General features: G+C 38.4%; 3 protein-coding genes across 9 annotated transcripts; all 3 read left to right on the forward strand.

Annotated features, from left to right (window-relative positions):
• The first annotated feature begins 3955 nt into the window (after positions 1–3955).
• On the forward strand, positions 3956–16759 carry NFATC2IP (nuclear factor of activated T cells 2 interacting protein). 4 transcript variants are annotated; one of them, XM_026712101.2, is made up of 7 exons: positions 3956–4322; positions 4431–4541; positions 12452–12600; positions 14732–14903; positions 15616–15760; positions 16133–16239; positions 16322–16759. In XM_026712101.2, the coding sequence occupies exons 1-7, from the start codon at positions 4311–4313 to the stop codon at positions 16478–16480; spliced, it is 855 nt and encodes a 284-aa protein (XP_026567886.1). In that variant the 5' UTR covers positions 3956–4310; the 3' UTR covers positions 16481–16759. The 4 variants fall into 4 exon arrangements, with proteins under 4 accessions (XP_026567886.1, XP_087773785.1, XP_026567883.1 ...); XM_087917659.1 differs by having other exon boundaries at positions 14735–14903; XM_026712098.2 differs by lacking the exon at positions 3956–4322 and having other exon boundaries at positions 4331–4541.
• Positions 16760–19324: 2565 nt separating this feature from the next.
• On the forward strand, positions 19325–31164 carry SPNS1 (SPNS lysolipid transporter 1, lysophospholipid). Its single transcript, XM_026712094.2, has 13 exons — positions 19325–19484; positions 20740–20978; positions 21177–21242; positions 21355–21491; positions 21953–22104; positions 22312–22378; positions 22552–22694; positions 24270–24428; positions 24638–24827; positions 24961–25026; positions 25552–25650; positions 26990–27161; positions 28299–31164. The coding sequence occupies exons 2-13, from the start codon at positions 20762–20764 to the stop codon at positions 28391–28393; spliced, it is 1563 nt and encodes a 520-aa protein (XP_026567879.1). The 5' UTR covers positions 19325–19484; positions 20740–20761; the 3' UTR covers positions 28394–31164.
• Positions 31165–32110: 946 nt separating this feature from the next.
• Positions 32111–51513, forward strand: LAT (linker for activation of T cells). 4 transcript variants are annotated; one of them, XM_026712102.2, is made up of 13 exons: positions 32111–32195; positions 40322–40530; positions 40675–40702; positions 42901–42953; positions 44304–44346; positions 45628–45686; positions 45954–45980; positions 46232–46280; positions 47919–47977; positions 48649–48702; positions 50085–50138; positions 50744–50815; positions 51250–51513. In XM_026712102.2, exons 2-12 carry the CDS (start codon positions 40422–40424, stop codon positions 50812–50814), a joined length of 606 nt encoding a protein of 201 aa, XP_026567887.1. In that variant the 5' UTR covers positions 32111–32195; positions 40322–40421; the 3' UTR covers position 50815; positions 51250–51513. The 4 variants fall into 4 exon arrangements, with proteins under 4 accessions (XP_026567887.1, XP_087773483.1, XP_026567888.1 ...); XM_087917357.1 differs by having other exon boundaries at positions 40410–40530; XM_026712103.2 differs by having other exon boundaries at positions 50747–50815; positions 51250–51386.
• The last annotated feature ends 5888 nt before the right edge of the window (positions 51514–57401 follow it).

Raw genomic sequence — 57401 nt, forward strand, 5'->3', positions numbered from 1 at the left:
GGCTTGTGTAGGTTGGTTACGGGTCGGTGCTGTCTCTGGTTGGCTGTGAAGTTGATTTGGATTCTGAAGGGTTCATAGGCTGGTTGTACATCCATGTGTCTGTTGATAGAATTGCTTGTGGAGTGCCCGGCTTTGGTGAACACACAAGTGGGGTGGCTAGCATGGTTAGATAAATGAAAGCCTACAATATAGTGGGAAGGAGGTTTTTGTAAGTTACGCATATTGATTGGCCCTAAGCCACATCCATGCACGCAGAATACAGAGGCAGTAACAGCTGTGACAGATTCCAAGAATCCACCCTACTTGGATGTTTACAAAGATCTAGAAGATGTTTTTAGTGAAAAAGAGTGCGAGTCTTTACCACCTCATAGACCAACAGATTGCGCAATTGACTTGATCCCTGGGGCAAAATTCTCAAAACCGTGCATGTATGCGATGACCCCGAAGATGGACAAAATGTGACAATATATAGAAAAAAAATCTGTATCATCCGGGGAAGCTGATCGCGCTATTCCAGGGATCACGCTGTTCCGGAGTGCACCGTCAACGCTGGAAACGCTGGATGATGATGATTTTTGTGTTGCTCTACCTACCATCCAAGCAAAATTCTGGACATGCTATGTCGATGACACCTTCATCATCATCAAACACTCCCAAATTGAAGAAACATATCACATGCTCAATAACATGAATATGGGATCAAATTCACAACGTGAAGAGGAAACAGGCAACAGAGTCCCATTCCTCAACATTGTCATAGGGAGATTAGACAATGGAGAACTGGAAACCCACATTTACCACAAACCCATGCACACAAACCAGATCCTCAGCTTCGCAAGCAAGCACTCCACTGCACACAAAAGCAGCTGTATCCAAACCACAGGACAGGACACACTGCAGCACCACAATACTAAGAAAAAGCTAAAGAGAAACAGGTGCTTGACGTCTTTCTCCATAATGGCTATCCAAAAATCTTCATACCCCAACCCCACCCAAACCACAACACATCACACAGCCAATGACCACGCAAAAACTAACCCTACCGTATACAAAAGGGGTGTCAGAAATGACAGCCAGAATTCTTCAACCGCTAGGCACAGCAATAGCCCACAAACCCACAGCCACATTCCGCCAGGAATTATCCAGAACCAAAAAGATGAAAGAAACAATGTAATCTACAAAATCAACTTTAAGCAATCAATTCTATGTGGGAAAAACACTTGTCAATTAAAAAACAGGATCAACTAAGACCAGCTAGCAATTAAACACTAAGATCCCAAATCTCTTAATTTCTACTCATACTGACACCAAACAGAACCATTTGGAGCAACACAAAAATCATTGGGCACACTACCACCCACCATGCTGAGTTCATCCAAGCCTGGCACTCCACAAGCAATTCCATCAACAGACACTTTGACCTACAACCAGCCTACGAATCCCTCAGAATCCAAATCAACCACATAACCAACCAGAGACAGCACCGACCCTCAACCAACCAACCTAACCTCCCCCCCAACAGTTTACTTTCCAATGACTTGGCCTGATGTAACCTCCCCATTCCCTTAACAACTGTGGTAAGAGAGGTCATAAATGGGTACTCACTGTAAAAATCTCACATAACAGAAATTTTGGGCTCACTTATGGTCATAAGTCAAGGACTGCCTGCATTCTGACTGGCAGGCTCCAGGCAGAGCACCTTCTTTGCCTCTGTTCCCACTCTGTGTAACCTTCTCCCACTGGAGGTGAGTCAGGCCTTCATCCTCCTGGCTTTCCGAAAAGCTGGCTCTGCAGCTTTGCATGGGGAGCCCAGATGAGGTCGTAGCCATTAGACTGGTTGTTGCCTTGAGAACCCGTCCTTCACCCTTCAATTAATTTCTAACAGCATTTATCCTTGGCCTTTAAAAAAAATTCTTTTACTTTTTGTGTATTATTTTAATATTTTAATGCATTGCCCAGACTCCCTCTGTGAAGGAGATGGGTGGTTTAAATATGAGATAGTTATATTGAAAGAATATAAGTAGTCCTCAACTTACAATAGTTCCTTTAGTGACCATTCAAAGTTAGAATGGCTCTGAAAAAAAGTGACTTACGACCATTTTTCACGCTTGCAGCCATTGCAGCATCCCCCTGGACTTGTGATCAAAATCCAGAAGCTTGGCACATGTATGGTGTTTGCGCTGTCCCAGGGTCACATGATCACCTTTTGTGACCTTCTGATAAGCAAAGTCAATGGGGAAGCCAGATTCCCTTAACGAGGTTACCAATTTAACAACTGCACTTAGCAACCATAGCCTAAAGTTATAAAGTGGGACAAAATTCACTTAACAACTGTCTTGCTCAGCAATAGATATTTTGGACTGAATTGTTGTCATAAGATGAGGGCTACCTGAAGTTTCCAAAGGCAGAGTGAAGCAAGAACAAATAAAAGAAAATGAAATTCAGACAGTATGAAAAAGATTTTATCTCAATAACAAAAAGGGTAGGTTGCAGAGAAAAAAGGGGTGCAAAGAATTGGTTTTATAGAATAACAGAATTAGAAGGGTTCTTGAAGGTCTTCAAATCCAACCCCCTGGTAAGGCAGGAAACCCTAATATATTTCAGACAAACTCTTCTTTAAAACTTCCAGTGTTGGAGTCTCCACAACTTTTGGAGTCAAGTCATTCCACTGAATAATTGTTAGGAAATTTCTCCTTAGTTCTAGGTTGCTTCTGTCCTTGATTAGTTTCCATCCATTGCTTTTTGTCCAGCCTTTAGGTGCTTTGGAGAATAGCTTGAGTCCTTCTTTGTGGTAGCCCCTGAGATATTGGCACACTGCTATCATGTCACTCCAGTCCTTCTTTTCATTAAACTAGACATACCCAATTAATATTTCATGTGATCCAGATTCTATCCCTCTGTTAATGCTGCCTAGAATGGTATTGGCTTTTTGGTAGCTGCAGCACACTGTTGGCTCATATTTAAATGAAAAATAATAAAACTCTTCTTTCAACGTAAAACACAATAGAAAAGTCAAGGAAATGATTGATCTATTAACGGGAGAAAGTGGCAAGAAGATGTCAAGCAACAAAGAGAAAGCAGAGCTACTTATCTCATTTTTGCATCCATCTTTACACAAAGGGGGGGAGAATCCAACCTATCAAAAACAGTACTGTAAAAATAGATTAGTTAAATAGGCATAAACCAGTAAAAGAGCACCTGCCCACCCTAAACAAATTCAAATCACCAGGACCAGGTGGATTACAAACAAGGTTCTGAATTATTTAATAATGGAGATCAGACACATTCTTCCACACCCTTAGTGTGAATTCAGGGGTGTGATTTGTATACATGTGAGTTTAATAACTCCATCATATGCTGTTTGGGATGCTCCTGCCTTGATCCTGAAGTTTATGAAATCTGGAAAGAAAGCTTGCCCTCAGATAAGTAGCCCTCTTCCTCCTCATGGCTCCGAGCTTGGCAATTTGCTTGCAAATGTTTCATCCCCATTCGAGGAGACATCTTAAAAAAGATGCGCTTTAAAAAAGCGAGTTGTTTTTTTTAAGGCCAGTGCTTGCCCCAGACAAGCACAATCTAAAGCGTCAGATAAAAACCACTGTATTTTGCTGTGAGTTGGACTCTGGCTAGGCAGACTCGTTAGATGGAGACGCGTCTGAGCCTTGTTATGTGGGAATTGAGCTGGTCACTCTTGGGGAAGAGGAGATTAGATTAGTTGTGTGAATTCAGCCACTTGTGTTCTGGATCCATGGTTAAGGCCTCCCGGGAGGTGGCATGTGGCTAAGTCCAACTAATAATTAATACCTCCAAAATGGACGATTCGCTGCAAGAGTTAAGATAGTGCAAAATACGCATTTGCCTCTATTCTGTCTAGAGGTTTATTACGTCGAAACAAGAGGCGTCCCTCAAGACCACGGGCAATCCTCTTGACCCGCCCCGGAAAGCGAATGATTGGAGCCGCCTCGCCTTAAAAAAGTAAAACAAACCCGCTGCCGCCCTCAGACTGCTTCTCGCTTCGGAGGAGAAGACTTGTAGGGCGAACGGTAGCTCGCTCGAACTTTTCTCGGAAGTGCCAAACTTTTCTCGGACGAGCTTTTTCAAGAAGCTTCTTCAGCTTCTCTGGGTGAGGAGCGAAAGAAAAGAACAACCACGAAACACCTTTGGGACCAACCATAACCTGGACGACGGAGAACATCCATAGTTAATTTCTTGGCGGAGTGAAGAAACAAAGAGCTTCGGGTGGAGCCCAATCGGAGCTTAGGAGGCAGAACGACGCGAATCGCGAAACCAATAGGAAAGTGTCTTGTGCTGCGATGGCGGAGACGGTAAACAGGAGGCGGGCGGGAAGGGATTTGACGGAATTGAGGGAAACGGGGATGAAATCTTGGCCTCGGGGTGATGGCCCTTCGGTGTTTCTCGCCCCTCCCCAACAGGTGACTACTGTAAGCAGCGACTCGGAGCCAGAAGGGGCCCCCAAGAAGCCTTTACCCAAGCGACGCCGCTATCTCACCAGCAGCGTCTCCGTCCCGGTCTATTCGACCAAGGTAAGCACTGGCGGGGTGACTTTTAAGGGGTGCACAACATCATTTTTTCCCCTTCCCCCCCTCCCAAGTTCGCGCTCTCCGTTAGTTTCTTCTGCCACGATATCAACAAATTCCTGACTTTTAACTACAAAAGTACTGGGCTCAGTTGTAGAAGATTACCACCTTCTCAAATCCAGTTTCTCAGGGAGATAAAATTGTCAGGTTAAGTTTTTTAATTGGAAAATAGGTGATTAGGAACAGCTGGGTCTGCAGGGAGGCTTGCAGGCAGATAATGAAGGTATCAATTCTTACTCAGACTGCATAACTTAGGAATCTGTTGTTTTTGTTATGCCAACCTCGGTCCTTCAATGTCTTTATCGCAGTACATTTCCAGTTAATTTTTTTTACACTTTATTATATGTATTCTAATTAATGTAAATCTGTATAATGAGGCTGAGAGCCAGTTTGGTGCAGTGGTTTAAAGGCATTGGAATAGAAATCAGACTGTCTGGTTTAGGCATGAAATCAGGTCTCTGCCCTAGGAAAAAAGTAATGACAGGCCACTATTGAAAAGCTTTCCAAAAATGTGTTTTGGGATATGTATGAACATATCAGATCATCACAGATGATCAGCACTAACTCAAAAACATGTATATATCTAAAAATGAGATTGTTAGCCTCTGCTGCTGCTTCTGTATGGAAAAAAATGTGTCTGATCTCATTAAATAATTCAATGAAAAGGTTTCTTTAGCTTGCAAACATATTGGTGTTGCTTGCAGGGACAAGTGGGAACTTAATTTAATGACTATTCATTGCATAGCCCCCAGTATTGGGTGTTTGCCAGTTTTCCTCTATTTTTATGTTGTCCCTTATATCAGGGGTCTCCAGCATTGGCAACTGTTAGGTATAACATTGGTCACCTAACTAGTTTGGGTAAGATAATATATATATAAGCTATGATTCTTAGTTTAAAGTGTGTGTTACTTTAAATGCAAAGCATGTATTTTTGGGTGTGGTGTGAAAACACCATAAGAGGGAGCAAGAGATGCTGATGAGACGCTGACGATTCCCTGACGCTTTGCTGGCAATTACTGGAGTTGCAAACGGAAGAGAGGAGTTTTCTGAGTTTGTTGCATATCTCTCTCTACTGCGAGGAGATAAATTACCGGACTGTTATTTTGTAAGTGTACCGACCTCTCTTTTTCATCACTGGAATTTGCAAATGAATACTCCCTGGACGGACTGAACTAAGTGTATGATATATGGACTGTTTTGACTATGCTTAAACTCTTGCTGGAATAAAACTACTTTAATTGGCACTGTGTATGGTTTACTGAGTGTAAGCTACACAACACTTATCTCACATATTTTGCCTGCCTGCCTGACTGCCCTGCAGATCTTGCTAGGGGTATATCCCTAACAGCAACTTTACGACTTGTGGACTTCAACTCCCAGAATTCTTCAACCAGCTTTGCTGGGAGTTGAAGTCCACAAGTTGTAAAGTTGCCAAGATTGGAGACCCTTGCCTTATACTACTGGGAAAAATAGTGTCCTTTCCCATATTTTTGTTTACTCTTTGCAAAACTGACAGAAGAATCCATCTCACGTGTAACTTGCAACATGTGAAACCAACCTTCTACCTTATGGTCATCCCTGTACTGCTCTTGGCAACAGTATATATATTATTTGCCACTGCTATCTTTTGAAGGTTTTTCTCTTTCCACTGTCTACTCTAGAGCCATGAGATTTCCTAGTGATCTCCCTTTCAGATACTAACCAAGTCTGGCCATGCTTAGCCTTTTAAGCTTCGTCTTCTGCTTTCCAGCTTTGCTTTAACTACTGGTACTACTCCAAACTGGCTCTTTTTTTTAAACAATTTTTATTAATTTTTAAAGACATGCAAAACATAAAACATAAGAACATAAAACCTCTTTTCTGAAAATTATTAGTAAATTTTAACAAAACAAATAAAACATTTTATACACCATTGACACATCTCCTTATAAACACATACATATCCTGACTTCCGGTTGCCAGCTTTGGTGACAGCAGGGATTTGCGTTTCTTCACAACCCCCGCTGTGCTCACCGCCTTGGTGCCTCCGATCCAGATGGATTTGGAGGATAAGGCTGCCTTGTAGAGGCAGCCGAAGATAGGGAGGATCTGGGGAGGGGTTTGGGGTGTCGCAGACCCGCCCCAGTTTAAACCTCCTTCTCTCAAGACGATGCAGCGACGGTCTTATGGCCGCCATGAAGAGGCTGGCATCCGGGAAAAGATTGCGCAGGAGGGGTGCTGAAGGAAGAAAAAAAACAGAGAAAGCTTTTGGCTGAACCGGGACAACAATTAACATCTGAATACCCTGGAACTTTGGCTTTTCAAGTGATATATTGTTTTCCAAAGGATCGTTAAGCTGCGGTGGAAGAGTAAAGGGAAAACTTTTTTTTTCTCCTCACTTTCCTTCCCACGGAGGCAGCAGATGGAAATCCGAAACACCCGTATTGGCAATAGAAGGTATTAACTTTCAAAATTGAAGCCAAGGGGAAATTATATTTTCAAATATTGATACTTTAAAACTCAAATCTTTTTGCTTTAAGGGGGAAGGAAGAGAGATAAATGATTTATACTAACGTTTGTTGAAGGAGACTGCTTGGAGTTTTATAAGATTAGAGATTAAACTGTAATAAAACTTCCGAAAAATGTCTTGGAATTATGTAATTGAATTCTCCCCCAGGAAGAGCAAATGACTTTGGGACTTTAACTATCTTTTGAAAGACTAAGAAAACATTTGGACTGCTTAAAAAAATAAATAAATCCTTTTCTGTTCACAATGGTGTCTTTTGAAGAATTGAAAATGCAGTTTGAAAAACTAAGACAAGAGGAAGATGGCTCTTTTGGATCTATCTTTGGCTTTTTAGAAATGGCGATTTTGCTTACCAGGAAATGCAACAAGAAAGAGGCTGGGACGATGAAGAAGAAGCCATCTTTAATGGACATATGATTTCAAAAACGGGTAAAAAGGAGAAGAAAATCAAGAACTTAAGCTCTAAAAAAACAAGAAAGGGAAAAGAAAGGTGAAAAATCGATATAATGATAGAAAGCAATGGAAAGAGGAATGCAACAGAGAGGGGAGATTAAAAGTGGGAGATTGAGGGGGTAAAAGGCTAGATTTGACAAGGAAGGAAGAGAAAGCGAAGGGAAGTTATAAGGACTTTAAACAAGATGTTGTTTGTTTTGTTTATAAGCGACTTTTTTTCAGAGACAAAGGGTAAAATAAAATCTTAATAGAGATTCTGCAAAGGTACACAAGACTGCATTTTATATTTGTATTTGAAATATGTGTCAATAAAATATTGTAGGGATTGTGTAATTGATGTGTATTTAACTAATTTGTTAGGGAATACTATTTTTAATATCTATAAGAATATTATGTTTGTTTTTATTCTAAAATGTTATTTAGAATGTACTAAGCAGAATCAGAATAGAAATAATGATTAATTTTAAGCGTTGAATTTGGGGGGAAAATAGAAAGGTGTCATACTTCAACCAGTTATTACAGGGACAAGATTGTGTTTAAGAGAAAGATAAATGGATGATTGAAAAAGAACGGACAAAAAATACAAGTGAAATGATTTAAATTGAGTTTAAATAAATAAAGTAGAATTAAGAGAGTGAAAAGAGGGGAGAAGATATCTGTAAAATGTAGAATCTTTAACAGGATATGAAATAGTATATAAGCTGAGCATGAATTTAATTTAAGTCTGTACCAAAAGTTATAACCCGGGGTTAAGCCGCTTTCTAAAAAGAAGCTTTATATTTTTTATGTTATGTGTTTGTCAGTCTATATTTGCTTATTGAGGAGTAATATTGGATAAGAACATATGAAATAGTAACAATATGAAATATAGTAAGATGAAATATATGAATGAATAAAACTGAATAGAAATAAAGGAAGAAACAGTAAGAAGGTGGGAAACAGTAATAAGATATGAAGTTGAATATATAAGATGCTTATTAAGTTATGTGAGGAAATGTGATAATTTAGAATTATATTGTACTTAAATGAGATGTCTTATTTGTTTTGTTAATTAGTTGTTGGAAAAGATGTCTTATGTTCTTGTGTCTTGTTTTGTTTGTGTACTGTTTTTTTTTTGAAAATTAATAAAATTTTACTTAAAAAAAATAAAAAAAATAAACACATACATATCCTTTCAAGTTGCTCATTATTTCTCCCTTTACTTTTATTCAGTTATATTTCTTTTCTATATTTATCTATTTTATATGTTTTTTATTCACTATACTTATTTCTTCTAACTTGCTTTATTCTCTTCTATCTTTTATTCTCAATTGTCCTCTTCTAACATTCCTCCAAGGTTTTATTAATTCAATCAAACATAAACACACAAAAACACAAAACATAGAAACATAAAAAACATCTTTTCTGAAAGTTGCTTAGTCCCGGGTTACAACTCTTCGTACAGACACAAATTCCAATTCATATTCAATTTGTATACCATTCCATATCTTATTACCATTTTCAATTTTCTATATAGCTTCTCATCTCTTTTAAATTTTCTTAGTTTTATTTTATTTATCTCATCTCAATTCAAATCATAATATTTATTATTCTTTGTCTGTTCTGTTTCCAGCTATCCATTTATCTTTCTTCTTTAAACAAAACTTCTCCTGTACACTAATTGGAGTATGATGCCTTTATCTCTTTCCCCTACATTTATAATACTTAATATAAAATATACAGCTTACATTGGGATTCTGTTTGGTACATTCTAAAATTATACAATATTATCAATGCCAATACAAATCTATTCATTAATATTAATATTCATTTATATCTTAAACACTTAACACATTACTTTTCAATTAAATATCATACTTTTATGGGAACACCTATTTTCCATGATTGTTTCCCCCATATCACATATTTTAAGTCATTATTTCATTAAAATGTTCCCCCTTCTCCTATTTCAAATCTCTCATTTATTTCATTGCCTTCTTTTTCTGGGAACACTTATGCTTTCCATAATTATGCCCCTCCCCACATCACATGCTTTAAATCATTGTTTCTTTAAAATGTTCCCCCTTCTCCTACTCCAATTCTCCCGTTTATTTCATTGCTTTTTCTTGACAAAAATTTCACTAGGTTACACTAAATATTTTATCACATTTTAAATTACATATTATTTCCAACTTTCTAAAATTATTTCTAAATACAAATATAAAAATGCAATCTTATGTACCTTTCCAGAATCCGTTTTTCAATAAAATTTACCCATTGTCTCTAAAAGACTTTTGTTTCTTTGCATCTTGCTCCCCACCATTGAGGCTTCTCATCCCTTCCTTTCTCCCTTGCTTATTCTTCTCCTTGCCCTCTTTACCCCCTTGTCTTTCCACCTCCCTTTTATTCTTCTGCTTTCCTCCTTTCTGTTGTTTTCTAACAATATCCACCTTTCACCTTATTCTTCTCTTTTTTGATTGTTTTTCCAAGTCTTAAAATCCCCTTTTCCTTTTCTTCTTTCTCCTTTCCTTCCCCAAGTAAAGTCACTTGTTCATCAAAGATGGCTTCTTCTTTGTCCCAGTCATCCTGTTGCGCAGTCAGTTTTTCATAAGTACAAACCGCCATTTCTAAAAATTGAAAAAGAGTGCCAAGAGAATCCTTCCCTTCTTGTTCTTCCTTTTTATATTTTTGGTATTCAAGTTTCAATCCATCCACAAATGATGCCATTATAGAGCGAAAAGGTTTTCCAAACAACCACCTAAGTGCTTTTAATCAAAGATAGTTCTCAGAAGTTCCAAAATCACCAAGCAGTCCAAATAAGCTGTTTCTTTTTAGTACTTTCTCCTTCTTCACTTTCTCTTTCTGGGGTTAGTATTTAGTCACAAAGTTCCATTTAAAATATATCTTTTAGAAGTCTTGTTAATGTTTAATAATTCTTTAAAATTCTAGGCAATCTTCTCCTTATTTTCAAATACTGCTCCAATTTTTTTTCCTCTCCCTTCCCACTCACAGTAAAAAAGATTTTTTTTCTTTTTTAAATGTTCAGAAATCCTTATCCCTTCAGCATTTAATTACCTCCAATGCAGGTTTTCTGATTTCTCTTCTCTTATAGTTCCATCCACTGTCACATTAGGAAGGAGAGTGAAAAGTAGAAAAAAAAAACTTTCCCTTTTGGAATTCCATTCGCCGCTTGTAACTCTCTCTGGAAACAATTTATCTTTGGCAATTTTCAAATTCCGGGGTACTTTCTCTTGCTTTATCCCGGTCAAAAACCACTTTCACGACTCTTTCAACTTTCTTCCTCCTGCACAATCTTATCCAGCTGCAGGGTTCTTTGTGGTGGCCATTACTGATCGCCGCTCCTCCACCTTGGGAAAAGGGGGTTTTGCTGGCTGGGGAGGGGGTCTGCGACACCCCCAAGCCCCTATCCGGACCCCCCTGTCTTCAGCTGCCTCTACGGGGCAGCTATATCCCCCAAATCCAAATGGATCGGGGGCACCTTGGCAGCGAGCGCAGCAGGGATCGCATGGTATCGCGAATCCCTGCCGCTGCCTAAACCTAGCAAACCGGAAGTCCAAACTGGCTCTTGACTTCTCAAGATAAGCCAAATATTTCTAGCTGCTGCTGCCTTATTAGAGAATTTGTCAGAAGCACAACATATGCAGATTAAGAAAGCTGATGAAATTTGACTTACAACCACAGTTGGGACTACAGTCTTGGTCATTGAGCAAAGCAGTTGTTAACTGAGGTGCCTACGTGGATTGTTAAGCAGATAGAGTAAGAGAGCTGCCTGCAAAGGAAACTGATGGGGTGCAGGAAGGGTTCAGTTCTTAGTGATCTGAGCTTCTTTTCTGTAACCTAATGAAAATTTTCCCTTCACCTCCATGCACAGAAAGGAACTTACGCAGCAGACTTCAGAAAGGAAGTTCAGATCTTTGGAATTTAAGCTTTATTGCCACAGCTGGTTGGAAGAGTTCCTCTACCCCTCAGCAGGCAGGACTTTCACCTCAAAGAGAATGCCTTTTGGGAGTGGCGGGGAATCTCAGGTCCATACGGAGGTGGGATTCCCTCCTGGCTGAGATTCCCTCTTGGCAGATAGTCCTGTCACTTGAAGGAATTGCCAACCTAGAGAGAATTTCAGCTCAGTGGCAGCAGCTTCTAAACTTCCTTACCATCTTCTCCATTGACTTTCTGGGGAAGCCAGCAGAAATTATTTCAAATGGCAATCACATTTTGTGGGGAGCTTGGCAACCAATTGTAACTGTAAATAGGTTGCCAAGCACCCAGATCATGATTATGTGATTGTGGGGTTTGCATGTGTGTAACATTTTACAACAGCCAGAAGTGCTTTAGAGAAGCATTCTTTTCAAGCCATTCTAGCTTTGAGTTGTTTGATCATGTCAAGAATTATCTAGACCTAATTTAATCTGCATATATGCTGTATGTAAAAAGGATGTTAGTGAATCATGAGCTGGATATGAGCCAGCAGAGAGACAATGTAACTACAGTCAGGTTCTATTATTAAAAGCATGATGTCCAGATAACAGAAAACGTGATTTAGCGCTCAGGATGCATTCTTTTTTCTTTTAAAAGAGCTGCTGATTATCTGAACTGTTTTTAAAAACCTCTGGATGTTTTGTAAAGAGAAGGGCATTGTAATTCTTTACAGTATACTCTTAATGTTGGCCTCAAACTTACCTTTGTTATCTTCCATTATTGTCAGGTTTGCTCCTTATCATTAGTACCCTTCGTTGAAGAGATGCAAAGAACCATAGCATCCCATTTTTACTGTGATGGATCCTTCATCTAGATATACTAGTATCACTGACTTCTACACATCTAGTGACTAATTCTTGTTTCTGTCTAGTAACGTGATATATTCTCCCCCTCCCCCAATCCTTTTGTTTTTTATCTGCAGGTTCAGAACAGCCTAAAATTGTTAAAAAATTCCCTGAAGCTTCCTGATGAAATCAAAAAACGCTGTAGTAACAACCTGCCCTATAGCTCAGAAGACGAAGAGGAAGAGGAAAAGCCAATTCCTTTAAAGCAATTGAAGAATAAACCAAGGTTTCAGTTCTCTTCTGCTTGACTTTTCAGAAAAGCTGCATTTAAACCATTACTTTGTCTGTTCTCCTTTTGACAGATATCTTTCATGATCCCCTTCACCTCCTCCACAGCAAAAGAAGGGTCATGTCAAAACCCAATAAGAAATTGGTATTTCTGGAAATGAGGTGAAAGTGTACTGGATTGATAAGAGGAGGAACAAAAACTTTAGGAAGGATTGTGATTTCTGGGAATAATTGATTTAAATTGGTGGTTTCTTTCCCTACCTTGCTCCAGCTAGCAGAAGCCATCACATCAGTTTGAACTAACATGGTGTGTTAGCTTAAGGTGCTTCAGATAGCTCAGCAATTATTTAATGTGCATAGGAAGAGAGTTGGCAGGTGGTAGTAAGCAGCACATTTTGACTAAGTTTGTTATCTGAATGGAGCAAATCAAGTCCAGTAAAGATTTTGCTGATCTACATCTGTTGATATCATAATCTCCTTTGATACCAATTAAAAATCAGCATGAACACAGCAATATTGTGCTGAAAGTAATAATCATACAGGGTTGGAGAGATGGTTATATCCTATATTTATAATACAGCGACATACAGGATTTCAGTGAATTGGCTGATGTAGCTGATAAGGCTGGACCATGGCAAGCTATTCTTTGTGTATTTAGCTTGCTAAATTGCCAATTTGGTTAATACTTTGAGCTCTTAAATTCTTAAGAACTGGGGAGGAGGACTGGTTTCTTGGTGAGCTTAGGTTAGGAGTTGCAGAATAATACAAATAGTTCTAGACTCAACCATTCGATTAGTGACTATTTGAAGTTACATCAGCACTGGAAAAAACTGACTTTAACAATCTTTGCCCACACAACATCCCCACAATCATGTAATCAAAATTTGAGTGCTTGGCAACCAGGATGTATTTATGATAGTTGTGAGGTCCCAGGATGAAGTGATTGCTGTTAGCAATTTTTGCAGTTGGCTTCCAACAAACAAAATCAGGGAAGCTGGATTTACTTAATGCCCACCTAAGTGCAGTGATTTGATTAATTGGATGTGACTCATTTAACAGTTACCTTGCTTAATGGAAATTGTGGTTGTAAGTTAAGGACTCCTTATATACCATTTCGTCTTTACCTTCAGACAGTATTTTTAGAGCAGCCTTATAAAAAGGCTAAACTGGTTCATGTTTTAACAAAAAAAGGTATGAAGGAAGCAAATTAATTCATGAAGGGTTCCAAGTCAAATATGTGAAATGGGTCTGTCTGTACTAACCTTCCCATTTCCAATTCTTCTGTATATGTCGGACTTGGGGGACGATGGCAGGTGTGGGAATTATGTTCCAAAAGTTTAGAGAAATATTAAATTGGGAGAGACTGTTGTGGCTCACTGTCTCTTGGAACAAACACCTTGTCTTTTCCATGCCAGAAATTTTATGAAAGTCTGCTTTTTGGAGGCTTACATAATATCTGTACAAATAATTCTTAATTTCAGGATGCCTTATGTAGGTGATAACATCCCCCTAATACCTTACAAAGGATAAAAAAGTGAGATGACTGTTTTTCAGTTACAACTTTTGCAGCATCCGCATGGTCACATGATCAAAATTCAGATGCTTGGCAATTGACTCATATTTATGACTGTTGTAGTGTCCTATGATCATGTGGTCTCCTTTTGCGACCTTTTGATAAACAAACTCAATGGGGAAGCCAGATTCACTTATGTTATTAACAACTGCAGTGATTCACTTAACTGTTGCAAGAAAGGTTGTAAAATGGAGTAAAATTTACTTAACAAATGTTTCACTTAGCAACAAATGTTGGGCTCAATTATAGTTATAAGTCAAGGGCTACTTGTATGCATTGGAATCAGTAATTTTCAGTGCTGTTATAACTTTGGTCACTAAATGAGCTGTTGTAAGTTGAGGATCACCTGTATTTTCTTGAATGTTATGTTTATGTCAACATAAACTTACTGCTTCTTTAAAGTACTGTCAGTTACAAAAGGTTTCCATAACAGATCCCAAGTATCTTTGCCTGCTTCAAACTAAATACAACATACTTCTAAATAATGGCATAATGGCATCTTAAGGCAAAACCCAGCATATGGATTTCTCACTTAAGTTTTTCCTTGCTTTCTCAGCAGAATGTTTGATCAGAGTTTCAAAAATTTGAGCATGTCCCTCTCAGCTGCTAAGAAGAGCTTGCAGGGATTTGATGAGGATGATGTAGCTCTGGTTGATGCATTTGAACCCCAGGAGCTGATGCTGAAAGTCCGATGCCGAGCTGATATCTACAAAATCTGTATTCTAATGGTGTGAGGCTTTGGTATTTGATATCTTATCTCTATTCACTTCCCTTTGCTATCATAATGTGGGCTTTTTTTCTTTTTCCCGTGCTTGTCTAAGAATCAATCCTAACATCTGCAAGAGAGACTGGTTTTTTTATTAGCTTTAACACAAGAGACAGCCATCTTGGGTTTTGGAATCTTATTTTTCACTGTTGGATATTCCCCAACTAATAGATGGACCTTTGTATACAATCCTGCCTAAATCCATCCATTCTGTAACAATGAAACAAAATGATGGGCAACAATTTTTGAATTGGGAAGTAATGTCACTGAGGAGGATCTAACATCTTTCTCAGAATCCTATTCTATTCTATTCTCTTAATCTTACTCTCTTAAAACTATTATTTATTACTGTTTTTAAAATAACAGAAAAAAGACAAAAGGAACAAAACAAAGATAATGGTGATAGAAATACATTATCAAATTAAAAAGTGCATAAGTGCTTTAGAAAACAACTAAAAAGGAAATAAAGTATAACATTACAATAGTAAACAGTTTCAATTCTGTGCATTTATCTAATGCAAATATGCAAGTATGTTCATATTATCTTTGATCCACTGGGTTCCTGGTGACATGTATTTATTGTCCCAATGCTGCAGTATCGGTCTTGTAGCTGTGGTTAAGGGTAGAGAGAATCCTTGTGCTCTAACACAGCTACTTAACTTCATCTTTTGTAGACAGAGCCTCTTCAGCGAGTGGTTGACCGCATGTCACAAATACTGAAGGTTCATCCAAGTAGAATCCTGCTCCTGCATTATGATAGTGAACTTTCAGTTGATGCTACTCCTGCTAAGTTGGACCTTGGCGTTGCTGACATCATCGGTAAATAGTTTAGGAACTTTTTTTTTTTACTTCAGATCATCATTACTTCCAATCTCATTGTTTTAAATTCCTCAAACCTTTTGCCTCCCAAATGAACTAAACTTCTGTACTGTCCAATATTTTACAGCTATTTTCTTGTGTTCTCCCTACTATATTATCTAAACCAGTTTTTTTTTTCAAAATTAGAACTACTGCAAGGTTTGGGAGATACTAAATTCTAATCTCCCTTCAGCTACATACTCTTATTGTTGTGGCCCAGCTCTACCTTTATGGGGCAACTGATGAGGATAATATTGGGGTAAATCATTATTTTGCTGTTTTGAACTCCATGGAGAAAAAATAAGATAAATGTTCTCTGTTGGCGACTTCCAGATTGTATAGTGGAGACCAGTAAACAACAGGCTGATGATCCTGGAACCCTGTTGCTTCGGGTACAAGGAAAAGACAGAAGTTCTGTGATGGAGATTACAATCCAGAAGGTAAAGGAACTAAGATCTGGATTGTAGGATTTCTTTTGTGAAGAAGCATTACAATATTGTAATTATGTTTCCCTTTTTGTAGGGGGAGCCCTTAGAAACCCTTATGAATCAATACAAAGAAGCTCAAGGTCTTGGCAGATCAAAAGTTGTCTTCTATTTTGATGGGCAGCGTTTGACAGAAACTCTGACCCCTGAACAATTGGGGATGGAATCTGGTGATGTTATTGAAATGTGGAACTAGCATCCTTGCATTTGCAAAGAATCTATGTTTAGAATTGATTATTTTTTTTATATTTGCCCACTCTTGAGTGACTCACCTGTATTCAGTGTGATATTTGGTATTTATCCATAGTATTTGATATTAGTGACTCGCTACTTTCCTTGATTTAATTTTCACTGAATCTGATATCTAAGTGAGAAATGGCAGTTTAATTTTTTGAGAAAATAAACACATGACGCTTTTCACTTTATTATCTCCTATACTCAAAATTTTGAATAATATTTAATTTTGTTAACTGGTTCTGTTACTTGTAGACAAACTTTGTAGAGGAATAAAGATGGATATTAAGAGAATACTATGTTCTTAATAATTCTTCAATAAATATTAATAACACTATAACAAAAATTATTTGCCTATCCCAGGTTCTTGGGAAGGATTTGATAGGTGGATAAAGATGCCAAACGCAATCTAAATAACTAGCTGACTTCAACCAACCGTAATAATACAAAGACTGCACAACAGAAGAGAAAGAACACGAGCGTATCCAAAATATAAAGTCCTGTAAGGATAAATAAAACAATAAAAGTAAGCAAAGATATGACTAATAGTAATAGCAATAAGACTTATATATCGCTTCACAATGCTTTACAGTCCTCTCTAAGCAGTTTAGAGTCAGCATATTGCCATCAACAATTTTTGTCCTCATTTTGCCAACATCAGAAGGATGGAAGGCTGAGACAACCTTGTGCTGGTCAGGATTGAACTGCCGGACTGCTGGCAGCAGGGAGTCAGCAGAAGTAGCCTGCACTACTGTATTCTAGCCACTGCACCACCACTGCTCATAATAGATACCTTGATTGCAATTCCAAAACCAGGAACATCACTTGAATACTACTGGCATTAACAAAATCACCAGTCAATTGGAAAAAGCATCTTGGAATAGCTTACATCCTTGGAATAGCTTACATCCTGTGACAATATTTTAATATTACACAACATCTGTCTATTCTTGGGAAGGACTGTAAGTGGAGAAAAATGCCAAATCCAGTCTAAACAGCTGGCTGTTTAACCAATCATAATATGAAAAACAAAGCAGTACAATCCCAATATTACATTTTCTTAACTTTCCATGCTATTAATAACCAGTATAATCACATCAATTAGAAAATTTTGGACTATGTTTCCCAAATTGCTCAATAGATCTAATTCTCCTGTCTTGGATAAACGTGTTTCCATTTAGGTGCTTTCTTTTACTTATTTCTCATAATCCCCAAGCATGGTGATTTGGAGTTCAACACAACTGAAAAAATATCTCATTGTGTAGAGCTGAAATCCTAGTAATTCCACAGGGATACATTTGTTTTTCTTGACAACGCTATCGAAATGTTACCGTTATGTTGACTTTTTTCTAGTTTAGTCACTGAATCCCGATATTTTCTAGTAGATTCCCACAGAAGTGCTAATCAGTTGACCATCCTTAGCTTGTCAACAGCGCTGATCAGGTGCTGGCCTCCAATAAGGCATGGGGAGAATACCAACTTGGAAGAAAATCTGCTTATGCTCAAAATTTATCTACGTAGTGATTGGTACTGTGCTCTTGAATAAAACAGCTGATATTTTTAAAGAAAGGTAAATCATTGCATGTAGAAAATGTTTTAATTTATGGACAGCTAATAACTGATGTTGAAAAATAACATTCCAAACTTGTATGTAATCTAAGACAAAAAGCCTTTCCTACCTTTTTTCCCTCTTGTGGGATATTCATACAGACAATGGGTTTTCTTTTGTATACTTAGCCATTTTTTTATTTTTTAATCATAATTTGCAGAACTTCTGTAAACTACAGTGAATATACCAAAAACCCAAACACTTGAGGAGTTCTATAGGAATCTCTTTTTGCCTTTATCTGTCTTGAATTCCTTTCTCTTGGGCAATTTTTAAATTATACAATATCCTGAAAGAAATAATTCAGGAACAGCATAGGTGCTGGAGATGTATTTTGCCTGCCTTCAAGCAAATTCTAGTTAGATACAAAGTTCTCCATATACAGATTCAAAGCTGCAAATATGAAAAAGAAAAACTTGGTTTTGAAGGGGAATATTCACAAAAATGATGAAAACTCTTATTCATAATTACCTATGAAAACAAGCTTAATTCTTTGCTCATACCTTGAATATATCATACTTACACAACATAAACTTCTATGAAGATATTTTTATATGAATTAAAGTTACTGGTACCACAATTGTTTAATTTTATGTAACCAACAGCTGGAAATGGTTAACCAGCAGTTTTGGGACAACACATAGAGGGCATGTTTCTATTGCCAAATTAACTAAAATTAATGCTAAGTCTGTATCTTTATTAGTCCAACAGGTTTACAATAATTGTAAATTGTAAGCCTCCAGCTACACTAAACAATTTGTGTTCTCGCTCCCACCCGCCCCATCATCAACATTCTCCCTTTTTAAAAAATTGTGACTTGCCAAACCATGCCATTTAAAATGATTGAGATGGCTTTGTAACTTGAGGGAGATGCGATAACGGAGAAAGCCAGGACAAAACTGGTAGTAATAAAATTAAATGTGATATTTTGTAAATTAGGGCACACTGAATGTCATAGAGACAGTGCGACGGAAGGAAATAGAGCTGGGCAGAAAGTAATGCTGCGTAACCATAACAACCAACCAAGACAGGCTACCCGTTGCTCGAGGAGAGAAGTAGGAGGAGCAGCCAGGGCTGCTGAGGAACGTAACAGAAACTGCTTCCTCTAATGAAAGGTCCCATTCTATTGGCTGTCGTCGAGGCAACTCGCCCCCCCTCCCTCAGCCGCTGAGGGTGAGGCTCCGCCTCTCAATCCGAGTCGCAGAGCGTGAGGCGGAAAAGGCGGGGGGAAAAGTCATGTGATAAGGAAGGTTGTCCTTTTTTCTTTTTTAAAGGAGCTCCTTTTTTTTAAACAACAACAACAACAAAAAAACCTCACGTGATCTGATCCGACTGTTCAAACTGAGGGGAGAAAGGCCGGGTAAGTTTGTAAAGGGGAATATTACATTGAATTTGGAAATGGAAGGAAACTTGGCACGCGCTCGATAAAGACATCCACCCCTAGTTCATTTTAATGGGTCATTCTAAGCGGGGGTTGACTGATCCTGGGGGTCCACTGACAGAATTACCAGCATTACCAGAAACCAGCATTTAGGGTTTAGTCGGAGGCAGTTAAACCTCCCATAGTCATGATTGGATATAGTTCGTATTTTGAAAAAATCAGCCTGCCCTCCTCTGTCTCTTACCAGCCGTATTTGCCTCCGTTCTTTTGCAAGAGGCCCGAGAGAGTTTTTTTTAAAGGGGGGGGGTGTTAAATATAGTTTAGTGGGTCATTTCTAACAATAACCCTGTGGAGCAGGCCGTCCGGTTAAGAATTTTTCTCCCCCGCTTTCTTGGAAGCAGGCGTGGGTAGACAGTAGATCTGCTGGGAGATATCAGGGATTTGTGGTAGAGATTCCTGAGGTTCGGTTGCGAAATGAAGACATCCACCAAAGGAATTTGCAGCTTTTCTCACTGTTTGAATAGAATTCTTAATTGGCCAAGTGTGATTGGACACAACAAGTAATTTTCCTCTGGTGCATAAGCTCTCAGTGTACATACAAACAAGAATTCATAATCATAAAATACAAATCATCATAAATCATAGGTACAACACACTGATAGTCATAGGGTACTAAAGCAATTAGGGTACTAAATAGGGTACTAAAGCAAACAAATCATAATAGGATACTAAATGAAGGATGTTTGGGATAATTGTGAGTTAAAAGTACTTCATCTGGGTTCTAAATTGATCAGTGCCTTTAACAGCATTTGTTTTTCTACCATTCTTTAATTGGTTGATTGATTAATTGATAAAAAATTGTAGATACAATCCTCACAATTCATAAATATAACATAGTGCTGGTCATAGGATACTAAGCAATCAATATAAATCATAATAGATTGGGTTTGAATAGAAACCTTATCTGGGTTCTAAATTGATCAGTGACTTTAATAATAGCATTTGTTTTTCTACCGTGCTTCAGTTGATTGATTGATGAAAATTTGTAGGGCTCTCCCACTTACACTGAGTAACTCTGAGTGGCTTACAAACATTGATAGGCCTTGTGGTTTTTTTTTCTTTAATAGATCCTGTTCTCCTGTAGTTGTATAGGTTTGGTATACCCTCTTTTTAAAAGTAGGTTCTGCAAATCTAAAGTCAGTATCCCCTGTAATTATACATTTTTTCCTTACAGTGGATCTTCCTTATTCCCAGCCATGGGATCCCAGCAGCAATCTTATGCTGATACAGCTCCAATTTTAACCCAGGCAGATGATACTGAAGGTGAAGGAAAAGACGATCCTCAGCCAGGGCACATAGGGAAAGAAGAAGTACAGGCCCTGACAGGGATATCCTCTCAACATGCAGGCCTTATTGTGGGGGTACTCTTTTTTATTAATCTACTGAACTACATGGATCGCTTCACTGTGGCTGGTAAGCATAATGGAATGGTAGCTGAAATTCTTCCAGTTTCTTATTTGAACTGATGAAACGGGCATGTAACTTTTAAAGCAAAGATAAATAGATTCTCCCCATTCCTGGCTTTGATTAGATCATTATGGATGAAGTTGATGAAAAGTACTATCTTTGTATCCTCATTCGAAATTCTGAATTTCTTTTCCCTTGTTTCAGGTGTTCTTCCTGACATTGAGAAATTTTTTAATATAGATGATAGCAAATCAGGACTGCTACAGACAGGTGAGGACTGGTGGAATTGGCCTTGGTTGTCTTTTCTCTCCCTTTTGTAACCATTTATACAATTGATATGGAACAGAGATGGAACATAAAACTCTTTTTCATTTCCTAACAGTTTTTATTAGCAGCTACATGGTACTGGCACCTATTTTTGGTTACTTGGGTGATCGTTACAATCGTAAATATCTGATGTGTATAGGAATCTTCTTCTGGTCTATTGTGACTCTAGGGAGCAGCTTCATCCCCAAGCAGGTATTTATCGGGTGTGGAAGAGGGGACTTCTGGTAAATTTCCAGAAATTATTCTTGAAATTCTATATTTCAAGCTATAAAACTTTTCTAATAGGCTTAGTGATGAGGAATTCCATACATTCAAATGCATGAAGTTTCATAGCAGGCAACGAGAAGAGGAATTAACCCTCTGGTTGTTGCTGCTTTCAAATAGTTGCATTTCTGGCTCTCTTTTAATCGAACCTCAAATAAATTCTCTAAAATTAGAAAGAAATCTTTCTAAGGTTTCCTGTTTTATTGCTGAAGGCACTTTTGTTTTAAGTAAGCAATAAACAAATAACTAAATAAAGTCTAAACAAAGTTAAAATGTTTAATTCATAGCTCACAACCAAAAGTTTCAAGGTTCCTATTGAGTGTATTCTACATTTAAAGCTTATATCTGCTTCCCTATTGTTCATACACTGTTTTTTATCTCCTCTTCAGTTCTTCTGGATGTTGCTACTTACACGAGGCCTAGTGGGTGTGGGAGAGGCTAGCTATTCAACTATTGCCCCCACCATTATTGCTGACCTGTACTTGGGTGACCGGAGATCCCGCATGCTTAGCATTTTCTACTTTGCTATACCTGTAGGCAGGTGGGAACAGCCTGTGCTCTATATTTGGAGGGAGGGTGAAAAGATGGGTTTTTATCTTTGTTGAAAATAAAAAAACTAACATTACTTTATATAGCTTGCATATCCATATCCTAAAAGAGTTAAGCTGATAGTGTTAACTAGCTTTGGTGGATGTTGGAAAACCTGCCAGTGTATAGATTTGAATGCTCTCCTGATTTTTTTCTACAGTGGACTGGGTTACATTGTGGGATCAAAGGTGAAAGATGTGGCTGATGACTGGCATTGGGCCTTGCGGGCAAGTAGAATTTATAGCTACTTTAGTCAATGTTTGTTGTTACAATAAATGGAGTTATTCTGAAACTTCTTTTTACCCACACTTAGACTGCAGCTTTTTCTCCAGTCATTCACATATATTTTCTCTTTTCAGAATTTTTCACATTGGTTTTTTTTTTATTATGCCTTTCACAGGTGACTCCAGGTTTGGGAGCCTTAGCTTTGATATTATTGATAACTGTAGTGCGTGAACCACCCCGAGGAGCTGTAGAGACACTCACTGATGCTCCTCTTCATTACACTTCATGGACAGCTGATTTGAGAGCCCTGAGCCACAAGTGAGTCATGTGACAGGGATCTTGCTTTTCTATTTTTTTTCCTGAATTATCTTCTAACCATGAAAACCTCATTTTAATGGATCCAGATCAGTGCAAATACTCATAAATTAGAGTTAAAAACAAGCTCTTTTTTTCATAACTTGCAGGATAGCTAGAAGTGACATGAAATTTTGTCCCTCCAAGTGAAAGGGCCAGTGGATAGGGCTGGATCACTGACATTTCTCTGGGAAACCACTTGGCTTGTATTCGTTTGAAGAATAGGAACTCACTACTCAGTATGAAATTCACAGGCTGACAAAGAACAACAGAGTGCTGTGCTCTACTGGTAGCATTGGTAGGAGATTTCTACAAAATGTCTGGCCAAAGAACTAGGCATTCGTGTATAGATTGTAGAGTATCAGACTTTTTATAATTACCAGGGAAGTGCTGACTACTTTAGTATAGTGATTAAGGTACTGGATACAATTAATTTAAGGCCACCCTTATTCATGAAAGCCTGCCAGATGAATTCGGCTCAGTCACTCGGATCAGCTCATCTCACAGGGTTGTTTTGGAGTAAATAGGCAGGAGTAAAAGATATGTTCACCATTTTGAGTTATACATAAAAAATATGTATATAAGATAGAATAATAGCAGGGAAGTGCTAGTGAGGCTAGTGTGTGGATACTTTTGGAGAGTAGCATTTTTGATGTTTTTTCAGCATGAAAGTAAAGAGTTTTTTAGCATATTTGTCATTTTGTTCAAGCCAATGCTTGATAGTGCTTCTCAGCCTTGTGCTACTCACGTAGCAAGTTGATTACTCATGGCCGAAGATAGTACTTCCCAAACCTTACCCAAAATTGGGTAAAAGCTATTTTTATTTAGATAAGGACAAATGAACCAAATACCCATCACATCAGGGACAATTAAATTCACTTAAAATTGATTTTTTTATTAAAATATATTTGAAAATATCCAAAAGTATTGAGATGAAAATTGATTAAATTACCAATGATATTTTGTTGAAATGACATAAAGATTATTCAGTGATATTGTTTGTCTGGAGTACTGATGATGTTACCTAATTGGATAATGAAATGTCTGCAAGCAAACAACTAAGCTCAGAGAACACCAATCACTCCACAATCTAACCCTGAGCTGCATAAACTGTTTTCTTCTATTGATATTGGTTTTACAATGCAGATAGTCCTCAACTATTCATTCAGCAAACATTTTGAAATCACAGTGGTGCTGAAGGGACTTAAAACTGGTCCTTGAAGTTCAATAAGAGTTTCTAAGTGGTATTGGGTAATGAAGGAAAAAGTTTGGGAAACACTGGCCTAAGACTAATACCATCAGAAAAGTGCTGTAGATGACTTCTAACATGTATACAAGTTGTGTCATCTATGGTCATTTTTGGACAATTTGTGACTCAGTTGTAAATCTTTACTTATGAACACATAGACATATTCTGTTGAGATGACAGATCTCTGACAGCTCAGGTCTGTTACCATTTGGTTCTCTCTGATTTGGTTCTGGGAATTCAGTACATGCTGACATTACTTCTTTGTTTCTTTCTGTCCCCTGATTGGCCAGCCGTAGCTTCGTGTTGTCATCACTAGGATTCACTGCCGTGGCATTTGTAACAGGCTCCCTAGCATTGTGGGCACCTGCATTCCTGTACCGCTCACGGTTGGCCATGGGAAATCTCCCACCTTGCCCTAGTGGTAAGGTATGTCATGCAGACACTGATAGGTGAGTTAACGATGGGAACTGTCTTGTGTCTTGTTTTCTAGTTTAGTTTATGTTTTTGGTCTCTTTTGAAGAACATCATGACAAGTTATTTCTGAGTTCTTCTAAATATTTTGTATGGCTTTTGAAAAGATTCCAGCAATGCTGATTATTTAACCATTTTGAACCATTTCTGATGAGCCTCACCAGGCCATATATAATTATCATCGCAGCCTTATCTTTGGTATTATCACTTGTGTGACCGGCGTCCTGGGCGTTACTGCTGGAGTGGAGATTTCAAGACGCTGGCATCGCATCAATCCCCGTGCTGATCCCCTAGTGTGTGCCATTGGTCTGCTTGGTTCTGCCCCCTTCCTGTTCCTGGCTGTCATCTTTGCTCAGCAGAGCATTGTTGCCACTTATGTAAGTTTCTCCTTGATTTTAATGTAATTGTTGGGGGCACAGGAAAGGGAAATTTCTATGCATGGCATTTCATGGAAAATAATATATCCTTTTAAGATATAATGAAATGATTCTTCTCCATTCTTCCTTGTAGGTATTTATTTTTATTGGTGAAATACTCCTTTCCCTCAACTGGGCCATAGTGGCAGACATTCTTCTGGTGAGATAATGGGGAAGGGAAAACACGTACATTTGCTCAACAAACAGGGTCTGAGGCTTGGAAATTAATAGCACAAATGCATGCCTTTTAAGTAGAAATAGAGAAACAATCAGCAGTAGAGTTATATCACTAGTAACTGTTCTACACTTCACGACCTCTGATAGTTCATGTGATCAATCTCTGATATATTGTTGCAGATAGGTTCATCACTATCTGTGTTTGTTTAATTGCTCATACATTACTGGCAGAAGCACAATCCTACCTATCCACTTTACTTGGTTTTTTCCCCCTTCTGACAAATAGAAGGGCTAGTGGCTCCAAGCCTGTAGAATCGAAATCCCTGACCCTCCTTTGTTTGTTTGTTTATTAAATTTATTTGCTACCTATCTCACCATGGGGCTACTTTGGCTAGCTTACTACAATAAAATGGGGAAACAGATATAAACAATTACAGCTTTATCCTACAGTCATTGATATTTCTTGACAAAGTGTCTCAAATGAAATATCCCCTTTTTCTCTTTGCAGTATGTTGTCATCCCAACTCGCCGTTCCACAGCTGAAGCTTTTCAGATTCTGTTGTCCCATCTTCTGGGTGATGCAGGGAGCCCTTATCTTATTGGTTTGGTAAGCATTTGGATATGAGGCTTAGGCTGAAGTTGTAGAACTGATATTCCTGTCATCTGTTCCACCTCCTAAGCCGCTTCTCTCCCCCCCCTCCCCCCAGTTCTTTCTCCCAATTAAAACAGTTCTTAGCAGATCAAAGCAGTTCACAAAACCTCTTGGAGCTACTGTGTTTCTCCAACAATACGGCCTCCACCAATAGAAAGGTCCAGCATGATTTCTAGGCATGAGGTGAAATTAAGCCCCACCCCCAAAATTTAGGCCTATTTAATTCCCCGCCATTTCTCACATCGTTCGTTAGAACTACATGAGGTGAAGAGAAATGGGGGGAAGGGCAGGGAGGGAGAAAACTTGCCTTTAGGAGCGCCCTGCAGGTCGCCTAGGCTAGAATACCCCGATCTACCAATAGAACATAAGCCAATAGAAGCTCCCTGAGGGCAGAGTCCCCAGCCGCTTCGGGGCGAAGCATGGCTGCCCGTGTCCACTCGCCATTAGGCAGTGTCTTTCGGGCGATGGAAGCTCCCCAAGGGCAGTCACCACCCACTTTGATCGGCCAGTAGAAGAAGCCTCGGGGCGAGTGCACACACACACTCCCCTCACCGCGAGGCTGCTTTTATTGGCCGATAGAAAACGGCCCCGTGGCGAGGTACGTGCGTATGGGCCGCTCCAGGTGGGGGAGGGAATTAAGTCACCCACGAAAAGACAGCCTAGCCATTTTTTCGGGGCTCAAAAAAAATAAGGCCCAGCCTTATTTTGTGAGAAACACAGTACCTGGATTCCAGGCTCTCCTTGTAGTTTCTTTTCAAACTAAAAGTAAACATTCCAACACAGCTTTGTGCACTGTAACCTCCATAGCACTGCAAGGTCACTGTAGATACTGGGCTTTGGGATTGGAATTAATAGATACGATTAAAGCAGGGCATTTTCACATGTCACTGCAAAACTATGCTTTTGTTCTTGAGACAGTGTAGATTCTATACCTATTTTTGTTTAAAGGTATCTAGCAATGTTTCTTTTCCTCAAAATATGAGAGTAATTGAAAATTTGAACTGCTGTTCCAAAATTATGTTTATTTCTTTTATGTTCTGCATGCAGTGGGCTGCTATTGTTCAGATTTCAGATATGGAGTAGCTGAATTTCATAAAACGAAATTCTTATTTTCATATTTTCCATTACAAAGGAAAAATAAACCATGATGTGTGCCTTTTTTGCTATTTATTTCAAGTGGGATGAAATAGCAAGAGAAGCAATAAATAATATTCATCTTCAGTTCTGAAGGCTTTCCATAGGGAAGTTACCTAATAGATTGCATGATTATTGTTTCCCCCCCTCCCCCCCATAGATTAGTGACCAAATCCAGAGCGATCGCCCCGTTTCATTGCTGTCACAGTTCCGAAGCCTGGAATATGCACTTATGGTCTGCAGCTTTGTGGGTGTTATTGGTGGTGGTTTCTTCCTCGCTACGGCTTGTTTCATTCAGGCAGATCGTAAACGGACAGAGCTATATGCACAAGGTAAAACTTTTTTCCTTTGCCTTTCCACAGTTAGAATTAATGCCTCAAGTATTCAGGCTGTTTCTGAATTCAGTGCTATGTCACAAATAAAAAAGTGTACATCCTTTGGTTTTATTGTATACTACACATAAAGGAAGAAGTGCTAGAAGTGCAAAAATGCATCAGCTATCCTGAAATGTTGAGTGTTTGAGAACATTTTCAATGTGGGTTCCTCAGGAGATAATCACTGGTATTGAATAGAATGACCTGGAAGCATTCTTAACCTCGGATGTTTCATCGATGCTCCTGACCAAGTTTTCCTCAAAATCTATAAAGCATTGCATCACATGAATTTCTTTCTTTTTTCCAGCACTGTCTTGACGCTTAGTTCCCTATTTTATCTACTTTATCCTTCTCTTTTTTGTGTGTTTCCTTTCTCTCTCTCTCCCCCCCACCCCACCTTTCTTTTCTTAAAAATTCTGAAAGAAAGAAGAAAATAACTCACCTCAAATGCTTCTACTTGTAACCATTGAAGCAGTAGCCCCAGAACAAAAGTAATGCCAGGGACTCAGAATTGTTGTACAATTGTTTTTGACATGATCAGAACTAGAACTAGAATTTTCTTTGCTAAGCAAGGTGATTAAGTACATCATCGCCAATTTTACCACCTTTTTTGTAATGATTAATTGTTGCAGTTGTTATTTGAATCATAGCGTCATTAAGCAAATCTGGCTCTCCACCTGCCTCTTTTATCTTACCTTTTTCTTTTTATCAGAAGCTGGGTGGGAAGGTCACAAATAGTGATCACCTGATCCTGGGGTCATTTTATTTAGTATATAGCACCCCTGGAACTCTACAACTTTTGTAAATGCCAAGTGCCCAGATTTTGATCGTGTGACAAGAGATGCTGAGAAGATTGTGGGTTTGAGCATCAGTCATAAGTCGTTTTTTTCAATGCCTTTATAAGGCTTGATTGAATGGTTGTAAATGGAGGATTACCAGTATATGGCAATATGTAGCTGTGAAAGAAATAAGGAAAGACAATAGCACTGAAAAAAATAGGAAGGAGAGCTCAGGCATTCTCCTTTCAGAATCTTGTTCTCTTTGGATAAGACCCCTGTGAAGGCAGACCTTAACATGTTCCTTTCCTCACTCCAGGTCAGCTGCACGAGTCTTTGGAAGGGGAGGATCGCATTGTTGTTCCTCAGCGTGGGCGATCAACAAAAGTTCCTGTCTCCAGTGTCCTTATCTGAAGTTTCACCGCAATTCTGCTTCAGTTTTGGAAACTTCAACAGATTTGTATTTAGCAGTTGAGGAAACAGAGAGATAAGAGAGAAACTCTCTTAAAGGCACCAAGGCAGGATTATGGACAACAGGACATGAAATCACAATTTTTTGCTATGTATATAGGACTTTTTTATAAATCACAAACACTATTCAGAGTTGTGTGGTGTTTCTCAGATGAATGAGGGTGAAATAGCAAAAAAACCATCTACTTAATTTCCAACTTTTATTTGGATGATTTTATTTTTATTTCATTTTTTTCCCCTGCATTGTGAAATTCAAAGCAACTTGCAAAAGGTTTACAAAATAACTGAAAAAATCAGTCTTCAATAGCCTTGGGTTTAAGAAAAATGAAATCTTCCAGATCACATCTATGTTTTCATACGAAAGGCTTTTATTTACAGTCTCCCTTCATATATTTTTACAGAATTTTTGGATCTCCATTTTTACAAACCTATGAAATATTCTGATAGAAGCTGACCATCTAGATGCCCCTTGCTTCCCCCACCCCAGGAGAAAACCAGTATTCATGACAAAGTCTGTGTTAGGAGGTGCTCTTAAAAGATCACACTGTAACGTATCAGTTATATTTTACTTGAGAAACTAAAAAGGTTTGCATCTCTATTAAGATGTCATTGTCTACTTCTGAAGTATGAAAACTTGCATGAAAAACATTGCATAAATGGTTGTAGCCTCAGACTCCTATTTAATATTTTTGTTCCTAACTTATCGTTGCTTTTGAACATTGGAATGAATGAAGATGGACAAGGTTTGGATGATTGATATCTTGTTTTGCACAACCAAGTCTTTTTTTGGGGGGGGGTGGGGTATCATCCAAAACCTGATTAGTTTCAGCTCCCTCTCTTACTTTTCAATGCTTACTGTTATATATTACTTGCAGTTCTCCTGGCAATCTGGCTTCTGCTCCTGGCGTTAAGTGCAGGAGTTTGTTTCATTTGTCACTTTGAAGTGTAATGTAGTTGCTAGCTGCATTTTGTCTTTACTTTGAGGAGAAGAAGCTTAAATAAAAAGGCTTCCTGCAAAGACATCAGTGAAAGACAGTGGTTGCACTTTAACTATAGGTGAGTTTTTTAATAATTTGTAATGTAAATGGATTAGAACCATTACAGTCAATTATGGATTAATTTCAGTATGCTTCAATGTAAAATCAAATGTAGAAAAATGAGTTGTAATTGAAATTAATTTCTCCTGGCCTGATATCTTATAAATATTTTGAATTAAATTCAATCCTCAGCCATACTGACCGATCATTATGATACAGCGATAACATTAAGACCACTAGTGTGCTTAAGTCTCCCTTAAGCTGATGGGGAAATGTTACAGTCTGCAGCTTGTGTATTTTCACCTAAAAATTTCATTCCTTTTTTTTCTGTTGTCTGTGTTAAATGCAAACTATTTCTTCATTCATCTGAAAAATGTGGGTTTGGCTTGCACCACAATAAATTAATTCATTTTTAAAAATTTTTGGAGCAACTGTTATTAATTTACATTAGTGGTTTCTTCTCAGATATTAGAGGTGGGAATAATTTGTTATCAGATTAGATAAGGTAACTCTTTTTTAACAGAATTTCCAAATTCTCCAAGGCAAAACCATATGAAATTTCATCTGATAGCAAATGTAAAACTTATATGATTATGTGCTTTAACTGGTTTTGTTTATAAACAGATCTTTGGAGTAGTAAAAGCGTGATTGCGATATAGAACTTAAGACTTACGTACCGCTTCATAGTGCTTTACAGCCCTCTCTGAGAGGTTTATAGAATCAGCATATTGCCCCCAATTATCTGGATCCTCATTTTACCAACCTCTGAAGGATAGAAGGCTGAGTCAACCTTGAGCCGGTCAGGTTTGAACTGCAATTCTAACCACTATGCTACCAGGCCTCAGGTCCAAAATCATATTTTCCTTAATGCAGATTTTAGTATATTGTTTGACTTGTTAATCATTTATCACTTTTAAACTTCTTTTCAGTTTGAATGCTGTCTTGACCTTCCTTTGATATCTTGAACTTGAATGTCAATGTTAGTTTTACAGGTGCCTGGTGAACCTTTTACGTGAACCATGATCATTGTGGCTTGCTGTTTTGAATTCCAGGTGGGGTGGGAGAGAAGGGAAAAAGCACAGAATAATGTGTAGATTGCTACAATAAAATTGGTGCAGAAATAGGAGGATATGATTAGTAAGAATGTTTCTGGATTTGCAGTTTGGTGTTGTTTGGTGTAAGTAAGAAACAGCATAGTGTTTCAATTCTGGTAAGTACAACTTTTTACCAAGCTCACTGATACATAAAGTCTTATGAAACAGACTGCAGTTTGCAGACTTTTTATATACAGTAATCTGAAATGCTTAACACTTTTCCTGGACTGAACCATTTTTGGATATTTGAGGGGAGGTGCATGCTAAAAAGTCATTATGCATGTAGCATAATACCAAAATTAAAGGAAGACAAAGTCAGCCCTTCTAAGAATTTAAAAAGATGCAATAGACAACTCTTGTGTCTATCTCATCTTCATAAGTGAATGACACTCTTTTTTTAAAAAAAATTGGATAGTGAGGAGAAAGCCTTTTATATTTCAAAAATAAGCAATGATAAGAGGTATGATTTTCTTTCTCTGCTTTGGGGTTATTTTATGCAAAGAATAGACTTACTATGAACCACTTTGTATACATAAGTAGGATATATGTATTAATAAAACATGAAGCTGCTTTATCATGTTTACTTCGACTGGTGTCTTGTCTTGATTTTACTGTGTATCAGAAGACTTTTTTCTGGAATCTGTAATAGTTTCTCCTCTTCCATTGCCCAAATATACAGTCCAGAAAATCTATTTAGGATTTAATGCTGATAATCATATAAACTTAGCCTTTGTTCTTACAACCATACCTTAATAAAATGGTTCTTGTATTCATATATAATCTGTCTCTTAAATATTTTGCCTCAGAATTCCTATCTGAATATTTCTCTAATAACTTTGTGTCCACTACTGCTTTTATCATTGCTGTCCTACACAAGGAGGCCCAGAACCTTGTTTGAACATTTTATTTTGTTCATCCAATATAAAATCTGATTGAAGCAGGAAGAAAATGCATTTTAGGTTTTTGTTGAAAATCTTCCCTTATTTTCACCATTTTTTGAAGATTAAATGGTTTATTATTTCTTGATGTTTTAAGCCCTCAAAATTTTCTAATTCACAAAAAGAGAATATTTTTACTTTAATACTTTAAATATTTTCTTTAAATTGACTTTTGCCTTTTAATATTTTTTTTATTGGGCAGGGTAGAGATTTACTTTTACAAAAGTATCTCTGTACCCTAATATACTTATCTGCTGGGGGAAAAAATCTGAAAAAAGTAGGAGGGTGCATTTCAAATTTATCACATATAAATTGTTATCTAAGCTTACAAGTGAGAGTTTTTGGAAAGTACAGTAACACTTCCCCACCCCTGATAAGTATCAGCAATCTGAATTATGATGAGGTAAGCGATTTAGGACTTCTTAGGAAATTGGTGACTGGGATGAAATAAGTCTTGAAATCACCCCCTTGTGCTGTGTATATTCCTGAAACTTCTGAATATGGTATTTGTGATTCCTCTTGCTCCCCCCACCCCATGTCATGGTTTAGTGCATCTGCCCTTTGACTTCCTGCTAGTGACGGTAGTACTTCCTTCCTGCCGGAACGATCAAACAGTGCATCATCTCTGCTTCAGCAGACAAGCCTTCATCCAGATGTGGAAATAGAGACCCTAGATGTGAGTTTATTACACAAGAGGGAATTAAGAAAGGGTTGGAGGGAGGTGGAACCGCTGCTGTCACCATTGTGTCGATTACATTTTCTATGATACCAAGCTGTAATTTCTTGGGTTCTTGAGAAAGCAGTGGAATTTCACAAATTGAAGCTTACGAAGTGAACTAGAGCTGGGAGGTAAGAAAGTGGAAACAACATAGGAAATTCTAAAGCAATAGACCATAAAGCAGAATGAAGGGAAAGGAAAGTATGTCTTTTCCCTGTGTGTTTCCTTACTTTCTCTCTTGATACTATTTTTTTCCTACCTTGATCTGCTTCCTTCCTATGCTTCCTTAATTCTCTTAATCTGGTCAAAGTTTGAAAGTTGGTATGTGACAGGCTGTGTTAGTTAAAGGAGTTGTTAAAATGAATGATCCCCTTCAAATTTTAGCCTAGGGCTGGGTGTTCCATGCTATCCTTCCTATATTATGCTTCTTCCCAGTTCCCACTAACAAGCTCTCTTTGCAATGATGGTGATGGACCCCTAAGATTATAGCTCTCTTTACCTGATGCCAGAGCTCCAGTCAAGTGCGTTAAAGCCTGAGGGCTGAACAGGTGTTTTAAAGTACGGCATTGTATAGTAGAGTAACGGTGCTTTCCACTTCAGAGGTCTTCTGTCCCCCCTCCCCCTCCCTTTTCTCCATTCCAAATACTGAGCTCTCCTTTTTGAATAGATTGCCTCTGCTGCTTTTAAATTTTTTTCTCCCAAGTAAGGCTATCTGATCTTGCAGTTGCAAGGCTGTAACTGCGATCTCTCCCACAACACCACAGAACTCTGCAAGACTGATTTTGCAGGCACCCAAATCCGGTGTTGGTTCACTGTTACTGATGTGACTCATCTCTGGGTCCTCTGCTGTTCCCATACTTTTTTAAAGTTGAAACGAATAGAGAGGATTGAGGTCCTTTCTAAACAAATAAAAAACTTTGGCTTTTCCCCATTTTTTTAAAAAAAATCTCTATGTGGAATAGGCTTAGAATATCTGCAAGATGCAGTTATTATAGCATAATTCAATAATAAGTTCTAGTCTATATCTGGAGGCTGTTTCTTAATCTGGTTCGCCTGTATCTGGGTGACATGCATCTTGCAAACCTCAAGGTCCTTCACCTCCCTTCCCTCTGTTCTTGCTCTTGTCTGCTTCCCACAAGCTCATATCCCAGATTTTCTACATCTTCTGCGTCCTGTTGCCTTCCAATTGTATTGACATGTAACTGCATGTGTAGTCCTCGACTTACAACCACAATTTAGCCCAACATTTCTGTTGCTACGTGAGACGTTTGTTTAGTGAGTTTTGCCCCATTTTACGACTTTTCTTGCCATCATTGTTAGGTGAATTACTGCAGCTGTTAAGTTAGTAACCTGGTTGTTAAGTGAGCCTGGCTTCCACATTGACTTTGCTTCTCAGAAGGTCGCAAAAGGGATCCCATGACCCCCTGTTGATACTGCAACTGTCATAAATATGAATCTGTTGCCAAGTGCCTGAATTTTGAAATGCTGCAGTGGTCATGTAAGAAACGGTCGTCACTTTTTTCATTGCAGTTGTAACTTTGATCAGTCACTAAACAAGAACTAAGTTCTAAGTCAAGAACTATCTGGATTTCTGTTCCCACCAGCCCTGGGTTAATTTAAAGCAGGGATCCCCAATCCCTGGGCTGCTGCCGACTACTGGGCAATGACCCATTCGAAATCAAGCCGCACTAGCAAAGGGTGAGTTTTTTATTTTGACTCCAAATATTGCACCGTTTCGTTGCTACAGGGAATACTAATTCAATAGGAGAGTATGTAGTTTGCACGCAGAAGATTTTAGATTCCATCCTTAGTTCCTCCAGTAGAAAATATTTGACACTTGATGATGCCAAAAATTCTACAGAATGAGAGCAGCCAGATGGATGAACTAAGTGTTTAGGAGCTTGTTTCTCAGTACTGGTGTAGGCCTTAGCAAATACAGCTAGCCCTCCATTTACAACAGTTCATATAGTGACTTCAAACTTACAACAACACTGAAAAAAGTGACTTATAACCAATTTTTACAGATACAGCCTTTGCAGCATCTCCATGAGCATGTGATCAAAATTCAGATGCTTGGCAATTGATTCATATTTATGACGGTTGCAGTGTCCCGGGGTCATGTGATCACTTTTTGTGACCTTCTGAGAAGCAAAGTCAATGAGGAGGCCAGATTCACTTAACATCCAGGTTACTAACTTATCAACTGCAGTGACTCACTTAACAATGTAGCAAGAAAGGTTGTAAAATGGGGCAAAACTCACTAAACAAATATCTCACTTAGCAACAGAAATGTTGGGCTCAGTTGTGGTCTTGAGTCTAGGACTACCTGGATAGACAATTTTGACCAACCTTATCCGCATCTGACTTTTAGCATGAATTCAAAGAATGTAAGTTAAAGACCTTGGAATTGCCTTTTCTCAGCATAGTAAAAGCGTGATTAAACGGGTGTTTTATGGTTTAGTAAGTTGTGCAAAGTCAGCTTGGAATGGCCATCCTACATATTGTGTGCTTGTCTCATCATAATGCTGTAGCCGCCACTAGATCAGCTCTCCTATCATCATCAGCAGCAGCATGTGTTGTATTGGGGATCCAATTCCCAGAACTTTGAGCCAGCCTAACCTGGATATTCAATGGAGTTCGTGGTTAAGGAACTGTTTTTCAACCTCGGCAAGTTTAAGATATCTGGACTTTAATTCCCAGAATTCCCCAGCCAGCCACATTGTGCTAAGGTATTAAATATGAACCTCTCTCCTAATTCAAGTTGCTTTTCACCTTGAAAACTCCATGGGCCAGTTGTAGAATGTAATGGAAGGGAATACCATAGACATCATCTAATTAAGGGGTTTTAGATTTTTTAAGCTATAACAGCTGTTAAAAAACCATTTGTAACTATTTTGATTTTTAGCCCCTTCCCCAAAAATATCTTGATTTCTTTACATTTTTTCTTGGTCTCTTCTCACAAAATTCTTCGAGGTTTTAACAAACCTTTTTTGTAAATCCAGTGTAGGGAAATTATCCAGGCAACTCTCTTGGTTTCTTATTTGTATATTTTAATTATTAAGGTATCAGCCAATTTCTTTTGTACATCCAGTGTAATATCTTTTTCCATGCCATTCTTGTAACCTGTCATTTTTAAATTCATGATCAAATCATTTTAAGTCATGTCAGGTAAAACTTTTGCTTTTCTATAAGATCTTTTAAACACAGTCCATCTATAGAGACAGAGATTCTTAAATTAACTTCTGGATCCATTCTTCAAAAATATGTCCAGTGTTAAAATATTTTGTTTCATTCCATGTTTGTAAGTCAAGCTTCCCTTGTGGTGTTCTTTAATAATATTCTTTAGATCCTTCTAGTTTCCTCTAATGTCCAATTTTAAGTCTTGCCTTTTTAAAATAATTTAAAACAAAAAAAGCATTTTTTCACTGGAATTATTCTTTATAATTAAATCCAAAATCTTATTTCAAATTTAACCAAATCCTTATTTGTAACTTTCTAAAATCAAAGTTTTAATCGTTGTTTTATTTCAGCGCTTGTGATTAAAGTTTTGATTCATATACAGTATTATCTTGGTAGTCAACTGTTTTGAAACTCATCAAATTTGGTACTCAATGCATTTTGATGCAAAAAAATTTGTCCCGATACTCATTGTTTGCCTTAGTACTCAATGCATAAACTAGAACTTGTCGCTGTCAGCTGCCTTGTGACTAGCTACGTTATTCCTTGTGGTGTTTTCTGTCATTGGGATATATTTGCCAAGCAATTTCCAAAAAAGAATTAGCAGAGGAAACATCCAAACCCAGTATCCTTTCAAAGGTGCTGACTACAGGCTGAGCAAGATGGCGATTCCCTTGTCTTCTGGAGCTGAAACTCGTTGCTTTATGGTGTTTGTATAATGATTGCTAATCCTCTCCTCCTTTGGAGTGGTTTCAAAGGGTATACTTTTCATTCCACTGCAGTTGTTGGCCCAGTTTTTCATGGAGCCATCATCTCCAGAAGTCCTTTCTTTCCTACGCAGTTGTAAAACTTTATATCTGCCTTGAAATTCATCATCTCGTTGTTTGGCTATCCCTGCTCTCTTTGTGACATTTGCAATTTCATACTATCTAGGTATAAATAACATTGAAAAGCAGAGCCCAACTGTAAGCCACTGAACGCTTCTCTTTGGTTTCATACAGAGTTATTTATATATTGTTATTTGGCGCATTTGTCCATCCACCTCTCTGTCCATTTAGCATTAGCATAATGCAATCACATTTTGTCATTTTCTCTGTTAGAAGCCCATCGAAGTTTGTTCTCAAATAATTTGCCAAAGCGAAGATTTCTATGTTCACTACATTCTTGTGTTCAATTATACTGATCATTCCATCAAAAAAGAGAGAACAGACTGGTTTAATTTATCAATAAACGCTTGTTTCCTGCCAAACGATGCACTCTTTTCCAAATTTTTGAAACTGTTTAATAATAAAATAACAGTCACTATTTTTTTCAAGGAAGTGCTATTGGGAGATGGTTACAAAAGAAAATAGAGGGGAGGATGCACACATACACACACACACTCTCTTTTTCAACTCCTGGGTAAATGGTGGAATTGAAGTATAATTGTAAAGTTGTGGAGGAAGAATGAAGAAAAATTCTTTTCTGGCAAACAACTCCATGAAAACCCCTAGTCCTTGACATAGTTGTAGTAGCCCATCTACAAAGTCATATTTTGAAGATATTTTCTTTTTTAGTGATTATTGTATGCTTCCTTCCATGAAATGTCAGTGGAATACATGAGGTTATTTAGGTAGCTTCCCACCTTGGTGTATTGAAGACGAGAGCTACTTCGCTACACACCAAAATGACTATATCTAATGAGCTAGACTGTATAACTGGATCTGCCTATATGTGTATCTGGGATTGAAAATAATTATTTCTCAGAAAATTACCCTGGAGGAGAATTCCTCAGTGTGGCAATACTTCATACTGGTAATTGTGATTATTAGCTAAAGTGCAAATCTGAATACCGATCATTTCAAATTGAAAACCACATTCAACATTTGTTTTTGCAATCACTCCATCGTGGGGCTCTCCTCCATTTTAAATATACTCTACTTTCAAAATAGCATCTCCTCATCTTTGCCAACTATTCCTTTAAAGATACATTCTGTTGCAGAAAAATAACTTTTTACAGTATTGTGTGGTTGGCTATGTTTCAGTTGGAAAACCACTGCCTCACTCACCCTCCCCTTTAGTTGCACCTGGTTATGTGGTCTCCCTATCTGCTGTAGATGTTGTGGGAAGCTCTGTGATCTTTCAGTGATGGTGAAGTATTACCTTTTAAAGGCAGCCACTCCCACTCCTTCCCAATGTTGACTTCCTCCTGCCAAGATTAATTGCTGCAGAGTAACGTCGCATGTGCTCAAAGACCCATTTGCACTTTGCGTGATGGTGAGTCCTATTACAGATTGGTGCAGCCTGACACTTCACAACTTCACACAGCCTTCAGCATCTTTGGGATGCAGCCCCCAGTCCCTCTCCAAATTTTGCCTGTCAGAACTAGAACTTGACTTATGACCTTAATTGAGCCTGACAATTTGTGATGGTTGTAAAGCTGATTACATGACTGGATTCATTTTTACTACATTTCTTGTGGCAATCATAAAGCATATGCCGTGGTTGTTAAGTAAACTCGTTGTTCGATGAGCCAGAAACCAGAAGTAAGTAGCCAGTAGTCATGTGTCTACAGGACACTGCAAACAGTCATAAATATGGGCTGGTTGCTGAGCACACATACACACAAAAATGCAGTAATGCGACCATGTGGAGACTGATGTCAGAACTTTTAAATCAGGTTATAAGTCCATTTTAGGGGACGGAGTCTGTCATAACTTTTAAAGGATGCTAAATGACTAGTCGAAAGTGAAGGACTACCTGTACTAAATATATAGGAATGAATCATACTCACTGCTTTTAATTTCATTTAATTATAGTCATATTAAAACGTTGCTTCAATTGATTATTATAAAGTGCATTTCTCCTAGCATGCCCCTCAGAAGTCATGGTCGGCCCAAACACTGCATGGTTTTAGATGTCAGTGCTGCTCTGAAGAAAATCATGTGCTTAGAAATACTTCCCTAAAACCTGGCCCTTTGAAGGAAATTAAGGAAGTATCTATTCTGCACCATTTGCCTAAGAAACATGGCAAAATAATAATTTATTCCAGCACTTTGAAAATTATTCCTTTCACCCCACAATTGATGCTTCTACTGGCATTTGCTTATATAATAGGGTTATGAAGTGCTTCAGATTCAAAAGCAAAAAAAAAAAAAGCTTTGAAACACATAGGTTACTCATGTAGCACTAAATCTCAAATCGGCTGCATTTTCTGAGATTGTGTGATTTTCTACCGTAACTGCAACTCAGCCTTAGGAAAAGGTTCATTTGGTTTAAGAAGTGGCAGACAGATGTTATGTGGCTGCTGGATGGTCTCTGAAGCCTCTTTTTGTCTTTGAATCCAGAACACCACCCAGCTTGCTTGCATCTTACTCATCTGCAACTCAGTGCCTTAATTATTATAGAACAATTATGGGATTTTAATTATTAAACTGTGAAAAAGAAACTTGATTTATTCAAATTATCATTTATGTAAAAATTCCAGTTTACCTTTTGCTTGAAAATTGGCCAGAGTTTTCCACATTTTGAGAGAAGTGTGAAAATAACAGAATAAGTCCTAAAGTTCTTAACATAATCTTTAAAAAAAAAGAATTCCTCAAAGAAGCATTGTCCTTTTTCCTTCTCTTCCCTTTCTCTTCATACTGTCCCATTAATTTTGCATCAGTATCTCATCTACTGAAGCCTGTATCTTCCCAAACATGTTAATAACATATTTTGGACATTTTAAAAAACCCATCTTGCAATTAATTTGCACTGGACTTAATGAATTAACAATTTCTGCATTACAACAATACATCGAATCATAAATTAACAAAACAAGCTAACGAATGAAGGCAAATATACATGTCCCAGGATAATGATGCAAACTCGAATTTTAGTCAGTCACCTAGACCAGAGGTTTTGTCTTCTGAGCTTTTGGACTCAATACTAGAGCCATTCTTCAGATAATTTCTCTCTGGAATATATGCTTTGGAATATGACTCCCAGAACAGCTCAAAGCATGTATTCCAATAGAGAGACATTCCCTGAAGATGAGCTCCAGCATAAATCAAAGCTCAGAATAGTAAATCTCTGGTCCTGGTGACCAACCCAAATTCGATCTCAAAACAAGCCAAGTTTATCCCATGTGCTAAGCTCATCTCCCCAATTAAAACTAAACAAAATGCTGTGTTGTACAAATGCCATTACTAGGGATTTTCCAATCTGGTTACATCATGTGAATTCAGTCCATGTCATTCAACTACCATCTTCCTTTTTTTATTACTCTGACAATCATAAAGCAAGAACATGAAAGGTATGTCACCCTTTGAAGCATATTTCCTCTCCTCCACTCTTACTGCCTGCTTGTGGACTTTCTACTTGTGAATTTGGCTTCTGGTTTTTCTAACAAATGTCCATCATTCACCTGACCAAGCCAGTTTGATCTAGTTGTTAAGGCACCCAGTTAGAAACTAGACCGTGAGTTCCAGTTTTGACTTGGGCATGAAAGTTGACTGGGTGATTTGGGGGTAATCCCTCTCTTTCAACGCAACTACCTCACACGGTTGTTGTTGGGGAAAATAGAAGAAGTAGTATTCTGTGTGTTTGCCACCTTGAGTTATTAAAATAATAAAGGTGAGGTAGGTAGGTAGGTAAATAAGGAAGGAAGGAAGGAAGGAAGGAGGGAGGGAGGGAGGGAGGGAAGGAAGGAAGGAAGGAAGGACTACCAGTTTCCTTCAGAAAGCTTATGCTGTATCTTCTATCCTTAAGGACTCTTCCTTTTTTACTCCTTTGTTTTGTGTTTCTACTTAGTATTAAAAACTCCAAAATGCTCTCCAAACTAAAATTCAGAATAAGGAATATTAAGCAGACTGAATGCCAAAGAAGGATATAAAATGCTTATATTTGCTTTATTATCTTACCCATAATTTGGTCATTTTTCACAGGGCTGTTGATACGTTCCACTAGTCTGCTCAATGCTATATTTCACTCTGGATTCTGCTGCCATCCCAAGTCTACAATCTCTACTGTCAGTTTGCAGGTGGCATGGATATCTTCCACACGGGTGATTTCTTCTGGATGTTGGCCCTTGCAATCCCAATTCTGGTGGTTCTGTTGGTACTGTGTACTGATTGCCGTGACTCTGATTTAGACAGTTAAGTCTTGCCCTTCCTGTTCCTAAAAATTATTTGGGGAAATAGCCTCCGGTTCTTAAATCCTCTGTAACACCTTTCATCTCAAGATAAATTATACGGGATTTCCTAATTTCATTGATGTATCTGTTTCTTTTTCTGAACAGCACCTGCTATTGATGACTACCAATACAAGTGAGTCCATGATTATCTTATATTGGGGCAAAATAAAGAATGGAAAATCAGAGTTCAGGTCAATTTAGAAAGAAAGCAGGGTGGGATTCAATTTTTTAACAACCGGTTCTGTGGGCGTGGCTTAGTTGGTGGGCATGTCTTGGGGGTCATGTGACTGGCTGGGCGTAGCCAACTCAACATCACTCACATCGAGGCACGCATCTCCTCACCTCACTGCCCATGACTGTGGGGATGCTGCAATAGTCGTAAGTGTGAAAAATGGTCATAAGTCACTTTCTTCAGTGCCGCTGTAACTTTGAATGGTCACTCCACACAAGCAAAGTACCAGCAAAGGAGGAAAAAAACTCCAGAGAAGTTCCAGAGACAGGAAGTCTAGTCCTGCCAAGAATGTAATAAGGGTTAACGGAGAGGCAGTTTCTGTAAGCAACACCAGAATGTTTCCTTCCTGCCTTCCTTACAGAATTAGGCCAGTAATTTCTTCTAATAACCAGTTCTCCGAACTGCTTAGAATGTTAACAACTGGTTCTAGCGAATAAGTCCGAACCTGTAGAATCCCAACCCTGATGCAAAGCCAAACTGTGGTTTGTTTAATTTCACTTAGCATCTTGTGTGGACTTGTCATTGTAATTGTGACCCATGGTTTATTGTTTAGGGTGTTATGCAAACCCACTATTTATATATTTATTCAGGAATTCATATTAAGCAAGTATGGCTTAATTGTGAGTGACCCCTGTCATAATTTGATACATTCATATAACAGTACTGTAGATGAGACTACAAAATGTTTGAGCTGTATCATTTGGTAGCATCTCTATGGAGATGGATGAGTAAATGTCTTATTAAATATATTTATTATACAGAAATACTTCAGTAGGGGAGAATTGTATTTGTCTCTCTGTCCATTGTTCTTGCTTTTTATTTTTATTTTTTTAAAAAGATATTAGCAGCATTCTATAATATGATTTTGGTGTACCTTAAAGTGATACAGCAGTCTGGTATAGAATTTGGATGAATTGCTGCTGTGAATGTATAGATTGACTCATTTAAGTGTATCACAGTTATCAATTCATTTGCTCCGTGAGTTGGTTTTCTCTCATTGCATAGTACTTGGAATGAATGCATAATCATGTGAAATACCTTAAGGCTATATTTTGGCTTACAATGGGTTTCCTGTAATTCTTATCACAGGCAGCTGCAAAATATGGCTCTAATTTCTATTTCAATATTCCTTTCAGCAGCAATGTTTTGTTCAAGGATTGATTTGAGTTGCTTTGCCCTGATAAAAAAAGAACAAGGCAGTTATAATTTAACATTCTTTCAAGGACATTCAATGCAGATTTTCTATTGTACTTTCTTTTTTTAAAGTACTCAGAATTTGCAAGTTCTCAAAGCACAAGCTTAAATGGAGAAGAAATTTTTGATAGTCATAGAAGAAAATTGACAGCAGTGTTAAATAGGAAGAATAAAATATAAATTTAAGCAATTTACATTTCCAACTTGCTTATTTTAGCAGCATAAGACTACCTGTGTAAATATTTATCTGGCTTAGGCAAATAGAGCCTAGATTCACATATCAAACTGAAGCATGGCATGACTGCATCTCACATGGGTTGTGGCTGGGTTCACGCAACATCCAGCTATTAATCAAGGTTTATAAATTGAAGTGGTTGGATTCACAAAATGTAGGATGATTGGGAATTGGGTATCTGTTTTTTTTTTATTTTTGTGGATTATTTTTATGTTAAGTGCTCAGTTATTTTAGGAAACAGCAACCATACAAATTGATAACTGGATAAACCAAAAAGAAAGGAAAACCACACCAATTTGGCTTAGCATGATATATAGATTAAGAGTGGCACTGAATGAGAAGAGCTATGAAATATTGTGGGTGCTCTGCATGTAGAAGAAGCCAGGTTTATTCTTTGGCTTCTCTGGATATTCGTGGGAAACATTTCTATTTTAAAGCTTTCACAAGCAGCAGCAGCAGTGCCAACTCAACCAAAGGAGTCAGGTTTGCAAAGGCTTGCATAGATGTCATGGAGTGATGAGCAAATTATACAACACAGTCTAGAACAGCTGGAAAAAGATTCGCATGATGACTGCTGAGTAAGATAGTTGACAAAAGATAAATGCGTCTTTCAGACTTGTGTTCTCTACCCTCCAGAAAATAGACTCTGATTAGTTTATTATTCTCACAGGCCTTCCACTAATATTCATTCCCAGACTTTCAGAGTGTTGAGGCGTCCTCCCTGTAAGTAGACCTCAGTTTTACTATATTTCAAAACTGACCCGTTTAACAGGGTTTCAACATTATCTCTTCATTGCCTTTATTTTTTTTAAACTTATGGTTTAAAATTTGGGGAAGTGGATCCTCCATCTCAGGATTCAGTAGCCTTGCTACTAAACTCTCATTCTTTTAAGAGTTTGAACTCTCAACTTTACCATTCTAAGCCATGCTGTCTTCCATTAATAGTTTTCAATGTATGATGTAACGAAAGTGGCAGCTGATGCTGAAGACTATAAACTTACTAACATAGAGTAGTGTTTGAAAGTATTGAACCTGGTTTTAATTTGGACAATCTGTTCCTCAGAGGTTCAAGCCAACATTTAATATTACATTGTGTGGTTCATCTGTTCATGTATTTCCTTTCAGCACATGGGTTATATATATTTATACACACTCCTGTTTGTGCTTATCACAGAAAATGTTTTTTTCTTTAAAAAATACTGGCTTAGATCCAAGATGAACTAAGATTTGTAATATCAGTGAACAATATTTGGTGGGTCCCAGATGTAGCTTTAAGTTTGGATCTTGAGGCCAGCCCTACCATTGGCTGAATTGTGTCATACAGAATGAAATGGGGCCATTTTCAGCTTTAAGAGAAGGTAGCAAATGATTTAATGTGTTAGTTTGCCATTAGTGCTCTAGTTCATTGGGGGATGTCCTGAAATATCTCCTTGCCCTAAACCAGTGGTAGTCAACCTGGTCCCTACCGCCCACTAGCGGGTGTTCTAGCTTTCATGGTGGGCAGTAGGGGTTTTGTCCCCTTCTTTATAAATCATTATTACTGTGGAACCGGTGGGTGGTTAGAAAATTTTACTACTAATAGAGATACAAAAGTGGGCGGTAGGTATAAAAAGGTTGACTACCCCTGCCCTAAACCAAGAATGGTCGGAGAAAAATATTTCTATTGCTCTCTATTGGTTATGCAGTTAAATATTGTTTTTTCTCTCTTAGAAAAATATCTATTAAGGACGGAAAGATGAAAGAAATAGTGTGAATTGATAATGTTAAAGAAAAAATATGTTCTTAGTTACATTTTGTAAATAAGCATATTCTTAAAATTTGAAAGTGCCCTTGTGTTTCAGTTTAACTCCTACTTTTCCTCAGAAGAAAATAATTGGGCAGCTGCAGCAAATTTGAATGAATGTATGGTTTCTCCTTTACACGTGTAGCTTTTAAAAATATGGTTTAAACTTGGCTAGCCAACCATTCCTTCATGCTGGTTGTTGCTCTGAATCACAGAAAGTAAAGAGGAACCTGGGTTCTGCTCAATCTTATCTGAGTTTGTTTTCCGCCCCCTCCTGTCTCCGTTTGCAGCGCCACCTTGGTCTGCCATCCAATCCCAGCCAGATTTGCAGAGGTGAGCACCCACTGTTCTCTCTTGTGTTATGAGTGTTCTAAAACATCTGCTTAAGATGAAGGATGCTGACTGGCGGCAGCAGCAAAACACTAAATGGTACAGCTTTGTATCTTTAGTCTCTTGCCTCATGCCTTCCTAAACTACTTAGCTTGAATTGGCTGCATTGTAGAAAACTGTCCTGCTTCTGAGTTGAAATTCAATTCAGTTGTTAATGGTGTATTTTTATTTAATGCAAGGAGACTGTCCATCTGATTTGCTTTAGATAGTAAATGTATTGTCACTTTGTCTCCTATTTCTTATTCCTCTAAGTCTCTCCCCAGCTGCTTTTCCATGAGGAAATAGTAATATAGGCTTAAGGCTTCCTGTGGGCAGAATGGGCCAATTCATCACCGCCATCTTGCCGTGGCCAACTCACCACAGCTATCTTTTTGCGGCCAACTTTCCATAGGACAACTTGCTGCAGCCAATTCACCGCAGGACAACTCGCTGTGGGACGATTTCACGTGGGATAACAACACGGTAAATGTTATCCACCCTTGTTTCTTTGGCATTATTTACATTGCCAAAAATGGAAATAATGTAGAAGAAATAGTGACGGATAACATTGTGTTGAGTTATCCTACATGGACTGCCCCATGATGAGTTGTCCTGCAAGACGGCCATGGCAAGATAGCCATGCTGGGTTGGCTGCAACGATGGCCATGGCAAGTTGGCCATGGTGAGTTGGCTGTGTGAGTTGTCCTAGACCCTACTGTGGGCTACATCTGCTACCTTGCCAGAATAATGAGGGATTGTCCTATTAGGAAATGTTGACAGCTTCCTTGCATCATTAAGTATACTGGTGTGAGGGTTTGTAGATGGGAATCGTTGGGGAAGTGGATGGGAAATTCATATAAGCTTTTTGTTAAAACTGACTGAGACTAGATAAGGAATGGGAAACTAGGATGAACATGTCCCAATACCTTTTCTTGTCATCAAAGATTCTGCTTTGCATTTGAGTAGCAAACTCCTGCATTATGGAAGTATGAAGAGTTTTCTTCTTTAAAAAGCAGAAGTACAATAGTCTTAAGCATAACTTTCTTCACAGTTAATAGCAAAAAAAGTGCCACATTTTCTTTTTACCTCCCACTACCTCCCAGCATCTTTCTCTTATTTACTAAGATATTTTTGGCAGATGAAAGAAATGGCTAAAGAAAACAAAGGGCACTCCATTCTGTGGTAGATCAGTTCTTCAGGTATTTTCACATGTATTAATCACTTTCTTCCTCCTCCGGTTTTCAGCACAGGCTCTTATAGCTTTTGTAGTCTGACACCTGCATTCATCAAAATTGAGGATAACGGTAAGTTGTAAAAACTTGTATATTTATGTGTGCATTTACACAAGATAATTGAGTTTCCTTGTGTGTATATGTGTAGAAGAAAATGAGAGACTACTAATGTTGTAGCTGCTCTATGACTATAAACCTTAACTGTTGAAATAAACAGGCTTATGTGGGGGGGCGGGATTGTGAAACACAGCAAGGATACAGGTCAGAATATACCTCTGAGTATCCACTGTAGGACATTCTGACAACCTAATCTCCCTTACAAACATTGTCTCTTTTCAGAAAGTGTTCCAAGTTATGAAAATGAAGGTAAGTAGTAGCACAATAGATATTCTTTTTCTCTTCCCCTTCCTAAAATCTTTGCTTGAAACAGGCAGCTTGCCTCACTTTTCTTGAGTGTTTTTGATATGGACTTGTGCGCAGTATACATGGCACTTCTCTGTATTCTGGGAGCTTCTTTATATATTCAGTGGAGTTGTGTTTTCAAGATGTGAAATGAGGGTGGAACTCATTTAAATCTAAAGAAGAGCATCTAATCTTTTTGGACTTTGTCTTCCTAGAAGCACCTTGCCCTACTGATGATGATGAAAATTATGTTCCTGGATACATGTAAGTTTTTGGGAAGGGTAGGAGTCAGGGAAAAAGCTTCTTTCAGTCAATATAGTGCTACTTTTAGGCTCCAAATAATTTAATCTTCTGTCATTCTCAGTTTGTGCAGTGAATAGCCAGGAAATGTAACTACAATTACAGATAGTCCCCAACTTCACAACAGTTCATTTAGTGAGTGTTTGAACCGACAATAGCACTGAAAACAGTGGCCATGATGGTTTTTCACACTTATGACCATTGTAGCATCCTCATGGTCACAAGATCAAAATTCAGATGCTTCTCAACCGACTCACATTTATGACGGTTGCAGAGTCTTGGGGACATGTGATCAGCTTTTGTAAGCTTCTGACAAGCAAAGTCAATGGGGAAGCCAGATTCACTTAACAACTGTGGCAAGGAAAATGGGCCAGAACTCACTTAAAAGCTGTCCCACTTAATAACACAAATGTCGAGGTCAATTGTGATTGTAAGTTGAGGCCTATCTATATAGTATTGTAGTTGTATTGTGATGGTTCTCCTTCTTTCAAATGTTGTCCATGACCTGAAAGATGCTACCATTGTATGTTTTAGGTATCTGGGTGAAAAAATGACATGTACTTTGTGTGAAACCTACTGTATGGATTCCCCTCCCCCTTATTCTTCCCTATGTGTGTATTTGTGTGTGTCTGTATATGTGCGCACGTAATTCTGAAATTTTAAGATATAGTTGTTTTGTTTGTATCTGAACAGTTTAGATGTTTTACAACAAGAGGCTAAAAATGATACTAAGTTGTTTAAATGTAAGAATATAATCTAGAAGTTGGATTAAAAATTGTGGATCATAGATATGTGTGATGAGCTAGAAATTATGAACTAGAAATTTACAGAATTTCCTGGTTCCATTTTTGGGAGTTCTGTTTCCTGGATTTTTTTTTTCATTGATAGCATTCCTTGCCAGTTTATTCATGGCAGGTCAACCAACTATTTAAAGCCTTAGTAAGATCAGACCTAGAATACTGCATCCAGTTTTGGTCACCACACTAAGATGTTTACACTCTAGACAAAGTACGGAGAAGAGCAACCAAGATAATTAGGGGATTGGAGGCTAAAACTTATAAAGAACGGTTACAGGAACTGGGCATGGCTAGTCTAGTGAAGAGGACCAGGGGACACATGATAGCAGTCTTTGAATATTTGAGGGGCTGCCACAGGGAGGAAGGGCTCAATCTATTTTCTAAAGTGCCTGTAGGCCAGACAAGAATAATGGATGAAAACTGAACAAGGAGAGATTCAACCTGGAAATAAGACATTTTCTAACTGTGAGAACAATCAGCCAATGCCTTCAGAAGTTGTGGGAGCTTCATCCCTGGAGGCTTTCCAGAAGAGACTGGACTGCTATTTGTCAGAGATGGTGGAGAGTCTTCTGCTTGGGCAGGGAGTTGGACCAGATGACCTACCCTTCCGACTCTGTTAATCTTAAGATTGAAACTTTGCTCTTAGCAATTTAAGAGAGGTAATACAAAAAGGGAAAGAATGAGCAGTAGAAATAGAGAACAATCCCAATTTATAACCGTTAATGAAGGTAGTTGTGAGTGAGGACTAGCAATATTGATTCATTTGTTCATTCTGCTCTTACTGGGTCTTGCTTGCCTTCAACAGACTGGTGTTGCCTGATGTTCCAATCACAGAACAGAGGAACAAAGATCATGCCTCTTCTGGTAAGTTGGCAACTAGGAGGATTCTTTTGTCCCTCCTTGTCATAGCCTCTTTAGTGTTGTTGGATTAAATTGCCTTTCTTTGCCTTTGGGTTTCTCGTACTGCTCTCACATGGTTTCTCGATTCACATGACATTAGAATTGGAAGGAGGAACCTCCAAATCCAGCAAGATTTAAAAAGAACTAAGAGAGAGAAAAAGGAAGGGAATCCTTACAAGAAAAGGAAGTTGAAGAAGAAAAGAGTCTACCCAAATACACACATATTTGTTCCAAGTTGTATGATGCTGTTTTTTAAAAATAGTCACACGCACTCCCCAGTGTCATGTGATTGCATTTTGGATGCTTGGCACCCAGCTTATCTCTACAGTCATTTGCAATATGCTGTTGTGATGTTTTTTTGCTGGTTTCCAACACTTACTTCCCATTTCCAACAAAAAAATGCCCATTGGGCAATTGCTTTACAATTGCTGCAAAAAATGTCATGAGATTGGTCACGGATTGCACTACTTGATGTCTTTAAATCTTTGGTTTTCTGAAAAAAGATAATTTGAGGTTTTTTTTGGTAATTACTCTATTAATCCATTATCTTAATTTAATTGTTAACAATCCTGGGTAGTATGTATTGCTTTATCCCTTTTAAACATGCATTTCTTTGCCTATTTTTTTTTCTCTAGAGTCCATAATGGACCAATATGAAAATGTGCCTGAGTCTCAACGGCATTCACTTGGTAAGTGGAAGAAGTGGACTGATGGGAGGGACAGGACTAGCAAGGAAAAAAAACATATAGTGGTGGAGTTGAGTTTAGAAAATGGTCTGGTTGACACATGGAACAAAGCAAGTTATAATGGTGTTCTCATCTATGAATAAACAAATAAACTGTCTAATAGCTATAAAAATAGTTCTGTAAGACTCTTTTTTCAGATATATAGGAAGGGTATTTTGTTTTTATTTTATTTACGAAAAAATTTAAAACCTCACAGTACCTGAAGTTTTCAGGCATTTTATAACATAAAATATTAACATTAACATATTAACATTAAAACATTAATTAAAAAAAGAATAATTATAGTCATTTATAAATAAAATGCAAAATGAAAACACCATACAAGGTAGGTAGCAAAAAGGTGCTCATTCAGAGTTTTAAAAAATACAAAATTTAAAAAGGAATTAAAAAACCTGGGAAAAATCAATCTTTGCCTGATGCCAAAATGATGCGAATGTCACTTCAATTTGGCTTCTTTAGAACAGAATTTGATATGGAGGATACCACTATCACAATTGCAATCGCAATAGCACTTGAGACTTCTATACCACTTCACACTGCTTTTCAGCTCTCCCTAAGTGGGAAGGATGGAAGACTGAGTCAACCTTGAGCCTGGTGAGATTTGAACTGCCAAATTGCTGACAGTCAGCAGAAATAATCTACAATACTGCACTCTAACTACTGCGCCACTGTGTCTCATAGAAAAAGCTATAGAAACAGCTCTCTCACTTTAAACATAAAACATTAAAATAAGTTCCATGTTATACTTGCAATAACTCATTTATATACAAAAATGTACATTTTGAAATATTATTATGGTGAATCTCATAGACATCTCAAAAATATCGAATTAAATAGAGATGCAATGAATTTCCTAGGGAAAGCAGTTCCTAATTTTTGCCCTACCACCTGCCTCCCAGGTCTTTTGAATTATAATTATCATAATTTCTAAACTGTGAATTCATTATTACGTTGACTGAACCTAGCTAGCAGTGGTATATTCAATAACCCACAATCAAAAGAAACCCTGATTCAGTCTGAATGTGTGAATGAGCCCAGTCATTGCTGGAAATGTTTTTGTGTGTGTCTCCTGATTGATTCCTGTTTTATTTCGGTTCTCCACCCAAGCCTTTCTAATGAATCACATAGGTGTAAGGCAGGAGCAGCTGATAAAAGGGAAAAGAAAGCAAAATATTATAAAATAACTATAGTTATTTTGCCTGCAAGATTTATTCCAGCTTTTTCAGCAAATCATGGGGACCTACATGGGGAAAGCTGTTGTCCTCTACTGACATTGATATGGGATTTAATGTCATCCTTTTTTATTTTTCCTTTCTCCTGCAAAGGTGAATATGTGAACGTACTAGAGCCGGAACCGATCGTACTAGATCCTTGTTTTGGTGAGTGAGGGAAGCTGAAAGGATGTGCAAGGGAAGTCCTTATTCTCAGCAGTGCATTCGTTTCCTTTAGCCCGTCAGTAAAAAGAACAGCCTTTTTAGCTCCAACATTGCATGCCATACTGAATGGCAGGTTGGAGAGGGTGTCTTATTCTTATCCAGGGAAATGTATGGTATCCTGTGAGCTTCTCCTGCAAGCTGTTTCACAAGACCTATGGGAAAATAAAATAAAAGGAAAATAAAAGTTCTTCCTTATTTGTAAATCCCCTTTTGAGTTACATTGCAGCTGCTATTGATTTTTGGAATGGCTGTACTTCTATGTCCATAATACTAGAGTTTTCTCAGAGTCTTCTAAGCCAGAGACAACTCTATGACCATCAGGCTTTACAGAAATGGTCTTTTGTTGTTTGCAACATTAAATCAGGAGAAAGTGATAAATCACTGTGACAGGCAGAAGCAAATGACCTAGAAAGCCACTTGTGGTCTTGGGCCAGGAGTTACTGACTTCTGGTTTAGTCTCTCATTAACCAGTTATCCCCCAGAGTATTAAAAATATATGTGTAGATATGTACACACTTTAACATACTTCATTGTTTCTCATATTCCAGTAGTTGGCACTAGTGATCAGGAAAGTGAAGATGATGTTCCAGACTATGAAAATGTCTGTTTTGGACTTTGAGGTATCTAGACCCTGGGAAGGGGATTGAAGTAAATAAGACTTGAACTGTGGTAGCAAATAATAGTTGGTATTAATCCCAGCAGTATTATTTTTTAAACTAAGCAGCCTAGAGTTGCCCCAGATAGCAAGCTGGGCAGTATATAAATTTAATAATTAATTAATTAATTAATATATTTCTACTATATTTGTAATAATGAGGGAAGTACTACAATACCGAATATGAATAGGCTGCCCAGTGCTTGTAAGAAGGTGCTTGTAATACTATTAGGTTATGCATGTTGACCTCTGTATTTTACAAAATTAACTAAAAATGATTGTAATCTCTAAAATTGGGTCATTCTTCTAAAGCCTGTGAGGATGTCTGTTGCTGAAAAGGTTACAAATCCCGCTGTATGCAGTCTAAAGTATCATTTCTTTTTTTCTTCTTCTTCCTAGGTTGAAAAGAGGATTTCAAAGGATCAGTTTTGCATTGGGGGATCTATTAATCTTCGCAAAGGATGGATCACCACTCAGAACACCTTCTCCTGAACAACTTCCAATTTTGTCATATCCTAAGTTTTCTCCCTTGCACTTTGGATGACACATCCTGAGAATTTCTCCCAATTATCAGTAGCAGTATTTTGATGGACTTTTCCCAAAGCAATTCAATTTTGCTTTTAAGTTTGGTTGACTAATAAAGAACCAAGAATTTCACCATCATTTCTATTTGAGAGATAATTGATCCAGGGAATGCAGAGAAGTCTGGATTAGTCTATTAGATCAGTGGCCCCCAATCTTTTTTGTGCCACGGCCCGGTACCGGCATCACAAAATGATCTGCGGCCCGGTACCAGCATCAGCACGCATGACAAGGCAAGGCGAGCCGAGCGACTGGCCAGCCAGCCATCCCCCGCTTCTCCCCGCCACCTTCAACCCCTCCTTTGTGCCTCTGTCGATGGGCTTCGCTTTGGGACGGCTTTGGGACGGTCGCTCGGCTCGCCTTGCCTTGGGTGCTGAAAGAATCCTCGTGCCTTAGTTTCATTCGAAACCCCCCCTTCGATGAAACTAAGGTGCGAGGATTCCTTCAAACGCCGCTTTCCAACTGGAAAAGCTCACCCGGAAGCACTTTCTCGTCAAACAAGATGGCGGCGCCCAGCAAACCGGCGGCCCGTTAGGAAATGTTCCATGGACCGGTACCGGTCCGCGGCCCGGTGGTTGGGGACCCCTGTATTAGATGATAACAAAGATCAATGTGATCAACTGAGCAAACAAGTCTTGGTGATTAAGAGATGTAGCAGAACAAGCCCTTAAACATTAGTTGCAGTGGTGGGATTCAAATTTTTTTACTACTGGTTCTGTGGGCATGGCTTGGTGAGCTGCCAGGGGAAGGATACTGTAAAATCTTCAGTCAGAGTCAGTATTTACGGTTCTCCGAGCTACTCAAAATTTCCGCTACCGGTTCTCCACAACTGGTCAGAACCTGATGAATACCTCCTATGATTAGTTGCGTTAAAAATGAAGTATTGTGTGCCATTTTTTTCTCAGAGAGACAGTAGTGTTATTAAATAGGTAGATGTGACAATGAGACATACAATGTATTTTATAATGTTTGCCTTATTTGTAAATACATAAATAGCTGCATCCTCTGGATAGTAGTCCATATAGCCCAGTAATTGCGTACTGGGTAGGGCATAGTTAAGCATCAATTTTCATATCTTTGCAACATTCAATAATTGAACCTGTGTTTTTTTCCAGGCCATGGGATTATTGAAAGGAGAAGTATATATAGTTGGATTTGTGTTTAGGTAAAGTTACGCATTCCTGAGCTATGATTCTATTTCAGCAGCAGATTTGAAAAACTTAAATAATTTGATCTAGAGTTTGCATAAAGCACAAAATAAAGCTAGAAAAAGGATGCCTTTTGAGAGACTAGGTCACCATAATAACTATAATATAATACATATCTTTGGCATAGCATATTATGTAAATGCAACAATTGTGCTGTATTAACCCAGTAAGTCGGTCGCCTATTTTGTATGTCACCATCACATATTATCCAGTTGTGCTCTCCAGGCTGATGAGACCTTGTGAAGTGGCCCGTTGGGAACTTCCCTATATAAAGGTGCTCCATATTTAGCAGTTTCTCTTCTCTTGCTCTCTCAAATTCTGTCTCAACTCTTTCTTCCGTTACAGCATGCTTGCTGCTTTTCTCTCTCTCTCTCCCTTTCATGAGGTAATGACCCTGACATCATTTTTTCTCCTTCCCCTTAATTCCCTGACTTGTCTGACTAATGAAAAGGGTTAGAGCAGAAAAGGGGGATGAGCTGGCTCAGATATTTTGGGAATTGAAGATCCACACATCATAAAAGTGGCCATCATTCCCTACTTCTGGGTTAGTGTGAGCTGTGAGATACAGAAACAGGCAGCGGTTCTCCTCTCAATGCCATTTGCTTCAGGAAAACAGCACCAGAGACCTCTTGATCTTGTTCCTCACTTCTAGAACTCCATAGAGGGCTTAACAGCTGTCTCGTTCATTTACTTTATGCTTCTTGGCCACTTGATAAACTGTCTTTCCTAGATGGAAACTGCAGCTGGAGATGACATTCAATTGAAATGCACATTTTTTGTATGTGGACCTTTAGCAGTTTCTTAGCTTCAAACCAGTTGGTGGAGTTGAAGATGATATGGCAACCACATACAGAAAAGAGATCAGGCTGATCTAGGAAGAACTGGGGAACGGAAATGCAAAATGCATCCCTCTCCATTTTCACAGGTTGATGTGGAAAACTCCAGCATTCACAGGTGCTGTGTCACCTATTTGCCAAAACTATATAAGAAGTCCTCAACTTATGGCTTCAGCTGAGCCCAAAATTCCTGCTGCTAAGGCAGACAGTTTTTGTGAGTTTTGCCCCATTTTACAACCTTTTCTTGCCGCAGTTATTAAATGAATCACTACAATTATTAAGTTAGTAACATGGTTATTAAGTGAATCCAGCTTCCCCATTGACTTTGCTTGGCTGAAGGTCGCAAAAGGTGATCACATGACCCAGGGACACTGCAACCATCATAAATATAAATCAGTTACCAAGCATTTGACCATGGAGATGCTGCAGTGGTTAAAAATGTGAAAAAATGGTCATAAGTCACTTTTTTCAGTGATATAACTTCCAATGGTCACCAAAGTAACGGTTGTAAGTCAAGGACTACTTGTATTGTACATCAGGGAAGTGAGCTTGCATATTCTTGGTCAGAAAGCTGGAAACCAGGGGAAGGAGGGAAGGAGGAGTTCTGTGCTTTATATTTTAAAAAGCCTAAAAAGTGGATTCTGGAAAACGCTGTTCCTTCTCTGGTAACCAATCAAGCTGTTTTGTGACCAATATATTATTTTTGGAAACCCACCAGCGTCTCTCCAGATTAACCAGCTCAGCATGATCCAGAGGAGGGACAGTAGATTTGCCAATCCTTACTTAGTAAGCATTGATTTGACATTTGGCCTTTCAAGATGGAATGCAGAAGTGGCTCCTATTTTCTCTTACCTTTAAATAACTCGATAGTGAGATGGGAGGCATAAAAATGTAATAAATAAATAGATCTCTAGTCTTAACACTCCGCATTAATTCTTGAGTGTTCCATAGCATTCAACAAACAATAATTCAGAACATTTATTTTCACCTCTCCCAACGCCCCCCCACCCCCAAATGCCTTGGCTGTTCAAGTGTCCTAAACAAACTAGATCAAATGTCAAAAGTGTTTGAAACAACTTGGAGCAAACCTTCGGGAGCTTGCCAAGCAGATTCCCACAAAATGTTCTAATGCTGTTTCCCAACAGCCCTTGCCCTAACTATTTTTACACCTCCTCATACTTAGACTGGATTCAACGCCATTCCTCTGCCTGTCTCCATTCCATTAAAGGGAAACTTGCAGCCATTATAGTTCTGTGACAGGATTTCAGTAGCTGACAAATCATTAGCTGTACAGAAATCCAGACTGGAGTCCAAACTAGGATTCAGAATGTGCATAGCCGTGCTTTTTAAAAACGGTCTCACAATGTTTGCACACATCAGGAGAGTAAATCATTAACTTACAACCATAATTGGGACTAGAAGTTCTGTTGCTAAGGTGGTTATTAAAGGAATCATGCCAATGTTATTATCTTTTTTACCACAATGAATCCCTGCAGTTGTTAAGTGAACCATGCATTTGTTAAGTGAATCCAGTCTCCCCATTGACTTTCCTTGTTGAAAACCAGCTGGGAAGTCACAAATCGTGACCACCTGACCCCAGATGTTCCAAGCGTTGTAAATACTGATTGCCAAGCATCTGAATTTTGATCAGATGAGCATAGGGAAGCTATGACAGACATACTGTAAGTGTGAGGACTGGGTCATCATTTTTTCAGTAGTAATGTAACTTCAAAAGGATACTATTAAGCCAAATTATTTTTCCCCCATGGTTAAATTATGTAGATAAATTATGCACATTGGATATGATTAAAGTATTTGCATGCCAGTATGCTGGCTGAGGAGTCCTCAGTTTAACATCTTAAAGTTGCTAAGATCGAGAAACACTGGTGTAGATCCTGGGTGGATTAGTTTCTCTTTGGCAACTTTTAAAACCTGTGGACTTCAACTCCCAGAATTCCTCAGCCAGCCATGCATGGGGGTTGAAGTCCACAAGTCTTAAAGTTGCCAAGTTTGGAGACCTCTGTATAGGGAGAATGAAGTAGCAACCTTATAACAGGAGTTCTCAGGGATCTGATGGGAGAAACAAGTTGACTGTATTCGAAGCAGGTGGTTTCCCTGGATATTGGGCAGGAGGGGATGCATATGGGGCGCTGCACAGCAATTGTCCTTTTAACACTTGATGCAACAATTCATAAGGCAGAAAACATAATTTGCATTATACTGAGGCTGTATCCTGGATGTTTGGGGCTACAACTCTTTTTATTGTGATACTAGCAGGTCCAATATAGCAAATGCAGCCCAAAGCATTTATAAGGCATCAAATGGTGAAACACTGCTGTTGCTCAGTAGAAGAGGTAAATGATCTCTTCTCAGAGAGTAAGCCTTTTTTTCCTATTATACCTCAAATTTCAGGGCAGAATTCTTAGATGGGAAACAAATAATGCTAACATTCTAAAGACAACAGATTATGAACAATGGTGGCATTAAAGACCGAAAAAGAATTATGTGCTAAGGTAGAAGAAGCTTCCTACAAAATTGTATCCAACCCCTTTACTGTAAATCTTAACAGTGTTTACTCTAAGCTCAGATAAGTCAACACACTTTGTCGAAACAAAGTCGAGAACTTTTTAAGTTGAAGCATTAAGTGAAATGTGCCATTTTGACTGGTTCAATAAACCATTGTTAAACAGGCTGGCCAATTGGGTGGAGTTTGGAACCAGCCAATTCTTTCTGTGACTGGATACCATATTTTATAACTGGCTGGGTTGCTAAACAATAAATTATGATTTGCAATTCACAATGGCTGGGTTTGGGCAACAGGCAAAACTTATTATGGCTTAATGTATTGTTTCCAGTGGACCTCTATGTTAAGCATAGAGTGATTAGACTAGGTGTTAGGCCTGTCTCCATTCAAAACTCAAGAAAGAAAACCCCAGCTCCACTGAAGTAGAGAAGAGGTATTTTTTACTAAATTTGACATAGTGAAAGCAAGGCAAGATCTGATTCAAAATGCACGAACGTTACACACTGAAAGTCACCCCAAATACCTCTCCCCCAGGGTCCAGAGCTGAGAGTCCAATCAACATCCAGTATGATGTTATGGGAAAGCTTTTCAGATATTTTTCACATCTTGAGTCTCAGGATGGCTGGCCTTGACAGAGTATTAAAAACTCAGCAGCACCATAATCCGTAAGTACAAACCTCCCTTCCAGATCTCATGGGATTATTGCAGATCAGCTCGCTTCCCCATCCCAAATGCCCATGCTCCTCTCCCTATTTCTATGGCAGCCGATAGCAAGCACTCTGCAAAAACCCATGCTGGAGATCCGGCTAACACTAGGAGCAGAGAATGTCCTTTGAAACCCAACCAACCAAAAGGCAGCTGAGAACTGTGGAAATGAAATTCTCCCTTGAAGCAATGCAGTGGTTGACCATTATTCCCACCCCACCCCGCGCACATTTTATGTACTTATGATCTAGTAGCCCAAAGTTTCTCAAGTTGCCATGTGGACCAACTCCCAGAATTCCCTAGCCATCATGTTGAATAGAAAATTCTGGGAGTTGAAGTCCAGACATCTCAAAATTGCCAAGGTGGAGAAACACTGGTGTGGCAGGATTAAGGTTTTTATTGAGTAGCCTTTGCACCAGGCTTTACTTTGTGTATGTATAATCAACTGGAATCCAGATATTGAATGTCATATACAGAAAAGGGGTTGCCAAAGGAACTGGCACACCATAAATTAAGATTATTCATTTTTCCTCCCCAATACATACTCACAATGAAGAGGGATGAGCAATCTAGACTAGGAATTTCCAAACATTTTCAGGCCACAAGACCTATTAATTACAAAAGAAAAGATCCCAAACTCCTGATCAGGAGGCAAAGCTCTAGTGACAGAAAACCATCTGCATTGAAAAGAATTCT

Source organism: Pseudonaja textilis, chromosome Z (assembly GCF_049901715.1).
Source record: "Pseudonaja textilis isolate UNSWEBS1 chromosome Z, rPseTex1.2, whole genome shotgun sequence".
NCBI classification, from domain to species: domain Eukaryota; kingdom Metazoa; phylum Chordata; class Lepidosauria; order Squamata; family Elapidae; genus Pseudonaja; species Pseudonaja textilis.

Coding starts and splice junctions, on each gene's coding strand:
- NFATC2IP (XM_026712098.2), top strand. CDS start 4,374: ATGAAATCTTGGCCTCGGGGTGATGGCCCTTCGGTGTTTCTCGCCCCT. Junction 14,904..15,615: donor ACAAAATCTGTATTCTAATG/GTGTGAGGCTTT, acceptor CATCTTTTGTAG/ACAGAGCCTCTTCAGCGAGT. Junction 15,761..16,132: donor TGGCGTTGCTGACATCATCG/GTAAATAGTTTA, acceptor GGCGACTTCCAG/ATTGTATAGTGGAGACCAGT.
- SPNS1 (XM_026712094.2), top strand. CDS start 20,762: ATGGGATCCCAGCAGCAATCTTATGCTGATACAGCTCCAATTTTAACC. Junction 24,429..24,637: donor TGTCATGCAGACACTGATAG/GTGAGTTAACGA, acceptor TTATCATCGCAG/CCTTATCTTTGGTATTATCA. Junction 25,651..26,989: donor GCCCTTATCTTATTGGTTTG/GTAAGCATTTGG, acceptor TCCCCCCCATAG/ATTAGTGACCAAATCCAGAG.
- LAT (XM_026712102.2), top strand. CDS start 40,422: ATGGATATCTTCCACACGGGTGATTTCTTCTGGATGTTGGCCCTTGCA. Junction 42,954..44,303: donor AGTGTTGAGGCGTCCTCCCT/GTAAGTAGACCT, acceptor CTCCGTTTGCAG/CGCCACCTTGGTCTGCCATC. Junction 47,978..48,648: donor CAAAGATCATGCCTCTTCTG/GTAAGTTGGCAA, acceptor TTTTTTCTCTAG/AGTCCATAATGGACCAATAT.